The sequence below is a fragment of the Rutidosis leptorrhynchoides genome, chromosome 9, assembly GCF_046630445.1.
Source record: "Rutidosis leptorrhynchoides isolate AG116_Rl617_1_P2 chromosome 9, CSIRO_AGI_Rlap_v1, whole genome shotgun sequence".
NCBI classification, from domain to species: Eukaryota; Viridiplantae; Streptophyta; class Magnoliopsida; order Asterales; family Asteraceae; genus Rutidosis; species Rutidosis leptorrhynchoides.
Window position 1 is genome coordinate 326,228,771 of NC_092341.1, and position 72,089 is coordinate 326,300,859.

Here is a 72,089-nt window from a genome sequence, read left to right on the forward strand (position 1 = left end):
TTGATGTTTTAAGTTTATTAAGTCAGCTGTCCTCGTTAGTAACCTACAACTAGTTGTCCACAGTTAGATGTACAGAAATAAATCGATAAATATTATCTTGAATCAATCCACGACCCAGTGTATACGTATCTCAGTATTGATCACAACTCAAACTATATATATTTTGGAATCAACCTCAACCCTGTATAGCTAACTCCAACATTCACATATAGAGTGTCTATGGTTGTTCCGAAATATATATAGATGTGTCGACATGATAGGTCGAAACATTGTATACGTGTCTATGGTATCTCAAGATTACATAATATATAATACAAGTTGATTAAGTTATGGTTGGAATAGATTTGTTACCAATTTTCACGTAGCTAAAATAAGAAAAATTATCCAATCTTGTTTTACCCATAACTTCTTCATTTTAAATCCGTTTTGAGTGAATCAAATTGCTATGGTTTCATATTGAACTCTATTTTATGAATCTAAACAAAAAAAGTATAGGTTTCTAGTCGGAAAAATAAGTTACAAGTCGTTTTTGTAAAGGTAGTCATTTCAGTCGAAAGAACGACGTCTAGATGACCATTTTAGAAAACATACTTCCACTTTGAGTTTAACCATAATTTTTGGATATAGTTTCATGTTCATAATAAAAATCATTTTCTCAGAATAACAACTTTTAAATCAAAGTTTATCATAGTTTTTAATTAACTAACCCAAAACAGCCCGCGGTGTTACTACGACGGCGTAAATCCGGTTTTACGGTGTTTTTCGTGTTTCCAGGTTTTAAATCATTAAGTTAGCATATCATATAGATATAGAACATGTGTTTAGTTGATTTTAAAAGTCAAGTTAGAAGGATTAACTTTTGTTTGCGAACAAGTTTAGAATTAACTAAACTATGTTCTAGTGATTACAAGTTTAAACCTTCGAATAAGATAGCTTTATATGTATGAATCGAATGATGTTATGAACATCATTACTACCTTAAGTTCCTTGGATGAACCTACTGGAAAAGAGAAAAATGGATCTAGCTTCAATGGATCCTTGGATGGCTCAAAGTTCTTGAAGCAAAATCATGACACGAAAACAACTTCAAGTAAGATCATCACTTGAAATAAGATTGTTATAGTTATAGAAATTGAACCAAAGTTTGAATATGATTATTACCTTGTATTAGAATGATAACCTACTGTAAGAAACAAAGATTTCTTGAGGTTGGATGATCACCTTACAAGATTGGAAGTGAGCTAGCAAACTTGAAAGTATTCTTGATTTTATGAAACTAGAACTTTTGGAATTTATGAAGAACACTTAGAACTTGAAGATAGAACTTGAGAGAGATCAATTAGATGAAGAAAATTGAAGAATGAAAGTGTTTGTAGGTGTTTTTGGTCGTTGGTGTATGGATTAGATATAAAGGATATGTAATTTTGTTTTCATGTAAATAAGTCATGAATGATTACTCATATTTTTGTAATTTTATGAGATATTTCATACTAGTTGCCAAATGATGGTTCCCACATGTGTTAGGTGACTCACATGGGCTGCTAAGAGCTGATCATTGGAGTGTATATACCAATAGTACATACATCTAAAAGCTGTGTATTGTACGAGTACGAATACGGGTGCATACGAGTAGAATTGTTGATGAAACTGAACGAGGATGTAATTGTAAGCATTTTTGTTAAGTAGAAGTATTTTGATAAGTGTATTGAAGTCTTTAAAAAGTGTATAAATACATATTAAAACACTACATGTATATACATTTTAACTGAGTCGTTAAGTCATCGTTAGTCGTTACATGTAAGTGTTGTTTTGAAACCTTTAGGTTAACGATCTTGTTAAATGTTGTTAACCCAATGTTTATAATATCAAATGAGATTTTAAATTATTATATTATCATGATATTATCATGTATGAATATCTCTTAATATGATATATATATACATTAAATGTCTTTACAACGATAATCGTTACATATATGTCTCGTTTAAAAATCATTAAGTTAGTAGTCTTGTTTTTACTTAATGATATGTTTAATTATCATAGTATCATGTTAACTATATATATATCCATATATATGTCATCATATAGTTTTTACAAGTTTTAACGTTCGTGAATCACCGGTCAACTTGGGTGGTCAATTGTCTATATGAAACATATTTCAATTAATCAAGTCTTAACAAGTTTGATTGCTTAACATGTTGGAAACATTTAATCATGTAAATATCAATCTCAATTAATATATATAAACATAGAAAAGTTCGGGTCACTACAAGAGCGGTTAATGATCGAGTCGAATCAAATTTGAAATTTGAGCTCGTTTCGTCTTACATCTACTCGGCTAGAACTCGACTCGCATTTGGTTAATGTTCCAAAATTTTGTTTGAATTCAAACTCGATTTTATTAATATTCAAGCTCGAGTTCGAAGCTTGACTAATTTTGAAATATTTGTGTATAACGATAGTTTTCACTTAAGATTTTGAACTAATATTCACTTACAATTTTGAATGTAAACTGGGTATTAGAAGTTAAATTTCATAAACTGGTACAACGATCTGATGTTCATTAACTCTTGAAAATGGTAAACAATTTAGAAAAATCTAAAACTTAGCTAACTCAAACCGAACTAAAAACAAACACGGTCATACAATTAACAACAACAACCACACTAATAAACAAAAAACAACCACAATCAAACTAAGCAAACTAAACAAAATCGAAAAATCGAAAACAACTACGAGGAGCCTTTACCATTCATTTTAGCAATAGTTCTTAGTTGTTTGAAGAAAAAAAAAGTAATTAAAGAGTGAAGATGGTATGTCAAACATTTGAGCAATTGAGTCATTTTATAAATGATTGACGTTTGCATCTCGCATTTTTATTTTTTTTTAACTATATAAGAACTTTAAGATCTCTACATATTACTCCATACATCATATATTAATAGTCCATATACAAAAAACATATAGCTTAAACAAATGTCATAAAAATAATGTACTTTCTATTTATTTTTCAGTTTTAACATTACATTTTATTTCTCTTTTAATCCTATCGACATACATTAAGACCATAATAGAACTTAAGTTTTTTATTTTTTTTCTTATTTATGTAAGTGGACTATTAATTTGTAACATCCAAAAATGGAATCATGGACTATTAATATGGGATGAAGGAAACATTAAGTTGTAGCTCAACTGGTAGTGGCACGCCTCTCTTAGCGAGAGGTCAGGAGTTCGACTCCAGTGCGCTGCAACATTGCACTCGATGTTATTCCTGACCTGAAGTATCCACCCAAGTCGCCTTTCGCTTAGGGCGGGGGCAGCGGGGATGAGGGGTATTACCGGCCATGCCCTCGGATTAGTCCGGGTTTCCTCTATGACAATAGTTGGGGGCAGATTAAGTAACTACGGAAGATGAACGCGTGGATGGTTTAGTCCCCATTGGTAATTCCAAACTGATGTCTAAAAAAATATGGGACGGAAGGACTATATAAGAACTTTAAGATCTCTACATATACGCATCCAACCCTTTTTATCGACACACAAGTACTCGGGCAGTTTTCATCACAGCAACAAACTCTTCGCAATAACCTTGTTCCAAAAAGGTCAAATTTATATTTGAAGAGATCTTAAGAAAAGATTGCCCGCTAAACTTGAACTTGATAAAAGGGGTATTGACTTGCACTCCGTGAGATGCTCCTTATGTGACGAAAATTTAGAATCACTTGAACATGCACTAATTTCCTGTAAGTTTGTGAAAGATATTTAGAGTCGAGTTTTTGATTGGTGGAACGTTGGAACCTATACGCCTTCAAACATGTCGGACATACTAGGTGAAAACAACTCACCCTCAAGGTCCAAGTTCGGAGACTTATTATGGCAAGCCATTAGATGGGTATGTGCTAAACTTGAACTTGGATCTCAAACCAAGTTGCTACCTTAATACACCGTGAGATTGTAATATGTAATTTCACTTACCTTCGTGTATGTAGATAGGTTGCACACTCGCAACCGATTATAATGTTCTTGTGTATTATATTGGCGACTTAGGAGGTTGGGTTTCCAATATGTTTGTACATTCACGTGTCTTTTAATAAATTTTCTTGGCTTTTCAAGAAAAGATAAAAAAAAAAGAAAATTACGTCATCTTCTAAAACTAATGCGGAGTACATTAGAGCACCAGGAGTGGGGTGTGTCACTCACCCGTCTCCCCCATGTCACTTAGTGACACCACTCCCCACTCAAGTCATCTTCACCCTTTTACTCCAAGTCAGTCTCCCTTGCGACGGATGTTACCCCATTTTTTTATTTTTATTTTTTTTCAAAGGAATAAATTATTAAATATAATAAAATATTATTTTAACACACTAACCAACACACTACTTGACATAAGTCACCACTTCCCATTATTAAATCACTTTTTTTCTGTTCAGATTCGCTGTTTTTTTTTTGTTGCAGTTTTTTTTTTCCAGATTGTATTTTTTTTTTTCCAAGATTGAAGCTCAATCTCCACATAGATTGAAGTTCAATCTATGAGTTCTATGGGTTCTCTACATACTCTAGTTCTCTAGGGATCCTTTCACTATATATATATATATATATATATATATATATATATATATATATATATATATATATATATATATATATATATATATATATATATATATATATATATATTCTTATTATTAGGAATATATATTAAAACCCACCAAATGTTTACAATAGATTAATCTTTCTGTTAGCCTTGAGTTAGGTTCCACCGCCATCACCCTTTAACTCGAAATAATTTTACGAACAAAACGCAATAAATTGTATTCGAAACGGAGCTTCGATGCACTACCAACGGAGCATTTCTTTTTAACAATAAATATAAAAGTGATTTGAATTTACAGCTTAAGTCCTTAAAATATTTATGAACACGCAAATATAACTATTATAATATTAATTATACATGAAGACTCCTCCGAGTACCATTATTTTGCTAAAATTACTAACAACTTTTCTAAAATTAAACTCGCGGGTTACACTTTTATTCAAAACATAATTGTATATACTAATTCTAAAATAATATAACTTATACTTTACTAATGTTACGTTTCATGACAAATTTTCAATGTACTCTAAATATTACGTAATATATAATTTATATATTAAAAAGATATTAATGATGAGAAAAAAATTGTAGACATTAAGTTACTAACACCATCCAAAATCACTTTTAAAATTTATCAACACCACGGCTCTTAAACTCAAAAGAACTTTTAAAATTCGTCAACACCACTGACTCTTAAACTCAAAAGGAATTTTTAAAATTTGTCAACACCACAGACTCTTGAACTCAAAGGAATTTTTAAAAGTTTTCAACAACACGGGCTCTGAAATAATTTTATACTTCTCTTATTTTTTTAGTATCACTATTTACATACCAATATGAACTTCAAATTAGATTTTTTACACGGTTTTACGTTGCACGGGCTCAAAAACCTAGTGTATATATATATATATATATAGTGGTAGGATCAAGAGGGAAGTAACCATTCGAGGGAAAGCAAAAACTTTTTTTTTCGTTTTTTGAAAAAACTTTGTTTACGAACATTGTAGATGAGATGAAAATATGAACATTTAGTAGAGACACTTTGTGATAAATGTTTTTATTTTGGCGAGAAAACGCTCGAATAAGTAATATATAACAATTATCGTGTTTTTCGAGCGTATTTTGAGGTTTTAGCTATTGGGGTTTCGATATTAGGGTTTAGATATTAGGGTTTATAGGGTTTAGATATTAGGGTTTAGAAATTTAGGGTTTAGGGTTTAGATTTAGGATTTAGATTGAGTTTTTAACACGAACGGTTTAAAGTTTAGGGTTTAGGGTTTAGGGTTTAGTGTCCATAAACCCAAAACACCAAACCCTAAACCCTAAACTCTAAATCGGGCTAAATTTTACTTCACAAAACATGAAAAAAAAACGTTCATATTCTTCACGAACAATATTATCTTGAATGCTATTTTTGTCGATCGTTTTCCCGCCTAAATAATAACATTCATCACGAAGTGTCTCTTCTAAATGTTCATATTTTCGTGTGATCTTGATGCCGGAAAAATAAAATTTCAAAAAAAACGAAAAAAAAAAAAAATTTGCTTCCCCCGCTTCCCCCCGATTGGTTACTTCCCCACTGATCCTGCCCATATATATATATATATATATATATATATATATATATATATATATATATATATATATATATATATATATATATATATATATATATATATATATATATATTAGGGGTGTTTAAGACCACGATTGAAGACATTATCGATTATTTTTCACACGTAACACATATAATTGGAAAATGTTTGACAAAAACCCAAAAAGTGATAATTTGTTCACTAAGAAAAAAAATGTAATTTTGAAAACAGTAAGTTAAACTTGTTTGTATATATAATCGTGCAGAATTGTATAATTGTGAGGTATGAGCGACTATATCTATATGTGAATTTTTCTAAAGTATTTTTCGTGGCATATGTTAATGAACTCGTAATAATTCTTTTTTCTTTTAAACGACAAGTAATAATATTATTTATCGATAAACTATAAAAGAACACGTAATATCCTTAGAATATCAGAATTAATTAATTAATGTATATAAAATGATAAATATTGAATAATTGAATTAGTGAGTGTTCAATACAAATAAGTACAAACAAACAAGAAAACTCCGAATCTAGTAAATATAACTTAATGTGTGAAACACACGTTAATATAACCGTTTATACATCGGTTATCGGTAGAAAAAATGGTATTTTTGAGAAAACTTTAGTGTTACGTTTAGCGAAAGTCAAAGAAATCATTCTTGGCTTCAAACGTCATCATGATATAAATTGTTTTTCATTTTTTATTGTCCTTCTTGTTTATTACTAAAAAAAAAAACGCGTGGTCGAATTTGAATATACGTTGTTTAATACTTAATATATCTAATAAGTTGGGTTATTTGTTATGCGTGTCTGTATATGTATGAAATATAGACCGAAATAGTTAGTGTTTTTTTAATGATGTTCGTTTCGGGTATAGTTAGTCGTGTTGTTTTCGTAAAATTATTTCGAGTTGAACGGTGGTCTCGAAAAAATTTAACTCGCACCGAGCGAGAAGATAGGGCCCGTTAAAAAATGCAGGTGGAATTAGTTTATTTTATTTTAATAAAATTACATATTTACACTTTCAACTCCTAAAAAAATGTAAACTTGAGGGGTCGTTGTGTAAGTTGAGCCAAAGTTGAGGGAGCGATTGTTGTGTGAAAGTAAACTCAAAACGACAAACCGAAACATCTGAAATGACGAAATTGTGGGTGTGTTTTAGTATGTAGGAGGATAATAATAATAATAATAATAATAATAATAATAATAATAATAATAATAATAAACTTAAAAGTTTTAAAACTTACAAAAAATTAGTGGGAAGCCTAGAGACAATCTGGGCCCCCACACCTCTAGCAATAGCAAAACCTATCCTAGTAAAAATATGAGCAGCAGCACCGGCACCAATATCTTGCGCCATCGAACTCTTCTGAACCCGCTTTAGCAAAGAAACAGCCTCCTTCTCTAATTCCCCAAGGGACAAAAAAGAGAAAGGAATGAAACCATAACCAATCGCCAGACAACTAGATTCGTACTGGGGATAATAATAATAATAATGGTATTTGGATGATGACACTATTATTGGAGACACTTTGGTGGTGGGGAAGGTCTTGCATTTGATTATGGGGGATGGGCCTCGTTTTAGGCTACATCTCAACGTTGAAAAAACAGAAATTTTCTGGCCTACGGAGGACCCTCGCAGCAGGCAAGTAGGTGTCTTTCCTCCTAATATTGCTCGACCTTTAAATGGTGTTAAGTTGCTTGGGGCCCCCGCAAGTTCCGATATTGGTTTTAGTAGTGAACTGGTGATGCAAAGGGTGACCAAGTCCATTGCGCTTATGGATAAGGTTGCTAAGCTTGATGATCCTCAGTGTGAGTTGTTGTTGCTTAGGGCATGTACGGGAGTTTCTAAACTCTACTTTACCTTGCGTACTTGTCCTCCTAGTATATTTGAGGCGGCTCAACGCGCTTTCGATGGAGCCCTTCGATCTTTCTTGGAGCGTATTGTTACTGCTTCAGGGCCTGGGTTTGGTGATTGGCAGTGGCGGCTTGCCACCTTGCCATTTGCATTTGGAGGGCTTGGTGTTTATTCTGCGGGAGATGTTCGTCATTATGCTTTTCTGGCTTCTCGATTACAGTCTGCTGGGTTGCAGACCAAGCTCCTACGTCATGCGGGTATTGTTGGTCTTGGTCGTGCTTTTGAAGATTCATTGGGTCTGTTTAATAAAACAGTTGGGTTTGATATTTTAGGTAATCAGAGTTAGGTCGCTGCCCCCATACTCATGAAGAAATTGGCAGATGTTAATTTCACAAAGGTTACCGCTTCTGCAGAATCCACTTTTTCATTATCTTCCCGACAATCGGCCTTATGGAAATCGCAGCAGGGTGATCACACCTCTGCTTGGCTAAGGGCAGTCCCTATTTTGGGGTTGGGTCAGACGATGAACCCAAAGACTTACCGATGTGTGTTGTGCTAGCGGTTGGGTGTTCCATTGTTCTCTATCTCGACGGCATGCTCTGCCTGTTCAAGGATTTTTACTGGAGATATTTTCGGGGATCACGCGGTGTCTTGTGCTGGTATGGTGGGTATTATGCATCGACATAATGTTGTTCGGGATTCCCTTGTTGATGTTTGTTATCGATCTGGGATTTCAGCGAGAAAGGAGGTTGACATTGGGTTGTCTGGAGGGAACGACAGGGCCCTCAGACCTGCAGATGTGTTACTTTATTTCTGGGATTGTGGTCGCGATGTTTGTGTTGTCTTGACAGGGTCTTCTCCTTTGACACAGTCTGGGCTTTCTGACTTTGTCCCTGGACGTGCTGTGGTTGATGCGGCTCGTCGGAAGCGGGTCAAGTACGAATCTAGCTGTCAGGCGATTGGTTATGGTTTCATTCCTTTCTCATTTTCTTCCCTTGGGGAATTAGAAAAGGATGCTGTTTCTTTGCTAAAGCGAGTTCAGAAGAGTTCGATGGCGCAAGATATTGGTGCCGGTGCTGCTGCTCATATTTTTACTAGAATAGGTTTTGCTATTACTAGAGGTGTGGGGGCCCAGATTGTCTCTAGGCTTCCCACTAATTTTTTGTAAGTTTTAATACTTTTAAGTTTATAATAATAATAATAATAATAATAATAATAATAATAATAATAATAATAATAATATAATATAATAATAATAATAATAATAACAACCAAATTTGGCTATCCGGTTCCGGTCATACCACGGGTTGGGTCGGTTCCGTGACCAGTTAAAACCCGCCCCTTTTTCTTGTTTCTTCGCGTATAATTAATGTTCCATACCATCCTAGAATCCTCCCCAAACTTAAACATAAAATTACCAAGTTACCCTTATCTTCTTCCTATATATACACGCTCATTTGTATTCCTTTTCAACAAAACAAAACAAAAATTAAACAACTATATATATGGTGTCATGAGCAACATCCCAAAATCTTATTCAGATTCTTTATTAACTTTGTTTTTATTTTCTATTTCATCTTGTGATCCTTGGCCTTTTTCTTTTCTTCAATCTTGATCATATATCATGGGAGTTAGTGAACATTTCTTGATGTTCCATCATCATCATCATCATCAACAACATCATCAAAAGATGGATATACCAAAAGGGTGTGTGGCAGTGATTGTAGGACATGAAGATGAAGAGCAAAAAAAGATTATAATACCAATTATGTACATTAATCATCCATTATTTATTGAGCTTTTGAAGGAAGCAGAAAAGGAGTTTGGATTTGATCATCAAGGTCCAATTAATATACCTTGTCATGTCCAAGAATTCTACAATGTTCAAGGTGTGATTGATCAAGACCATAACCATCATCGTCATCATCATCATCATCATCATCACCATATTTGTTGCTTCAAAGATTGATGTTATTCATGACAAGAGCTAATTTAAATTCTTGAATCAATTGTAACTTTCTAACGATAATGATCATGGGTGTGATTCTTTTTAGAGTTTGGTTTGTGAATGTATGTAATGTAGCTTGATTAAAAAATAAATAAATTGATCAAATGTAATATATGTGTATATTTGGTTGTATAAATAAGTTAAAGAAATATTTATTTGTTATCATTTATTTGTTCTATTCTATTGATTTTTAAAATTAATGGATTTGATAGATGGGTTTTAAGTGGAGAAATTGTTTTGATGTTTGACTTGTGAAATTGAAATTAGATGATGATTTTGAAAGTGGGGTTTACTAAAGAAGGTATAATCAATTAAAGAAAGTACATTAAGATAATGGATTTTTCATATTTTTAGAACATAATTTAATTTATAAATTATAGATTATAATATTAAAATATATGTTTAGTTGTATTTAACAACTATTATGGTCTAAATTTCTACCAAATATTTCTAGTATTATATAAGATCAAAAGTGAGAGTATATATATTAGGAAGTAAATTGAAGAATAGGTACAATTTTCATGCTTGATCTATCATGTATTTATACTACTAAAATTGTCATCCATTTATAACTTTCTATACTTATATATATTATTATAACATGCATTTCATTTATGACTTTCTATACATATTAATATATTATTATTACACTCCCCCTTGGATGACAATTTTATTAGAGAGCAACTAATACTGCCTCGTTAAAAACCTTGCTAAAGAAAACCCAGTGGGGAAAAAATTTTAGCTAAGGGAAAAAGAGTGCAGCATAGAGTTGACTCCCCCTCAAGTAGATATCGCTTCAGCTGTTACATCTTTTGAACGTGTCTCATGTCAATGTTATGAACGTGTGTTCTGAAAATAGCAGTTGGAAGTGATTTGGTGAAAAGATCACTGGATTGAACATATCTCATTTCAATCTGATTGTCCTTAATGAGATTTTGAGTGTATGAGAAGAATCTAGGAGGTATGTGTTTTGTTCGGTCACTTTTGATATACCCTTCTTTCATCTGTGCTATGCAAGCTGCATTATCTTCATAGATAGTTGTTGGACTTTTATCGTGTTCTAGTCTACAAGAATCAGTAATGAGTTGTGTCATTGATCTCAACCAAAAACATTCCCGAGTAGCTTCATGTAATGCAATCACTTTGGCATGATTTGATGATGTTGCAACAAGTGTTTGTTTTTGAGAACGCCATGATATTGCAATACCTCCATTTAGGAATACATATCCATTTGGAGATTTAGCTTTATGTGGATCAGATAAATAACATGCATCTGCATAACCAACCAAATCTTGTTTTGATTCGTTAGAATAAAATAATCCTAAATCAGTAGTTCCTCGAAGGTATCGAAATATGTGTTTGATCCCATTCAAGTGTCTTTTGGTAGAAGCTGAGCTGAAGCTTGCCATCAAATTAACTGCAAAAGAAATGTCAGGTCTTGTACAATTTGTAAGATACATAAGAGCTCCAATTGCACTAAGATATGGTACTTCTGGTCCCAGGATCTCTTCATGGTCTTCACAGGGACAAAATGGATCAGTGTCGACATTGAGTGATCTAACAACCATAGGAGTACTTAATGTTTTTGCCTTGTCCATATTAAAACGTTTTAAAATCTTTTCTGTATAAGTTGTTTGATGTACAAGTAAACCATTAGGCATATGCTTAATTTGTAAACAAAGGTAATACTTGGTTTTTTCGAGATCTTTCATTTCAAATTCTTTCTTTATAAGTTGAATGGCTTCATGGATCTTTTTATTTGTACCCTTTTTCTTATCAAGTAATCATTTAATTGGTTATACTATTGTATCAACCCATATAAAAATCTTTGTGACTTGATTGAGTACATTTCTTTGAATTTTGCATTGGTTGCTTTTGATACCTTAAATCCTTCAGGTATCTTCATATATATATATATATATCACTATCAAGTGATCCATATAGATAAGAAGTCACAACATCTATGAGATGCATTTCTAAATTTTAGAAACTGCCAGACTGATTAAGTATCTAAAAGTAATTGCATTCATAACAGGAGAATAAGTTTCCTCATAATCAACTCCTGGCCTTTGAGAAAAATCTTGAGCTACAAGTCTAGCTTTATACCTTGTAACTTCATTTTTCTCATTTCTTTTTCGCACAAAAACTCATCTATATCCCACAGGTTTCACATCTTTAGGTGTGAGAATGATAGATCCGAAAACTTTTCTTTTATTGAGCGATTCAAATTCAGCTCGTATTGCTCCTTTCCATTGATCTCAATCATGTCTATTTTGACATTCTATGAGAGATTTTGGTTCTGGATCATCATCATCATTCATGATGTCATATGTAACATTATATAAAAATATCTCATCAAGATTTTTCATTTAATTTCGATTCCATAATATTTTTGAATTTGCATAATTGATTGAAAATTTCGTATTGACATCATCAATCTCCTCTGCAGAAGGAGTATTTATTTGTGATTCTTCTTGAACACTTTCTTTTACCTCATTGTCAGCTGATTTTCTTTTTCGAGGATTTTTATCTTTGAAACCAATTGGTCTCCCACGTTTCTGGCGTGACAAAGACTCATGAGTGACATTATTGCCAGCTTTTAGAATTTCAATTCTAGCTGAAGCATTTACTGCTAGTATATATGATTTAGTCACTCCTTTTTGTATCTGTAAATACATCAGGTAATTTATTTGCAAGTTCTTGCATATGTATTATTTTTGAACTTTCTTTTCGCATTCTTTTGTGCGATTATCAAGATACATTAATTTATGTTCATATCATGAAACATCTTTTTCTTTATTTTTTAATTCTCCTCCTAATATAGGGAACAATTTTTCATTATAATGACAGTCGGCAAAATGTGCTGTAAAAATATCACCCGTCATGGATTCAATATATCTTATGATTGAAGATGTTTCATATCCAACATATATTTTCACCCTTCTTTGAGGAACCATTTGTTGTGGTGGTGCAATTAAAAATACACTGCACAACCAAATGTTCTAAGATGGATAATATTTGGCTCTCGACCAAAATTAAGTTGGTAATGGAGAATATTTTTGACTTGCACTTGGTTTAATGCGAATTAATGTTGCATCATGTAAATTTACATGTTTCCATATAAATATTGAGAGTTTTGTACTCATTTTCAATTGTCTAGTTATTAGCTGTAAGCGTTTATCTATTGATTCAGCTAAAACAATTTTGTATATGCACATGAGCAACTGAATGTTCAACAACAATCTCTGTAGACATATAATAATCATTAAATGCTTGAGATGTTAACTCACCAGCATTATCAAGTCTCATCCTTTTAATGGTGTAATCAGAATAATGTGTTCTCAATTTAATAATTTGTGCAAGAAACTTTGCAAATTCCATATTATGGCTTGATAACACACAAACATGAAACCATCCGCTAGATGCGTCTATTAGAACCATGAAATATCAAAATGGTCCACATGATGGATGAATTGGTCCATATATATAACCTTGAATTCTTTCAAGAAACATTGGTGATTCTTTCTCAATATTCTTTTCATTAATCACCATATGTGCTTTTCATTAATCACCATATGTGCTTTTTCATTTAATCACCATATGTGCTTTTTCATTAATCACCATATGTGCTTTTCATTAATCACCATATGTGTTTTTTCATTAATCACCATATCCGTTTTTCATCATATATCCTTTACACCATATGCGCTTTTAATCATATGCGATGCGCTTTTCATCGTATGCGCTTTTTATCATATGCACTTTTAATCATATGCGCTCCGCTTTTCATCATATGCGCTTTTAATCATCATATGCGCTTTTAATCATATGCGCTGCGCTTTTCATCATATGCGCTTTTCATCATATGCGCTTTTTATCATATGCACTTTTAATCATATGCGCTGCGCTTTTCATTATATGCGCTGCGCTTTTCATCATATGCGCTTTTCGGTGCTACATAGATATTTCTCATTTCCGATTATCATTGACTGATAATCATATCCATTATGATATATATCAGAGAAACTTAACAAATTTCTCTTTGATTTGGGAGAAAACAAGGCATTGTTTATCAGAAAATTCGTACCATTTGGTAATATGAATTTTTGCCTTTTTCGTTCCTTATATCAAGTTTGCAAGACCTGATATAGTATTTATAATTCCTTCATTTGATTTAAATCAATGAAATATTTCTTAGATTTGATCATAGTGTGTATGTTACCACTATCTGCAATACATAGGTCTTTACCATTTAATTGATGTTGTATTTCAGCAGGATTCATACTAAAACTTCAAATAAGATAAGCAAATAATGAGTTATATTTTAGCAAGATAATCAAATTATATTACCTACAAACAAGTTATAATCTGAAATACATAAAAGATAACACTTAATAAAACATATGTGTTATGGTCTAAAACCATTTATTTATGAGTGATACATAACAAGCTAGGCATCTTAGAAAATTCAAACCATTCAAGTCTCAAGGTAGCTCAGGGTTTATTTAATCAAGATTTTTCAACAGATTCACTCTCGTTTTCTTTTCTTTTGGGACTTATTTGTAGAGCTAAACAAGATGTTCATGTATTCAAGAAATACTAGACTGATGATCCACGTTACCAGATCATTAATAAGAATCTCCGGGATTCTTATAAGAGCGTCTACTAACATCTTCAATTTTATTCTTTCATGGATCACCGTTATTTCTTGATAATTAATATCATATCTATCTTTGAGTATTTTCCATAATACACTTGGATCTTCGATCATATAATATGTAGAGTCTAAGGACTCGTCAATATGTTTGCTAAGAAAAATACTTGCTATTGCTTTCTCTTGTTCGAAACAATTGTTATTTTCATTCAGGGTTTCTAAAATACCGATTGATTCGAGATGTTTTTCTACATTCATAACCCATGTTAAGTAGTTGTTCCCACTTGATTCTAAAGGAGCAAATTTAAGCATTTTCAAATTCGACATTTTCTATTATCAAAAAGATGAACAACATAAATCATAATCATAATCATAATCAACTTCTATTCATAGACAAATAATAAAATTAAATTATAATCATTTTAAATTCATAATTAGCAAACAACAGAATAATGGTATGATTACAAATAATAAAACTACAAGGGCAGGATAGAATATAGGTTCACCCGGTGGTATATTAGCAACAATGATGATAGTTAATATGACCAATACAATAGGAAAAATCATCCTTGTGTGAATCATCTTTACAAAAACTTTTTGAGAGTAGTAATCTGAGAAAATGAAGATTGATTTGTGAAAATGTGAAAACGGAGATGTTTATTTTATATTTGAAAAAATAGTCGTTGTAACGTCGTCAGTTGACGTTAACAACCGTTATGTATATATGACCGTTGTACGTCGTTAGTTGACGTTAACGAATGTTATGTACTCGTTATATTAATAATCATTTTAATAAAAGAATTTTATTAGTATAAATATGATTACTATAAAATACATTTAGTATAAATACGAAGATTAAGAGAATAAACATATTATGCATAAATAATAAATTTAAGAATAAACATTAGTATGCATGAAATAAATAATGATTAATTGCATAAGTAATCATAAATGTTAGATAACATAAATATAAATGTTAGTGAAGTTAATAAGAGTTAGATTACAGAAATATAATTCAGGCGGTATAACCGACCATATATAACATAAATATAAATGTTAGTGAAGTTAATAATAGTTAAATTACAGAAATATAATTCAGGCGGTATAACCGACCATATATAACATAAATATAAATGTTAGTGAAGTTAATAAAAGTCAGATTACAGAAATATAATTCAGGCGGTATAACCGACCATATATAACTTAAATAACATAAATATAAATGTTAGTTATGATCATAATAATATTTACCTTACTAATAAATAATAGAAGATATCGTTAAAGAATTTTTTTTATTACCTTGATTAGTGACTTGTGCTTGCTTAGATAAACATTGATTATACGGAGCACTTCGTGCTGATAACGTGTTGTAATTTAGTTGTATTTAACAACTATTATGGCCTAAACATCTACCAAATATTTCTAGTATTATATAAGATCAAAAGTGAAAGTATATATATTAGGAAATAAATTGAAGAATAGGTACAATTTTCATGCTTGATCTATCATGTATTTATACTACTAAAATTGCCATCCATTTATGACTTTCTATACTTATATATATTATTATAACATGCATTCCATTTATGACTTTCTATACATATTACATATATTATTATAACATAATAAAACTTGTATTACATAATTTTTTAACGACGATAGGAGTCGCTGACGGATCCAAATGCGATGTTGAAATTCACTCACACGATCATCTTCTGGGATGAATACCTTCTTCCTGAAGAAAACCCCAACGAAAAAATCCATACTGATATCACGTGTGGTAAAATCCCCTCCAGTGAGACTCGAACGCAAAATATTTGAGACCTCTGAGGTCCATGAAATGAGCGGATAACCCAAGAAAATATTTTGCAGTTCATGGGGCTGAACTCCTGACTTCTTTAATAGAAAGTCAGGTTACCACCCAACACGTTGACGTTACTTGTATTACACTATTTGTATCACACTATTTTGACAATACATATTTGTGATGGATTTAGGGTGTGTTTAGTGTAAGAGCTTATAAGAGTTTGAGTTTATGATTTTAATTAGCTCCAAGTAATAAAAAAACATGCTTAAAATATCATGAGTGTATTGAATGAAAAGTTATGAATAGGTAAAAAGGCCGATATCATGATTGACTTATTAGTGTTGTATAGTTTTATAATAATTGTATATTATATGTACAATAAATAAATATATTATCATACCATAAGAACTTCAAAATTAAAAAATGAATTTGTCAATGCCGCGGCAAATTATTTAATTTAATTTAGTTTTTTTTTTTATACTAAAAATACGATAACTTATATAGAAACAGGGCTGTAGTCAAATAGAAAACGACTTCGACCAGGAGATACAAAAGCGGGGATGAGACACGGCTCGTATCTAGAAAACTAGATAGACACAAACGAAATTAACTATTTATAACTGAGCCTCGCATGACATGTCGAGCAAACCAATGAAAACGAACCTAGCTTTAACCAAAAGCGGGGATGAGACACGGCTCATATCTAGAAAACTAGATAGACACAAACGAAATAAACTATTTATAACTGAGCCTCGCATGACATGTCGAGCAAAACAATGAAAACGAACCTAGCTTTAACCAAAAGAAACATAAACTGCCTGGACTGATTAAAAAAAGACACCGTACAAAAAACCAAATAATTTAATTAATATTAATAGTAATATTAATATATTTAATAATAAGATAATATTATATGTTAATAATCCCTAATACATATTGGTAAGATGTCACCGCGTCGGCAAAGAGCAAGGCTTTATGAAATATTGTTCGTGGAAAACTTTTACGGGGTACTCCGTATTAGATTACTGTGTTTTCTTAAAAGTACATGTAATTACGAATTATTAATATCCATTTTAAGCCAAAATCAGAGGTATGTGGATATTTTTTCACCTCCTCACTCCTTAAATATGTCAATTATAGTTTATTAAAAACTAGTTTAGAGACCCGTGAATTCACGAGTTTACTGAAGGAATCTACATTATAATGTTACGGCTACTGACCCGCGAATTAACATAACCATTTCAAATATTGCTTACGATATATACAAAGGCTCAAAGCTCGGGACCTGCAACAACATTTTCTTTAAGTGTAGTGGTACAGTAGATAGTGTATTGTTGCTCACCAAATATACTCGAAGTATCATTAAAACTATCATAGTATACAACAAAAACTGCCCCTTATACTGTCGCAAATTCAAACGAAAATGACAGTTCATATTCGTGTTCTTAGTTTGAGACAAATGCTATGATATTACAACAAATATTAGGATTTAAAATAACAAAAGCAGACTTGTAAGAGACGGCGATCATACATCAATAACAATAAAGCATTTTATTTTTAACATCAAGTAGTCAACATTAAAAAAAGCCACATGACTCAATACTTCTATAATGAGCATAAAAATCTTCAACATCAATATCAAAGCATCCGTTCTTTAAAGATGAAAACAAATGCTCACCATACCCGGGACTAAAACCGAATTCCCTTCCATCATTTCTTCGGACACCATATGCGTGTAAAAGAAGAGACACATCATTCTCTAAATTCAAAAGACAAAATTTATTGCAAGATTGCAAGAATAACAGTCATCCACTTTCTGTTATGTATGCACAAATCCAAGATAAAGCCACACATCAATACAAGATGCTTTGGCAGTAGTTCACAACATCAACTTCCAATATTCCAGCTTCACGGTATATAATTATTAATTGATGTGCATTGCCACTTTTAGTTTGACACATTATGAGACCCATTCAGTTTCAGTTGAAAGCCCATTTTTCCAAATTTATATATCATGTTTCAAGTCATACTCATTTCAATATGCATGACCAAGAACTTTACCAACTGCCACTATAATTAATCAGTAGGTAAATGAAAAGAAACTGAAGGTAATATCTGAAGAAAAAATTATCAATTATGACTTTCCATTACTCTATTGAATACATAGAATATGAATATAATTATTTTTTCTACATATATTACTATTGTGCACCATATTACCTTATAAGAAGCATCAAATGACTTCACCAATGACGAAATTACCAAAGGAACTTCACTCCTTAATCACTGAAAAGGCGACAGATACCCGAAAAAGGACTGCAAATAAACATGTTAATTACATCATCTTATTTCAAAACTATAGCTCTAATAAAGCACTTATCACACGGCAAAGTTGTTCTTCAATCCAAACTATAGCTCCAATAAAGCTTGTCTTCTTGAATCGATACATTTGTATAAATCAAACATTGATTTCATATACAAAATCAGACAAACTCGTATTCAAAGCATAAAAATATCTAGCCATTTCATCAAATAGTTGGTGTTCAACAAAAATATAAAATAATAAAGTACATCTAAACCAACCATATATCAACCATCAAAAACTTGTGAAACACATAGGAAGAAAATAAGAAAATCTCGGAGGATATTGAATGAATGATGCAAAGCATACCTTTTAACCTTAAGGTATTTGATGGGAGCACAAATTGTTGATGTTGCTAAAAATCATGTTAAATTCCTCATGAGTTATAGAAACACATTTACAAAGGAGATTCCAATAACATCTACGAAAGAGATTTGAACAACATCTTTCCCCTGCAAATTTAATTGCAATCATATGGTATTTTGAGCTCGTATTGAGGATTTTGAAGTACAACAACGATTCAACCCCTAGCATAAAATTATTGGGAAAAAAGTGGAGAAAACCCTAAAATACTATCTTACCTTAATGAAACGAAGCAAAGAACCCTAACAGAGAGAGAATCCATAAATATAGATAAAGATATAATAATGATGAGCGAAATATACATAAATTAAATAATTATGAAAACTTACTTTTGAAAGAAGGTTACGAATCATGAGATAGATCATTGAGATGAAATTGAGAAATATATAGAAAAAAATAGTAAGAACAAATAAAGAAAATCAAATATATACTGTAATAGATAGAAAATACATACCTAGTAAATAGAAGGCAGTAGATTTCAATTTCAAATTTCAAATTAGGAGCTGAATAAATGGAAGAAACAATTGGAGGAGAAAGATGTGCAATGTGAATTAAATACTCTGTAAAATTGTGTTGTGTAAGCTATATAGAATAATTCACTACCATTACGTCATCAAAGTACATGTTACAACTTTCAAAGGACATGTTACAACCCTTTAAAGCATGCAATGACCTCAGCTTAAATCCCTTTTCTTAGATAGAATAGATAGAATAGATAGATAGATTGTGAATTAATTGTCAAACATTTCCTAATTTTGAATACTAGCTTCCCCATATAACTTTTTTATTTAAAATAGTCATGAAGTATATATAAAAATTTTATATTAATATTTAATTTTCGTAAATTAGCTCCCTTATTCAATTTCGTAAACTCTGTCTTGCCATAACAAATATTCATTTTTAACTTTTTATTGTAGGCCATAACAAATACATGTACCCATGTTTAGGCCATGATAAATATTCTTTTGTAACCTTTTAATTTAGAATTTTGTTATGCGGAACCCTTGAAAATATTACTCCGTAATAAGAATCAACAACCAAAATTCAATAGGTAGTTAACAAACTATTTGACTTAGTGTGCATGTAATAACACAAATCAATACTATCGCTTATATATAATATGCTAATTGTTTTTTATGAGAACATTAAATAAAACATGTAACGAATTCAAAGATTAAAATTGATGATTTTAAAAGTTAAACTCTAACGAGTTTAAAAATAAGTGATTTTAAAACTCAAATAATTTATATGGGCGGAATCTTTTAAAACTGTTTTAAAATCATACATGTTTGTGTATTTGTTATTTTTATAAAATAAACAAACTTGACGCATAAACACGGCCGACATATATAATTGGCTAATATAATTTTTAACTTATAATGTAGCGAATCTTGTGTGCATGCATTATTCGTTGACATAAACTTTTTCAAAATATCTATCAAATTTAATTCATACCTATTAGCGTATGTATTTTCCTTTCTATAATTAGTTCATATAAGTATTTTAGTATAGGATTTGTCAAAGCTTGTATTCGTAGAAAGTAGCGTAAATTCCTGTTAGTCATATGGAATGATTGTTGTAATTCCTCTACTATTTATTGACAAATCCTTTTTTTTTTTTTTTTTGAAAAGCAAGAAGACCTTATATTAATCAACACGAATAGTACATGGTTGACAAGGCAACCTAAACAACACGATACATCACGAAAATAATAAAGAAACAAATTACAACGCCCTATGATAATTGCAAAGGTTGCAACTAACAAAAAGTGATAAAACTAAGGGTGTGAACACGCTAATAAAGTAGTCTAGGAATTGAACCTCTAATTTTGATAGTATTGTCACATAAAGTGAGCAAAGTTTGTTCTTTAATAATATTGTGAACAAAACTGTCACATATTGCGATCACATAAACTTTCAGAGAACATAAACTCCAGTTTTGATACCAAACCCAACGATTATGGGGCGCAATGGCCAACATTATGATGATGCATATACGAATGAACAGGCAACTAAATCCGTTAACAGTAAAAAAAAAAATGTTACTACTACATTGACCTTGTATGTGTCATTGTCGCCTCGAGTTTATTGCTACAAGTCAACATTTCTTGTGTTATAACTGCGAGTCGACAAACCATGTAAAAACTTGGTGTATCCAAGAAAATTAAGTTTTCCGTCGCTGTTTCTTATCCACTCATTTAGTGTCGAGTGAGCTGATTCTCCCACGTTCATTTCCTACATTAAACGCAATACCAACAAACCATACTTAACAAACTAAAACAAACTAGAAATGATAAGGGTGCATTTAGGTGTTGAAAAAGTGGACCTGAGCTAATGCATCTACAGAAATGACACAATTTCCTTCAAGTTCGAAGTATTGAAAAGCCTTATTTGCGATAGTTTCCCATTGTTCGAGAGCCTCAAGCTGATGTGGACTAATTGCAGCTGCAGAAAACTCTTCAAATGTCATTTGAGTGTAAGCCAGTGGCTTCATCTGCACTCATTAAACCACCAAAGTTGTTATTGGGAGTGAGGGAGTCAAAGGTAATATTAAAGAGAACAATCTTTCTAATGACACTGTCGTTAAGGTGCATAAAAGTCTTGTACAGTGTCATAATCTCCACTTTATAAATAAATAACCGTATGTACAATACTTTTATGCACCTGAACGACAACCCTAATGTCAAGAGACGGTTTTACCTTTTCTAGAATATCGAAGACTCTTGATTCTTTCATGGCAATAGTCGAATGTTTCACAAGTGCCTGCAAGAGTATTCTGTATAAGGCCAAAAGCCATGTACATTTTTTGTATTTGAAGTCGATTTTTTTACTTGATTTAGAGCTATGTTTTTGACTATTTGCTATAATAATAAAATTAGTGAAGTAGCTGTGACAAACCGTTTTAAAGTTGTCGAGAGAAACACACCCATCTTTAGGTTCCAAGAGATTAAACTGTGCACTTAAGTATACCAGTTCATCCTCAGTCAAAGCTTTAGAAAGAGCCTGCAACATTAAAAAAATATATTAATATTTAAGTTCATTAAAGGTAATTTTTTTTTTTTTTTTGTGGAAAAATGTTATAGAAGATATGCGAATTTAGGCACATGTTGGCCTAAAAGGACATATATCGGTCATATATACCATGAGTGCTGCACGCCTTAAAGGAGTGGCTCGAACATATGACTTGACCAACTTGTAGACCAAAATATCCAAAGGCACGTCGTGTTTTTCGTTTCTTAACCATGGATGAGCTGCATATGAATTTGCATATGAATTTCGGGTGTTAATAGATCACATTTATTAACGTAAAAATTTAACTTTTTTCAAAATTACAATATCTTACTTAAAGCTTGAGCAGCAGTCATTCGTTTTCGATGATCCTTATTAAGGAGTCTTTTGACAAAGTCTTTGGCTTCTGGTGATACAGAAGGCCAAGGCGGCCCGTCAAGATTTGGTTCAGCTTTTACAACTGAACGAAAAATACCCGATTCAGTTCTAGCGAAAAAGGGTCGGCTCCCGCATAATAATATATACGTTATAACTCCAATACTCCACATGTCGGCTTCTACATTGTATGACCGGTGCAAGACTTCAGGCGCTACATAGTAAGCACTGCCAACTATATCATTTAGGCGTTGATCTGCAGATTAACAAGGATTTTTTTAGTATAAAACTGATAAATGGGCCACATTTAGCATATGTGTTTTTATTTAGAAGTACATACTAGTAAATGGGTTGTCGCATAATGAACCAAATTGGGCAACTTTAGTACTGGTTGGTTTGACTGCAAACTTTTTTCCCATTTTTTATTTTTTATTTTGCTAACGACAAGGGCAACCCTAAGGGTTGTTGTTAACGTACATAAATTAATTGTACAACTGAAAAAGTGTTGCTTTTAAATCAGTATGTAACTGCTCAGTACAAACACTTTAAAACACATTAACGACAACCCTTAGGGCTGTTAGCAAAACCCTTTTTTAATTAAAAATATGGTTAGATTAGATATAATCCCAAAAGGCGAAAAACTATAGTATTATACAATAACAATTCTGAAATAAGTTTGAATCGTTTGATTTAAAGGATAAGTTTTTTTTCCACCTTTATTAGATGAAGAGGCAACTTACCTGGTCTAACGAAATCAGACAAACCGAAATCTATAACCTTCATTGGAGAATCTTCATCTTTTGTACTAAAGAGAAAGTTCTGCCCAAATAACATCATGTAAAAAAGTAAAAAAAATAAATGATTTGATTAGTTGAAAGTTGTATTTGATATTGCTAGATGAATATCGTGTAATGAACGAATACCTCTGGTTTTAAATCACGATGCACTACGCCCTGAAGATGAGTAAATGCAGACACACTAAGTATTTGCATTACAATGGATTTAGCATCTTTTTCTGTATATCTTCCACCCCTGCAATAAACATGAAGTTAAAGCATATGCACACTAGTAGCATAATAAATCATACGAGTAGTTTGTAGCATCAATCCTTTTCTTTATCACAGGGTCGATATGGGCTGTGTCTTAAACGGGTCAACATTGTTTAAGAAGAAGCGGGTCAAATGGGTTGCAAGTTGTCCACAAGTTAACCTGGATAATATTCTATCAAGAAGCTCTCCCCCTTCACATAATCTGTCAAAATGTCAAAAAAGTAAAATTATTGAACAGAAAACGCCGTGTGATAATGCAATTGCACAATATGTTTGCATATAAGGCCGGAAAATAAAGAGGCATTTTGCATACTCCATGACTATATACACATTGTGATCATCTTCAAATGCATCATAGAACTGGACCATGTGTTGATGCCCAGATAAGCTTTTCAATAGCTTGACCTCCCTACGTACATCTTCAATCGATATAGCCGTTGTCATCTGCTCAAAAATAACCGCACTTAGCAACAAGCAGCGTTATAGTTTATCTGTCTTTGTACTAAAAAGTTCTATCAGATTGAGGCATTGATTCACTTTAAAAGGTCACAAAAAAGTACTGTTATTCACTGAGGTAGTTAGCAACATTGAAATGGGTGAGTGCGAAAATTTATCAAGATTCAAGAACTTATACTATCTAAATAGCAGCAATCTGCTAACTTTATTGATGAACTTGAAGAGGGAAAGTGCAAAACTTAAACAATAAAAAAGACCTTTACAGTAAAGAATAATCATAAATATAATTAAATAAAGATTTGAAGTGAGTTGGTGCAAGAACTCATTAAAATTCAGGACCTTGCACTTAAAGAACACACACCAACTCGCTAAATAATTCAAGAATTGAAGTTGGTATTTGAAAAATTAATCAAGATTGAATAAGTTATTGTAAGATAACAGAAATTAAATAACTTTTTTGTAAAAAAATCTATTAGAGCACTGGGAGCGGTGACTGAGGTCACTTGACAGGCGTGATTTGCTGAGTCAGAAAAAGTGGGGAGTGGTGACCTATATCAGTTAGTGTGTTAGTTAGTGTGTTAAAATAATATTTTATTATATTTAATAATGTATTCATTTGAAAAAAAAAGCAAAAAAAAATGTGGTAACCTCGGCGACTGACATGGAGAGACTTACAAAAGTGACTTGACTGGGGAGTGGGGGACTAAGTCACTTGGGGTGTAACGGGGCATGTGACATACTCCACTCCCATTGCTCTTATGAGCATTGGGCAACTCCAATATTCAAAAACTTCCATCAAAAGAACACCAACACCATAAGTATTCAAGATTCAGAATAATCAAAGATTGATTAAATGATCAAATTGTTGTCAATAACAAAAAGTAACCAACTTTATTCAAAAGGGATTCCAAAATTCAAAATATTGGTCGGAAAAAATAGACATATTTTATTCAAGAAGCAAAGTTGGTAGTGCAAAACTTCATCAATACTCAAAAATTTATGCATAAAACTAAAAATTAACTGACTTCAACACATGATTAAAGTGGGTACATCAAGATATTCATCAAATTTCAAGAATCTACATAAGACACAGTTTTACTGAAACTTTCAAAAACTTATACTCCAGTAAATAAAAACCATAAATTAACTGACTTTATTTATTTCAAAACTCATAGTGTGTAACTTCAATAGTACCTTAGCTTTTGAAATAATTTTAACTGCAACAGCTTGGTTTTTCATAGCTCCTTTTTTACACTTAGCTCTACAAGTATGACCAAAATGCCCTTTTCCCACTTCTTTTCCCAACTCATATTTTGCCCTTAAATTCCTTTGAAACCCAAAATTTTTATCCAACACTATCTTCTCTTTTGATTTCACTTCATTTTCCGGCAACTTCCCCGTCGCCGGAGTTCCTTTCTTACTCTGCCGTCGTTTCCTTATCGCCGACATGATGGGTTTTGCCGGCGACGGCGGTGGAAACGGCCATTTAAACATTCTCCGGGGAGTCATCGCCGGTGACTGAGTTGACCCGATTCCCTCCGGGTACGGCATCTGCCATGGACTTCCGGTAAATGAGTATTTCGGTGTGTCCCCCGGAGAAGATGGTGGTTTCTGGTGGTCATGGTTGTTGTTGTTGTTGTTGTTGGCTGGTTTAAGCTTAATGTCATCTTTCCTGGTGGAACCTTTGCTACAACAATGACCCATCGCCGGAGATATTTACTCCGGCAGGCGAACTATATTATATAGATATAGAATATATGTTTTTTTTTTCAAACTGTTGCTACAACAACAACATTACTATTAACGTACGAGTAGATAAATAGTATTTTGTGTAGATGATTTCAAGAATAGATTTTTACAGTTTTAAATTATGAACTTATGTTTTTATCTTTTTTTTATATATATATATAATAGCAAATAATTGTTACTATCTGAAAGTAGTGAGGAGTAAAAGACATTAAATTGAAAAACCTGTGAACATTTAACAAGCATTAAACAACTCTGCCTCTACCAACAGAGGATGAATTAAATGATGATCAAATTTTATTAGTAGAGTTGTTGCATGAATCTTCATTTCTCATTGATAAATATATTGACCATATATAGTAGAAGTAGATTTTTAATTTATGGATGATCATCATGAAGTAACGTTTATTGAGTCAAAAAAACTGTATGATAACTTTCACACATTTATTGACGATGAAGCTAATTATTAGAGAAGTTAAAACCACATGTCGAAATAATGAGTTTAAATAATGTTGCATCCCTTTAAATTGATATGTTGTAGCCCTTTAAATTGTTCATGATTTTGCCTTTCCAATATAATGTAACATTTGCATACAATGTCTTCTTAGAGCGTAACCAATGGTGATTCTTTGATGAAAATTTAATAGGGTTCTATACAATTTGAGTGGTATTTTGTTGAAATTTTTTCTAAAGAATAAGCGTTTTCTTTTTTAAAAAACATTAATTTAACAAATATAGAACTATTGGTTGAGTGGTAAAATGTCTCAGCTGGTTCTGGGTCTGTATCCTTGAAAAAGTATGTGCAAGTTCAAATCCTGAGACGAGAATGTTCTGATTTCTCCAAGGTTGTGCCTCTGGTATTCTTCACTCTGTGCGGCCAAGTAGTTAACCCAAAGCATTCCGGGTATGCTTTGCGCGATGGATGCGACGAGTTTCTTCCTAACGGGTGTGTGGGTGGCAAATGAAAGGATTCAATGTCAAAATTGACGTTATAAAAAAATATGGTTCTTTGAATTTAAAGGTGTCCTATATAATTTAATCATACGTCATAATAAAATTTCCTATCTAGTTGGGTCCAAGGACCCATTGGTATTGCTCGAGTCATGGATGCAAATGACGTTCCTTGTGTCTGTTGCACGTCCTTTGCGGCATTTTTGATGACTAGCCCATCCCGACCCGTTTCTGATGTCTAACAAGTCAGTCAAAGGTCAAAAATCGGGTTAAAGGTGGGAAAGGTTAGGTGAGCGCCGGTCAAAAGTCGAAAATTCAATTAAAGTAATTCAAAAGTCGATCAAATCAATTAAAATTGACGTAATTTAGTGTTAATTTTTTGTATTATATTTGTGGTAATAACGATTATAGAACAAACTGGCCAGCGAATGTTTTTCGAGTTTAAAATATGTGTATACACATATTTGTATATATAAAAGTCAACGCTAGTCAACGTCCATCTCGACCCTTTAAGTTCTCGACCGTCTTGACCCCGTCTCGCGACTTTTTCAACCTTAGTTGCTTTACATTCGCCACTGACTGTAAGACTCCGTAAACTTTAAGAGTAAAATTAAACAACCTAGCTAGCGGTATGAAAAAATATGTATCATAATATAAGTAACTATGTGGTCAAACTTGTAACTTGGTTCTTGTATTTGTAGAAGTTATATGGTGCTTGGTGTGCTTAACTGCCCGAGTACTGTATAACTGGAAGGTTAGCTTAAGGTTTAAATTTCAGATTCTGGTTTTGTGTTGGGTTTGTAGTACACATACCATGTTTTCTGTTTATTTTGACTTTGGGTTAGCCGGGTTCTATCTTTGGGAAGGAGGCAGTTTGATGGATAGCTGGCTTGGCTCCAGTTATCCAGGTGCTATTGTTTATCTCTTTGTGTCTTTAGTGGCCTTTGGAATCCTTAGCACATGTTGGTGGATGGTGGTTTGTTGCTGGTTTGGTCATTGGTTAAGTTATGTATTGGTGCAATGTGAATCAGTGAAAAGAAAAGAAAATGCAAAATATAGGTTAACTTGGTTTTGTGGTAGCTTTGTGGTCTTTTGTTGTAGCAGGTATTGTGGATCAGATTATGGTGATTGCGTTATCAAGTTTATGGTTGAAGAGGGTTTAAAGAAGCAATTTGGAAGACTATTGAAGAGTGCAAGTGATGCTGATTTGAAGATTAAAGTTCAAGTTTTGCTGCAGCTCAAGTGTAGATTTATGGTGCTGATTTGGTGTAGATCAGTTTGTTTGGATTTGAAGATTATTGGCAAAGCTTTGAAGGCATGGAATTTAGTGAAGATTAAAGGTATTGTTTGTGATTTTATTATATATTGTGATCTTGTTTTGCAGGTGTTTATTTTTGTCATTTGGTTTAGTTATAGAGCTAAACATTGGTATTGGTGGTTGTTTAGGCATAAGTTTTTCTTTGCTTATTAGGGTTTTTTGATATATGTATAGATTTCAATTTCCTAGAATAGGTAATTTTGTCAAAGTGTTTCGGATGGTCACTTCAAAACATCCGCCCACTGTACTTATTTTTTTGTGATTAATAAAATTTCTCCGGGGTACCGTCCCCTTTATCGAAAAGATATAAGTAACTAATCATTTAATCATTAATTTGTGATTACAAAGAACAATAACATTAGACTCTACCCAACAGTGACGCACTGTCATCTCAATATTACGTCAACATTTTCTCTGGATAGCTAACTGAACACCGACATCATAGGAATAAAAATTGATTATTTTGTATATATTTAAGAATATTCCTTCCCGTGGAAACTACTCTGTGTTGGCTAATGATAAGAATGTCTTGGGGTACATCGCTATTGTTGTTTTTTGCAAAGCATATTCCAACATCCACTTTCATGATTTTCATAATAACGAATACATAGCTTAGTCAAAAACATCACTAAGTGGTTCCTAACAACAATCTCAATTACCTTGTTTATCTTATTATTTATTTTCTTTATTAACTTAAAAAAAACAGTAACATATAACGGATCCAAATATCAACAAATACAACCAATACAATAGAAAATATAAACCTTCGCAAAAACAAGCTACTAAATATCAAGACCAAAGCAAACGGGCTCACAAACAAGGTAGAAAACACATTTTGCTAGAAAACAACACCGGTCTAATATCTAACAAAGGACAACCTAAATTATCAAAAACATTAAAAAAAAAAAAAATACAATAGCAAAATACATAAACAAAATATCGAAAGTACCTTATTTATTACTCCGCTTTCCAAAACAACAAAAATAAAATAAGAACCTTGTTGCTTACTCCGTATAGGGGGCGGGTTAATATCACTGCATCGGCATAGTCGAAACGGGAGATGATCGCAACGGGTGGTTAAGTCCCCCTCGGGTGATCCCAAATTCGCTGTTCTAAAAAAAAAAAAGTAGTTATTATGCATGTAAGATAAGCAGCGAGATTTTATACATAAATTGAGTATGCACTTCATCGTAGAATTGTACGATTTTATGATTTTATGAAACATCATATCTATAAGAAGCAAGGTTGAAAAAGACGTTACACGGGGTCGAAACATTAGCGATCTCAAAACGTCGCAACAGAAAAAAGGGGTCGAAACGGTGTCGAAACGGATGTTGACTAACGTTGACTTATATATATATATATATATATATATATATATATATATATATATATATATATATATACATATATAAATATAAAGTTGACCGTTTTTTTTTTTTTTTTTTTTTTTTTTTTTTTTTTTTGAAAGGCAATGTTAGTGGTTAGAGTTAATTCACGAAAATCCCCCCCCCCGAGACTCGAACCCTTGGTCTCCTCGAACACCATGTTAACATGGTGACCAATGAGGCAAAGCCCCATTGGCGTTGACCGTTTTTTCTGTCTTTGACCTTTTTTCGTTTTTTCGTCTTTGACCGTTTTTACCTTTTTTTACCGTTTTTAAGCGTTGTTGACCGTTTTTTAAGCGTTGACCGTCTTTTTTGCCGTTTCAAGGCCCGTTGCAACGATACTAAGGCAAATCCGTTGCGGCGTCCGTTGCGGCGCCCGTTTCGACCTTTTTTACAACACTGATAAGAAGTATTAGAAATATTACATAATTATGTATTAGAGATATATTTAGACACCAAGTATAATATAATAAATTTGGAGAGAAAACTTACATTTAAATATTGTATAGATTTACTTTACATATATTATTATATTGTTTCTTATAATCCAAATCATGTATTGTAGTACAAATATCAATGAAATCAATCCCATAATGTGTGAAAAAATTGTATGCACATGTGGTTTCTGTTTGAGACCAAAAAGTGCTTTATTCAGTCGGCAAACATGAGAAGGGAAGCAAGCATCAATGAAACCAGGTGGCTGCTCCATAAGAATGATTTCAATCAAGTTTCCATTTAAAAATGCATTTTTTAACGTCGAGTTCACCGTAATAGCCAGTGGTGAAGGGTATTAAGAGATAACACTATACGAACGACGGAGGCCTTGACAACGGGACTAAAGGTAGCTGAGTAGTCAATGCCGAAAACTTAAGTGAACCCTTAGAGCAACAAGTTGTGGCTTTAACCGTTCACCCAAACCATCATCTTTGTAGTTGGCTCGAAAAGCCCACTTGGATCCAACAATATTACCATCCTCCGGTATTGGAATACGATCCCATGTGTTATTAGTATGCAACACAACCATCTCTTCACGCATTGCCACAAGCCAAGAGGGATCTTTAGTTGCGGTTTTGTAGTCCTTGTATTCTTTAGATGCGAGTAAAGCACAATGTAGGGGTGAGTTAACCATAGAAGAAGCATCATCTATTGTGCTCGGTTCGCACACCACTCATGAAGTTAGGACATCATTTGAAGAAACATCGTCGAGAGCCCGCCTTATTTATTGTTCAAATCTTTCCTCACCAGACTTTGAGTTGGTTTCCCACCTCTTCACTTGAGAGGGGTGTTAAAAGTATTAGAGATATTACATAGTTATGTACTAGAGATATACTTAGGGACAGGGGCGGATCTATGTGGGGACCGGGGGCGCCCGCCCCAGTGAATTTCTAATTTTCAGTGTAAAAATTTTGGATTTTTCAACTTTGTCTCTGTTGAATTTTTTTTACCCCAAAATCTATATATTTTGTCCAAAAAACTTTCAAATTTTGAACTTTTTTGCTCCGTTGATCCCTCTGTTATACCCAATTTTGCTAACATCGTCCCTTATTTTCTAATTTGGATTTCAGAATCCTTTGTTTTTCCTAATTTGGCAATCCGTCAAAATTCTGTTAAATAAGTCTGTTAAATTTTAACATTTGCAATGGATGTGAAGGTAAAATCATTTTTTTATCCTTTCTCTTCATTTGCCTCTGAAACTTAATCAACATGTTCATTCTCCAAATTATAAACCATAACCTTAAAATTATAAACCCAATATTACAATTCGAGAACTATTGCTTCTTTTTCATTTCTCTTTATACGCAGGCACTCGTGTATACACAGATGATACTTCTAGGAATATCAAATATGACACTCGTTTATTTGATTTTTTATGGACTCTTTAGAATGTAAGATAGGAAACCACATATAGGGAAAACATTCAATTGAAACCACATACACCAAAATAACATATCTTATGACGTTTTGCATAACTATCAATAAATTTAAGCCCATTAAATGCGAAATTTTTTATCTATTAATAATCTTTAGTATCTCAATTTTTTCAGTTAAGTAAGTTGCTTTCTTTCATTTTCATTTTCTGCTTTCCTTTAACTTTAGTAATCTTTAGTATCTCAATCTAATGACGATGGTGTTTAAATCGAAACCTGCAACCATCTATCAAAACCTGCAACAGATCATGTTTAACGGATCGTGTTCTTGCGAGACCTTCAATCGAAACATGCAACGATGGATGATGATGATGACGATGACGGATCTGAAGCGGATGAAGATGACGGATCTGAAGCGGATGAAAATGACGATTGATGAGTGTCACAGACAAAAGATTCAAAGAGGACGACGAAGATGACGATTGTGAGTCAGAGTGTCGGAGTATATGGTAATTTTATAATTTAAAGTTTATAACAATTGATAAGTAAAATTCAAAGAGGTAAAGCTACATTTTGAAAAGATTGTACTTGGTTGGTTTGGTTTGGTTGAAATTTTTGTTTTTAACATAGATGATGATAATTATGTTGAACAATGATGAACAGAGGGTGTATTTTTTGTTAGGATCAACTGCCATCTTTCTTATCTATAATAAGAAAACTATTATAATGTTATATTTAGTGACATGGCAAAATTTCAACCTTTAAATGAGTTTTAATCTTTTAATCTCAGCCTTTTAAAATCACTATGGCGTCATTACGGATTTGAAGGGACAGTTAGCATTATTAATTGCCCAAATAACCTTGATGCGATAACCATTTATCCCTTCTAAACCTTTTCTCTTATAAACTGCACTCCAAAACCGTCAATGGTTTTTATTATCCAGAAGTGATCTGTTTTGTATTCCAAACATTATTCAGCGCGCAGTTGATCTGTTTGTATTCCACATATCGATTGAATCTTTTACATTTCAATGTTCAACCTATATCGATTCAATTATGTTATTTTACCTATCAGCGACGGTACAATATCTCAAACACTAGATTGATGGCTGAATTGGTTTCCTCCTTCAAGAATCATTATTATAAGTAACTATTAACTTAGGGTTTCTGATATTGAATTACTTTTTTAGGGTTTCGGATATTGACGGCTGGTTGTTGCAGACCAACATCTCAGTAAGTTTCAGTTTTTATTAATATGTAAATACCAGGCTTAGCATTACTTTTAAGTATACTAATTTAAATAAGTTTTTATGGTTATTTGCTACGCATCTTTATTTAAGGATATATATATATAGTTATAATTATTTGGAATCCACATGAACCACAAACTGGTAAAGTAATTTTATTTTGTTAAGTCATTTGAAGGATTAAATAATCGAAGAATTTGGCATCCCAGTAATCTGGTTGCAAGAGTTGGGAGATTAGGGAAGTGTATGGTTTGTGTTGGGTAATTACGGCCTCACTAATCCCCAGCAAACGCCCAATGAAAAACAGTAAAGAAATAAGAACAATACACAACACAAGATTTAACGTGGAAACTCCAAAACAGGAGAAAAATCACCGGCCCTCAAAGAGAGAAATACACTATATCACAAATTGTTACAATGATATAGACGACTCTCTTAAGCCAACTACACTCTTCAAAATATTTAACTAATACAACTTTCAAACAAGAGTAAGAAAGAAAGAAATAATCAAATACTTAAAGTGTATTGATTGATGCAATTTGGAATGAAGACTTAGCCCTCCGTTTATAACCAAGCAAGTCCCCTCCAACTTTTTCCTCCCACCTATGTGGGATAACATCCTTCACAAAGTAACCATATCAATTTTTCTATCAAAAAATAAAACCAACAGTTTGTTGGCTTGCTTTTCAATCATTACAAATTAAATGACAAAAAGTTATGAAAAGCTATTTTTTTTATTATTATTATTTTTTTTTTTTGCAGATCAAGCTTGCATATGTACAATTCGAAAATAACTACATGCAACTGGTTGCATCAGACATGATGCATTGGAAGGGATGCAATGTATGTTTTTGCTTCTTTATCCCCTAATTATCGATTATCAGGTGTGATTTTGTTAACTTAAAGATATTAGTAACTACGTATATTTAATGATGTAAGAAGCAAATCTCACGATTCTTAATTTTACAGGTCATAATGGCTATGTAATAAATAAGGTTCGTTGTTCAATACTTATGTAATATAGTTCACGTTCATCGTTCAACGCTTACTTATGCATTCAACACTTTCGGTTGCTATTTGCAATGGGCCTAAAAGAAGGACATTAGTGTCGGTCACATTCCATGTGTTTCGGGTGCAAATTTTGTATTTTTTTGTATTAATGTATGTAAATAATAATGAATATTGATGTATGCTTTAGTAAAAAAAATATCATACATTTGCAAAACCGATGATATTGTTACCCTACGCTCTTAGTCTTTGTATCTTTGTACTCAAGTGAAGCATGTTCCGGTGTATAAAATATATGATCAGATGTGTTAGTAGATAAAGATGATTATATGAAATTTCCATTACTGAAAAGAAAAATATTCGTTTATTTCCGGGAAGTGGTTTTGGTTGGTAGTCTTTATAATGTGACTGTTAGAATCATATGTGACTGTTAGAATCATATGTGACTGTTAGCTAAATATACACTGTTTGGTTTTAAGAAGACATATATTTAGCGTGATGTTTTATACAAACATTTGTATCATGTATAGGCTTCTTTTATCAAAACTATTGGTTAATCCGTTTAATTATAAATGTTGTAATCACTGTTAATGATCACTGACAATACTTTTGGCCAGAATTCATAATTGGTTAATCTAATTAGCCAAATCAGGCGGTCTTTTCTACTTACTGCATAGCCTATACAGTAGTTTTGTTTTCATTTTGCCCGAATGTAAAGACATCTTAGGATTTGGCTATATATATTATTTGGTGCCCTACAAACGTGTACACTATACACACATGTATTTGTTGGATGAATTTTTAGGAAGTACATTGGAATTTGATGTGTTCTAAAAAAGGGCATGGAAGGTATATATAAGGAGGTTATGACACCAGTGTCACGAAACTTATATGAAGAATCATAGGATTTGAGTATTATAAGACATATATCGATGACGAAGTTACAAAATAAGCTACCAAAGGGCTTATAGCCTAGCGTTATGTGAGGAGCCTTCTCAACCAAGAGGTTGGGGGTTCAAGCCTTGTAATAGGCATATATATATTCGTGGTATAAATTCGTGTTTAGTGTGTAAGTTTGCATATAAAAAAAATTACGCTCATTAAGGGATGCATGCATTCGTTTCTTGGCAATGAGTTGATGCTGATAAAAATTCTATCTACTATTGTACTTAGTGTTTTTTTTTTTTTTTTTTTTTTTTTTTTTTTTTTTTTTGCAAGCTTAGAGAATGTGAAAAAAAACTTGCATTGGCATTTTTATCACTTGATGCCCAAAGGAATTAACCTAATAATGACATCTTCATTTTAGAATTTTAATAGAAACTATAGATTCGTATGATATAATTGTTTATGTAATGTAATTGAATGCGTTATGGAGGAATTTGAAAAATCTTCAAGGATATTTTTTTTATCTTTTATATGTAAGTATATTTACTGTTATCTGATACGTCATGAGTTTGAATTTTAATTGTTATGTCGATTTATTATTCACATATATTGCACTAATTTTAGTTATGTCATTAACATAAATAACTTATTATTATGAATATAGTTTTAAAATCATGTATGATAAAATACCCGCGAATGCGCTAGCTATAAACTAGTAAATATATAAATATAACAATATATCAGTTTTGTTTTTTTGTTATGAATTTATAAATTAAAAATATAGAAATTTTTTACTTGGGTGGTTCCTCGTTTTTAGTAAACAATATAGTAAAAATACGAATATACCCTCACATGCAAGGCTCATGACAAGGTTTAACGGACTTTTTTAACAGAAAGTTGACGGAGGGATGTGGATTGCCAAATTAGGAAAAACAAAGGATTACGAATTCCAAATTAGAAAGCAAGGGATGCTGTTAGCGAAATTGGGTATAATAGAGGAACCAACGGAGCAAAAAAGTCTAAATTTTGCCCAAAATTCTCCAAATTTTACCCCAAAAACTTTAAATTTTGCCTAAAGCCTCCATAAGTTGCCTAAAAACTTTCATTTTTTGTCCCAAAACCTCCTTATTTTGCCCAGCAAAACGATTTTAAATTATTTTTTGCTTCCGGTGAAAAAAATCTTGCATCTGCCACTGATTAGGGACCAAGTAATATAATAAATTTGGAGATGAAGTTTAGGTTAAAATACTATATAGATAGATATACTTTTCATATGTTGTCGTATTTTATTTTATTTTTCAAGTCATGTGTTGTACTATATATATTAAAGAATTCAATCTCACAATGTGCGGAGAATTATTTTTTTTTATAATATTGAACTACAAATTATGATCTTATAATTTTTTACAAATTGAATAATAAAACTAAACTTAACTTAATGTGTCATTTGAAGTTTTGTAAATTTGAAAGGAGAAATAACTCCATAATCATAACTCAGACATCATGTTAGAGACAAAGGGTTTAAGAATCATAATTTTAGATTATTCTTCTATAATAGAGTATTTAGATCTAATTAATGTATTAGGTTTACGAGATCAACATTGGGATAAAACGGGGACTTAATCTTCTACTTCGTATATATTAGTATAACTAGATGGAGGTCCGGTAGCCTATTTCATTGGGCTAAATTACTGGGCTAAAAAATAAAATAAAATAAAAGATGTCGCTAAATGTCAAAATAGTTGACGCCAGCATGCCGTTAACATGTTACGCAGCTAATATTAATATAGATGAATATCGAGTGTTATTATGTAGGTACATATGTATGCATATTGATCAATATTGAACGATTCAAAATTCTAATTTAATGGTTAGAAAATCAAAGAATGTAACCCTCTAACTTAGTTGTGTTAAAAAAATACAGTAATATATGAACAAAATGTTCAAAAATTTTGACACCATTATGGAGATTAGAAGTCATTTCATTCTATAATTCTATTAAAGTCTTTCTATAAAATTCCGATACAGAATTAAGGATATAAAAAATTAAATAACTTTCACAACTCAACGCATCTAAATGAGAAATGATACATACATATACAATCAATTTTTAGCCGGACACAACTAAACATGTTTGATAATGTTGTACAGTACAACACATTAAAACATGTTTAGTTGTATACGACTAAAAATTGATCTTGTACCTATCATCACCCCATCTAAATACTTTTCACTGTTGGGTTCCTTTTGACAAAATTGGGCTGAGTACATAAGGCCCAACATTGCTAAACCATAAAGCCCAAAATAGTAACAAAAATCAGCAGGTATGATACACGATCACCAAAAGGCGCGTGAAATAGATGCAATCCAAATCCGCCATGGATATAAATGGCGGGAGCTCGTCCTCCGTCAAAATTTCCCCCAAATCATCTCTATATATCTGTATCTTTTTTTTTATTTTTTTTATTTTTTTTAGAACGGCAAGTTAGTTTCATCGCACGGTTAGTGGTTAGATCGCATCGCACGTTTCAGGAGGAAACCGCCACCATCCAAACGGGCAGGTGGGGAAAACTCCCTGGTGAGACTCGAACCCGGGTCTCCTCGAAATCATGCAAGCATGGTTACCAATGAGGCAAAGTCCACTGTATCTACATCCTTTTTTATCTTATTTTATTTTTTATCTATCATTGTAATTTTATTCTGTACTTAATACGGACTCGAAGTAGTTTTTTACTGCCGAAAAATTACTAAAACCCTTGGATTCAATCATTCAATCGATAAAACTATACAGTCTCTTTGCCCTAATTTACAGGCACTGCGGCATTAATCACTTAGTTTTCATCGTAATCTCACTCGTTTCGTACTCAATTAGACCTAGGGCTTTCAATTTTATTTTCGATTCACTGTTAGGGTTTCCGACACTAATTTAACGGGGATTTTAAGTTTAATTCCGGATGGAGGCGGCCGCTAGTGTCGCCGTAGCAGCACGCGGTGTTTCGATGACGATGCCTTCGTCTCAGTCTTCACGAAAAGAATGGCGTGTGGTGTCCGATCATCTTGTTCAAAATTCCGGCAAAGAGGTTAGGGTTTTGAATCTGTACATATATATCTATGTTACTCAATTCTTATGTAATCAAGATGTTGACTTGTCAAAAAACTAGGGCAACGTGAGCTAATTAGCTTGTTTTGTTGATTGGCAGAGTGTGAATGGTTCTGATGATGAATTGCATCTCGAGGATGTTGTGAAACAAAGAGAACAACTTCAGCATTTAGAGGTTAATATGAAAGCTAGGCTCATAGCTAGATCAGAAGTATTGGGAATGCAGGAGCAGTTCGATTCTCAGATTAATGAGCATATTACTTCAAATGTTAAACTTCAGGTGTGTGTAAGAATGTTTTATCGTGAAAAGTTCGTTTTTTTTATCATACATTTAATAAAAGGAAGTTATGGCTTATAAAAATAAAAATGTGATTGAATATAGGAGCAATTACATGACATGGAAAACACCATGATGGAGTTACAAAGGACTCTGGATGATAAAGATAAAGAGCTACATGCAATTCGATTAGACCATGAAGCGGTGTGAACTTAAACTTTTATCTTTTACTTGTTTTTATCATTTATCATCGATCATCGATTATCTGATGTAATAATTATTTTCTGCTGGCTCAGGCATGGGCGAAAGAGGATCTTCTGCGGGAACAAAACAAAGAACTGGCAACATTTCGGTATATCTTCAAAAACACGTTCCATGTGTTTTTATTTGTATTCTTAGATATAATCAAGTTATGTGCTATTCGCTTCGGTGAAGTTATATGTGTTGGTGATGGTTTGCAGTCATATTCATGTTAATGATTGTATTACAAGTTAGTGTATATGTTTTTGCAGAAGAGAGCTTGATAATTCTGAAGCTGAAAGGGCTCAAAATCTTCAAAACATTCATGACTTACAAGAACATATTCAAGAAAAGGAACGGCAGTTCATAGAATTGCAGGAACAGGTTCCTATTTCGTATGTTTATGATTTAGTATGCCGTATGCTTTGTAACCTAAATGGAATAAGTAACACTCTAAGGCCTGTTTGTTAAATTTCTAGAACATATTCAAGAAAAGAAACGGCATTTCATAGAATAGCAGGAACGGGTCCTATCCCCCTATGTTTATTAATTAGTTGCCGTTTGCTTTTGTAATCTAAATGGCATAAGAAACACTTCAAAGCGTGTTTGTTCGATTATCTCTCTTTTACCTTTGTCAGTGGTGTAGTCATGGCGAGATGTGAATAGTATCATGTTAACCTAGTGATTTTTTTTCGCTTTTTAGCATAGAGTTGCTCAAGAAACTCTCAGATATAAAGATGAACAGTTAAGCGAGGCACAAGCTTGGATTTCACGAGTCCAGGAAATGGATGCTATGCAATCAACTACAAATCACTCGTTGAATGCTGAACTTAGAGAGAGAATTGAACAATACAACCACCTTTGGGTTGGTTTGCAGAGACAGGTTGTAATTTTTTCCAAAGCGTTGAGTTTTATTTGGACAGATGATTTAGTTGATTGTTTGTTACACATGCTTGTTATTTATTAATCTCTGCTATAATTTGGTTCTTCAAGTCCTATTAAACAAAATGTTTCAGTAAAATGCAATTTTTAGTTGATTTGTTGTGAATTATATATTCTGAAGGTGGCCCAATGCTACATTAATGCATAAAACTAATCAAGTCATAAACCTTATAGTTTAACTTCTCACTAATATAAATATATCGCTAGTTATATTTCACATAAATTATTTTTAGGGTTTTAAAAACCGTAGGACAAAAAGTGTTTCGGGCCAACACAACCCATACCCAAATGGCGTGTTATTCGAACCTGCCTAATATGGCCAGTATGCTATATATTCTCAATGGTTAGTAACTGTGTGTTATTGATGCGTGCCAGTATGCCGAAATGGAGAGGCTTCATCTACAGACATTACAACAGCTTGATAGTGAGTTGTCAGAGGCAAGAGAAAGGAATGGAACTAAATCTGAAGGGTCCCACACTGTTCAAACACAAGTGAAAGATGTGTCTCATTTTGCGCATGGCAATGGAAGCCAGTTAGAGGCTGTTGGTGATTCAAGGGTTCTCCAAAATGGGGATGCAGAAATCGTGTCTTCACAGGTAAGTCTACTTAATATCTACTTCACAAACTTTATAAATATAAATATAATTTGTGTTCTATTTGGTCTCATGTTTAATACGTAGTATAATTTAATGCATTGACATGAAATGATTGTATAGTATATATGGAGTATGATATTAATTAATATATATGGGCTTATTTTCAGACGGATAATATTCCTGCTGCTGCTCAAATGACTGCCCAATCATTACACGGAATGCCAAACTACTTTCCACCTGGACACCTGGCAGCTATGCATCCATATTTTTTGCATTACCAGGGTTTACCTCAAAGTGTGAATTCACATCTAGTACAATCTCATGCCGGCCAGTTTCATTCATTACCTGCTAATTCACCCATCCCACATTGGCAGAATCAGCAGGTACACATAGATAATTTGTGTTACACTTTTTAGTTTCTTTATAGGTGGCAAAAGATATGGGTCTGATAGTTGGGCGATACATCGTGAATTTACACTTATAAAACGGGTCCATTGACATTCACATGTTTCGTCCTCCTTTTATTCTTACCACAAATTGTTAATGCTTATAAATATAATTGTTTCAACTATATTATGAAGCCTCTGAATAATTCGTTTTAAGCATTCAGATGCTTAAAAGATACAGTTTTGGTTAACTTTTATCATGGTTGGCCTATTTGATTATAAGTAATAAATAAATGCAAATGAATTGAATACTAATTATAATAAATAAAATGATGTAATATATAAAATGTAATTACTTACCTTTTATATATTATATATTTAGTATTCAATTCAATTGAATTGAGTTGTGATAGAGATAGCATAATCAAATTAACGTTTTAAGCAAATGGATTGAAATTTGTACATAGTGTTTTCTGGTGTTTATAGCAACTCTGTTATATATACTTATTACTTACTTTTATTGTAGGTGTTTTCGGAAAGTTCACAGATGCCAAATCATGAACCGTACTCTTCCCAGAATGATCAGCATTCATTGAGACCAGAGTCTAATTACAACTATGAATCACAGCCTATAAATGGACAAGCTTTGCGTTCTGATTTTCTGGATATCAGTCAAGGGCTAGAGTCCCAGTCTGTCATTTCATCTTCACCAAATGAGGAAGACCAGGTATTATATGGAATATTGAATGTTAATATCTGTCATGTTTGTAAATATGCATATTGAATCGATTGATACTTCACAGCAGGGTTTGCAGCAAATATCATCTCAGCTTCATGGCTCTCTAAACCTGAACCATTCTGTCAATGACATCAAGCATCAGGTTAGTCTATTGTTACTGAATTCTTTTGTGTTATTTGGTGTAGTTACAAGATGTTATGCTGATTTCAATTTTCTGAACACAGGAACAAAGTGCAAATATGTTGATCAATCATGTAGTTGAACATCATAGTTTAAGTACCGAACAGCTTAGTTCATCTACAGTTTCATCTGATGTTACCCACTCAGCAATCGTCATTGACGCCTCACTGAACAACATGGAAAGCGCACAGCAGAATAATTATTTAGTTGGAAAGACTGCAGTGAAAGCTTTGTTTGATGAAGGAACTTTACTAGCATGTGTTGTTCGCACAATACCACCTGGTCCTAGAGGAAGAATACAAATTAGCTCAACGGTTAGTAATCCATACCTTTAGGGGTGTTTGGATTTGCTTTATGTAACTCTTTATTTAAATTTGAAGTCACCATAATCAGTTTTAATGCTTGGATTAACATAATTGATTTATTAGAGAGTAAACAATCCAAACCCATTTTAAGACTACTACTGGCTTTTTCCAAGGTTATCAATATTTCATGAAATTGTTTTTTGTATAGTTTATCTATCAGTCTCTCAACTAATCATAATGTTTCAAAATTTTAAACAATTAATGGTTATAATTATCAATCTTCCAGAAAAAGTAGCACATCTCAACTATTATCTTCTATTACCCATTTTTTTGCAGTTATATTTATTATCGAAAGCAAACCTGAAACGTTATCATTGTTTTGCCCTTTTATTTGCTGTGTCATTAATGTTTTAATATTTTTATTTCACAGCTTCTGAGCAGGCTTACAAAAATGCTTGCACCCCTGAATTGGTCCGATTACGAGAATAAACATGGAAAGCTTGATGCTTTCCTAGGAAGTCATCCTGAAGTGAGCTCATTTGTCTTGATGGTTGACTCTTTTTTTTTACAGATGCTTGCAAATGAGTATAACTTAAGCTATCCTTTATTTTTGTTTCAGTTATTTGTGATAGAAGGAGATTATATTCAGGTGCGCGAGGGTGCACAAGAAATCATAGCTCGTATGGTGGCTCGTGCAAAACTTCATGCAGCTACTGTTGATGCCTCTGCAACCTCTTCTCAATCATCATTATTGTCTTCTGTTGCTGTCACACCCATGGCCCAAACGCGATTGAAAAAGGCCCCATCTATCAATTCAAGTTATGCAAATGCTGAAAAGAACAGGTTTATTGAGTCACAACACCAGAATGGTGTTTCATTCAATCCTGTAGGTGTGAAAGTTGTGAGTAAACCCAGTGATCAAATTAATGTGGCAAGTGTTAATGGATTAAATGTTGATAGATCTAATATGGGGTCTCAAGGCAAAGTTATCAATCATGGAAGGCCTGGTTCAAATTACCATGGAAAACCGCACGGGAGGTAACAATTTTGGCTCATATACTTATGAATGGGTGAATGTGTTGATTTTCTAGCTCTTGTGGGTCAAGCGGTTAAAGTCAACTTAAATTATCTTTATCTCTAATGGGTCAAGCAGGTAAAATACAATAAATTAGCTTAAGACTGATTTGGTCAAATGGTAGTCATGTGGAGTATATATTCAACTCCTAGATCATCATAAGTCATTTTGTTCACTAAGTTAGGTAATTATTAATGGTTTAAAGTCATCTAATTATTTTGATAATAATAATATATATGATGCAGTAATTCGTTTTAAAAGATACTCCGTACTATTTTTCAGACAACATGTTTCTACTCACCTGGAGTTGACCTGTTTCACCAATTTTAAGAGTTATTTATTTTGACATGTTTTGTTTTTGCACCTCTATGTACTTATTTTGACATGTATGATCTCATGTGATAGGTCTACCGGAGGTTTGCTGGGCTCCAGAAAATAGTAAGTGCACACTTTCAACTTGATTATTAGTAATTGTGGCATTTGATCGTTGCTTTTAACATGTAACTATTCTCTTTAGTTAATTGAGTGGATAATCATGAATCAGATATATCATTATCAAAATGATCATCTTAGAAGTTTCTTGTCCTAATGTTTTCTTTAGCACTGCATCCACTCAGTGTTTTAAATCCCATTATTTCTCTCCGAGATCTCGATTTTGGAAGGCAGCCGAGACAAGATGTCCATCTTGCGAGATTTCTCGGTCAACGGGGTCAAACTTGGTCAAAGCCATGATTTCTCGGATTTTTGTGTAAAATCTCTTAAAGATGTATATTTATATATTATAAAAAATAAAAAGTCAACGTAAGTCAACGTCCTAGATTTACCCTTGTGCTGAGATCTTTCAAAAAATGTCCAGACGAGATCTCCGGGATCCGAGTTCTTCAACCTTGAATCCACTCTAGATGTTGAATGTTGAAGCTGTAAATAGTTGTGTAGTATGAAGATGTTATTTGTGGGCTTTTTGGGTATTTTAAATGTTTTTCAAGACCTTACTTTTCAGGTCTGTAGTTTAGCTTGCTTGCATAGTTGTGTTTAACATAAACTTACATTTTTCTCATTTTGAGTGACAACAGGGAGAGATTGTAGACATCAAGTTAAGGACGAGGCAAAATGAATTTGGCTTTTTGGATGTGCAAGCATGAAACTGGTGATGGAAGTGAATGGGACAAGGCAGTTTTAAGTGTAATGACGTAATCATGATGTTTTTTTTTTTTATTCGGCCGATTCGATACAAATTGGAGATCGTATTGGAATTGGACTTATAATTTAAACCTCCTTTTGTTGACTGTCATTTGTGTTAGTTTCAACTTGTGCTTGCATCTGTCTCCCCTTTAGTACAAGAATGGTTTTGAAGCATTAAACTCGGATATCGTTTGGTAGATTGGAATTGAGGGGAATGGAAGAATGAATCGTGTTTGGTTACCACTTGGTAACGAAATGACTTACTTTTCAAAAATTGCAATTTCATTTTTTTTTTAAAGGCAATAAAAATTGCAATTTCATAAACCGTCGTATTTCTGTTGAACGTACATGTTTCAACCAAATTACTACCAACAGTTTCAGAAAATCTCACACCAAACCGGGCAAGAAGGGTTTGTTTATTTGCCAAACAATCAAAAAGTTTAATCTGGTATTACTGTTTTGTTGTTGAACTGGTCTTGCTAACTTAGGTATTGATCGGGTTTATACTTAACTGAACAACGGGAGTGATGGTCTCAGTTGCTAGAAAAGAAAAACTCACTAATTATGCCGGACACTTATGGCATCACCTCACACCACCTGGCAGGCAGCGCCTTATGTTAAGGTCTCGTGTCTACGCATGCGTTATTAAATCAAGCATTGTATAAATCATCATTTTATTACAAGTGTCTGAACAAAAAACTGTCGTTCATAATGTTGAAAGGAAGTTTGCATTGGTAACATTATTGAAGTATTATCATGCTAAATAAATTAGAAACAAAGCTTATACTAACTGAAAAGAAAAACAAGAAAATGACAACAAAACATGTTCTCAAGGGTTTGTGTTTGTTAAGTTTAGCATAAAGTGGGCCTAGCACTGGTTAGTAGGACCATACTCAATCAGGCTTCTACAGAAGGATCACTCTGCTAAGCAAATACTAAGAAAAAGATACTTTCTTTTTCTTTCTATATTTTGCAGTATTAAGTTTTTCTATAACATATGCAAAACAGCATATGAATCCTAACGGAACAAACTTCTGCCATCACTACCAAAACCAGCATCAGATCCATCTTGCTTGTTACCAGGATTCGGCACCAACGCAGATTGCATCCCTTGTTGCATTCCAAACATGCCATTCTGAGGATTGGGCCTCACGCCCATTTGTGCCTGAAGCTGTTGTAGTTGCTGAAAATGCAACATTTGTTGTTGTTGTTGAAACGACAGTTTCTGAACACTGCTTTCACCACCACTAACTTGTTGAGGAATTACAACTTGAGGTTGCTGCATTATATTTTTACCCTGCTGTGTTGTGGCACTTGTTTGCATCTGCATTACCTATACAAAAAATAAAAACGTAAGATTAGAATCGAGTATTTTTGCAATTGTTAACGACATTAACGAAGCTGGAACTTACTTGAGAAGGATTTGGTATTTGTGGTGATGGCGGTTGAGCATCGGCAATTGCAGCCAAGTACATTAAATTCTTTTGGAGCACGACTTGGTACCTGAATTAGTTGCATTATCACAAGGTTGAACATAAAATACTGTAAATACTAAATATACGGAGTACTTTTATTCAAGGAGTAACCAAATATTGGGATGTGCAGAGTCAGGTGGATGATAAACAGACTATCCAAATAAAAAAAATCCACCAAAAAGATGCATTAACATGTTGTACAGTACAAACAGTTACACGAAGTTACTAACATGCTGATCACTCATTATTTGAAAATACCATCATATATTCGACAAGGTTCGTTAAATAACTTACTGAGCACACTCCTGGAAATTGCCTTGCTTTTGATACTCCATTATTGCCATAATCAATCTTTTGTTTTCTTCAAGACACTGCAATTAGAACATCACTTGCATGTATCATGATGCAAATGCTACATTCTTCATAAATCATTGTTTTGGATCACATGTAAACAACTTATCTGCTTATTATGTTATATATAGTTTATGCTTATTCTAACTAGAGTAAAACCGTCGGTGACTCAAAAGAAAAAAGGGGAAAAAGGGCGATTAGGGCGACACAAACATATGAGGGGCGCTCGTTCAATTCTGTATGTTTTTCATTGATTCTTTCATCAATATTTAGCATTCATTCTTATCTTTTACGAATCCTGATTAAACCCCTATGGGGAAGAACTCTGCTGGGAAGAAAAAGAAAAAGAACGAGACCATTACTGTGCCTAGGGTTTTGCGCAACAGAAAAATTGGGGTAGATGACATGGAAGAAACAAGACAAACTGACGATTACTCAATGAAAAACTCGAAATTAGATGATAGTGTGAGTATCCAGCTTGGTGAAAACAATGACAGTAATGCTAACGATGAACCTCTGTCGCCTTCCGGGCATGATTACGATAAGGTTAGTGTTCATACGGTTAATGACTCTTCTAATGATGATGCTGTATCAGTGAAGGAGCAGGAACTAGATACTAACATGTTGCCGGAATATATGCTCTTTCCGATGCACGTGAATACTGGAGACAATTATAGTAATACTGATATGGCCAAAGATAAGGAATCTGTGAAAACTGGGGCACATATAGAGAAGGTTGCTGCTAATCTTCCTATAAATTCGTATATGAATGCGGTGGTGGGAGAGATGGCCCCTCACCGAAAAATCAACTTCAAATTCATTGAACAACCGGCAAGTCTTGAGGATGGGATAGATGTTGAGATTCCGCTTGCTTCAGTTGAGGAGGCTTTGAGCAGGTACAACAATACTTTATATGGCTATTTTGTGGGTCGTAGAATTGCCTTTCCCGTAGTGCAAAATTATGTTATGAATACTTGGAAGAAGTACGGCATTGAAAAGACAATGATGAACACTAAAGGAATTTTCTTTTTCAAGTTTAGTACTGAAAAAGGTTTAATGGATGTGCTTGAAAACGGTCCATGGATAATCAGATCAGTCCCAATAATCTTGAACAAGTGGTCGCCTAGTGTTGTCCTTACCAAAGAGGATATTCAGACTGTCCCAGTTTGGGTCAAGATACACGACATACCGCTTGCTGCTTTTACTGAAGTGGGATTGAGTGCAATAGCGTCAAAGATTGGTAAACCATTAATGTTGGACTCCTACACAAGTACAATGTGTTTAGAGTCATGGGGACGCCCCAACTATGCTCGAGCAATGATTGAAGTCTCAGCTTTGACAGATCTAAAAGAAAGTCTAACTGTTGCTGTTCCTTGTCCAATTAGTAAACGGTTTACAAAGGAGACAATAAAAGTTGAATATGAATGGAAACCTCCGCATTGCACAGGTTGTCGTGTATTTGGTCACAAGGACTCGCAATGTCCCCAAAATATCCCAGTTATGGCTGATTTAAAGATGGTTGATGCTGATGGTTTTACTAAAGTCAAGGCACGACAAGTAAAGGGAGTCACCGTAGGTACTCATCGAGCAAAAAACTTAAAGACTAATGACGGTTTTGTGGTTGGGAAACAACAGCCCAAATTGGTTTATAGGCGTAAATCTACTACTATACCTACTGGTGTGGTTAATAAACCTAGTAATGATGATGAAGCGGGTACGTCTAAAGATGGAACAAAGAAGGACAAAGTTAAAACTGGTAACTCTTTTGCAGCCTTACAAAATATTGATGAAAATAATGATAAGATCTTTGATTTAGTAGATGAACCAAGTGACACTGAACATAATGAGGATGAGACATCACAGTTTTTGGCATCAAAGAAAAACACTAAGGGGGCAAGCACTCCCATAAAAGAAGTGCCCAATGTTTAGTATCGCTGCATGGAACATACGGGGCTTGAACCGTGTCCCGAAACAAAGAGAGGTTCAAGAAGTTGTTTCTAGGAACAAATTGTCAATTTGTGCCATCCTTGAATCACATGTGGCTCTTGGAAAACTCGCAAATATATGTAACTCAGTATTCCCAAACTGGGTTTGGTCGTCGAATAATAGTGTCTGCAATCGTGGCACTCGTATAATTCTGGGATGGAACCCAAATGTAGTGAGGCTGATGATCCTGGCCATCTCTAATCAAGCAATACATTGCCAAATTAATATGGTTTGCGACAATAGTCAGTTTTTTGCTTCTTTTATTTATGCCGAAAATAATTACATGAATCGCAGGCCTTTATGGCGTGAATTATCTATGCATAACAGATTTGTAGGTAGTCAGCCCTGGGTCATGTTCGGTGATTTTAATGTTGCTCTCTCCCCAGACGACTCTTCTTCAGGATCTTCTAAGGTTACTATCGCTATGCGTGAATTCCAGGAATGTATTGAAGATATTCAAATGTCAGATATTAACCATAAAGGCCTTCACTTCACTTGGAACCAGAGACCACAATCTGTGACAGGTATTTTAAAGAAGATTGACCGTGTAATGGCAAATGACGAGTTCATTAGATTACATCCGAATGCCTATGTAATTTTCCAACCTTATCGAATCTCGGACCATGCTCCTGCGGTTTTGAAGATTGAGAAGCCTAACGGGGTAAAACCTAAACCATTTAAGTTTGGTAATTTTGTTACTCACAATGCTGATTTCAAGGAAGTGGTTATTAATGGTTGGAAAACAGATATAGAAGGGCATATGATGTTTCGGGTGGTGAAAAGAATGCGATTACTTAAAAAACCTATTAGAAAGCTCATGTGGAACAAAGGAAATATTCATGCTCATGTATCCTCTCTGCGCCAACAATTAGATGAAATCCAGAAACATCTTGATACGAACCCTCACGTGATTGAGATTCGAACCAAAGAGAGGGATATGCTGAGATTGTATAATGAAGCCCTTCTAGAGGAGGAGAGGTTCCTTAAACAAAAATCGAAAGTGGAATGGCTAAGGGTTGGTGATAGCAACTCAAGTTATTTTCATAAGGTTGTTAGGGGAAAAGTTAACAGGAGCCACATTCATGCAATCTATGATCAAATGGATAATTTGGTGGAAGGCAAGGATGTGCCGAATGTTTTTGTAACGCATTATGAACAATTCTTGGGCACTCAGTACCCATGCAATTATTTAAAATTGGATGAGCTGTTCACAAGAAGGATATCGGAGGAAAAGGCGAATTATATGATACGCGATGTTACCAACATTGAAATCAAGGATGCAATGTTTAATATTGGTGAGTCCAAGTCTCCTGGTCCGGACGGATACTCTTCTGCATTTTTCAAGAGCACTTGGGACATTATAGGGGACGATGTATGTGAAGCTGTTAGAACTTTCTTTGATAACGGCCAATTACTAACAGAATTGAACCATACCATCCTGGCCCTTATTCCGAAAGTTGTTATCCCTAATAAGGTCAATGACTATCGTCCAATCTCGTGTTGCAATGTTCTCTATAAGTGCATTAGCAAGATCATTTCTAACCGCATCATGACATGCCTTGATGATGTTGTTGGGGAAAATCAATCGGCTTTCATTCCTGGTAGGAGTATCTCGGATAATATTCTCCTTACTCAGGAGCTTATGAGAAATTATCACCTGAATCGTGGTACGCCTAGATGTGCTTTTAAGGTGGACATTCAGAAAGCGTACGATACTGTTGACTGGAAGTTCTTGGAGAAGATTCTCTATAATTTTGGTTTCCACAGAACCATGATAAACTGGATAATGAAGTGTGTCACGTCAACATCGTTCTCGATTAATATTAATGGCGAGCTCCATGGTTACTTCAAAGGTAGGCGTGGCCTCAGACAAGGAGATCCAATGTCACCATATTTATTCACCTTAGTCATGGAAGTTCTTTCTTTAATTCTCAGCAGTAATATTCAACGTTCAGGTAATTTCATCTATCATCCACGGTGTGAGAAGCAAAATCTGATAAGTTTGTGTTTTGCGGACGACCTTTTATTATTTTCGCATGGTGATGCTGGTTCGGTCACAATTATTTCCGAAGCCCTCGAGGAGTTTAAGGCATGTTCCGGCTTAATTCCTAGTATCCAAAAAAGTACAGCCTTTTTCGCGAATGTTCCTCAAATACTTAAAGATCAGATCCTAGGGTTAATGCCATTTGTGGAGGGCCATCTCCCAGTCAGGTATTTGGGAGTCCCTTTAATCTCTTCCAGACTTCACTACAGAGACTGTAAGAGCTTAGTGGAAAAAGTCAAAGCTAGAATCAACGATTGGAAGAATAAATCTCTATCTTTTGCAGGAAGAGTTCAGCTTATTATATCCGTTTTATCTTCTATGCAGATCTATTGGGCTTCCGTGTTTACTCTCCCTGATGCTATAATAAAAGACATTGAGAAACTGCTCCGTGGTTTCTTATGGTGTCAGGGGGATATGAAGACAGGTAGAGCTAAAGTTAAATGGGATGATGTTTGTTTGCCGAAAGAAGAAGGAGGGCTTGGTATCAAACATCTAAAAAATCGGAATTTTGCTTTAATGGCCACTCAGGTATGGAGACTCCTAACTAATAAACAATCTTTGTGGGTCAAATGGGTTCATTCATATCGTCTCCGGAAGAAAAGTTTTTGGGAGGTAACTGTTACAGCTGATAGTAGTTGGGGTTGGCGGAAAATGCTGAGAATGCGTAATACACTTCGAGACAATTTGATACACCAAGTTGGGAACGGGCAAAATATCTTAGCATGGCATGACACTTGGTGTGAATACGGTCCTCTTGCAAATATTATCTCGAGCAGGGACATTAAAGTGGCAGGTTACTCGTTGCAAGCAAAGCTAAGGGATATTATTCGACATGATGGCTGTCAATGGCCACGATTTTGGGTTCAGAAGTATCCCTTCCTTCATCGGATCAATCCTCCCGTTTTTACTAATAATGAAGACGTGTTGATGTGGAAGGACAACAATGGTAATATGCAACGTTTTTCAGCTAACTTGGTTTGTAATTCAATTCGTCCCAGGTCGAATGTGGTTCCATGGTGTAGTTTAGTCTGGTTCTCTCAATGCATTCCTCGACACGCTTTCCTGACTTGGCTTCTCATGGGTGAAAAACTCAAGACTCAAGACAAAATAAAGGACTGGGAGAAGAATGGAGCGAATGGTGGAAGCTTATTATGTACTTTTTGCAAAACAGTCTCAGACTCCCATTCACATTTATTCTTTGAATGTTCTTACCCATTGCAGGTATGGTCCAAGATGAAGAGTCTAGTTCAAATCCCTATCTCGAGTTCTCGATGGCTTGATGTGGTTAATCTGTTGAGTCCTGTAGCTTCGAAACAGCTTGCTCGTATAGTGGTTGCAAAGATTATTTTTTCGGCTACGATTTATTTTGTTTGGCAAGAAAGGAATCAAAGGTTATTCCAATCGAAGACAAGGTCAATCGAACAGTTGGTTCAGGTTATTACTTCAACAGTTCGTCTCAAGCTACTTTCGCTAAAATTTAAAAATTCTCAGGATGTGCAAAACATGAAGGCCTTATGGAGAGTACCTTGATTTGTGGTTCTTTGTTTAGTACAGCTCAATTTGAGTTTGCTTGTGTATAGGCTTTAGTATCTTTTTGATATTTAGTCTTCTGGTTCGTTTTGAGGCTTCAAGACTCTCTTGTAGCATTTGTGCTTGTAACCGTTTGTTTATATATATATAGAAAATTCACCGGGTGACCCCCTTTACCCAAAAAAAAAAAAAACTAGAGTAAAAATTTCCGATACAAAGGCATAAGATTCAACCTAAATTTTGGCCTAAGCATTTCAACATTTAACTAAACTTTTATAACATATTAAATTAACGACAGTAAAATTGAAATAATAATAAATGAAATTAAAAAAAAAAAAAAATAGTAAAACCTTTTGAATCTGTTCAGTGGTGATTAAAGTTGGAGAAAATTTGGACGCCTGAGGTTGCGGTGGCTGCTGCTGCATTTTTGTCGCCGGAATATAATACGGTTTTCGACGTCACAACCCTAAAAACCCGCAAGAAAAACAAAAAATGAAATGTAGCAAAAGGAAAGAAAAAGAAAGTTCAATGAATTATATAAATAGTCACAAATAAAAATAAATGAATGATAAATAAATGGGGTTGTAGGAAAAAGACAAAATGATAATTTGTTTTTGTCTGCACATGGCGCCGGATATCAACTTTTGAAAAGTCTGTGTGTTTTTTCATCTAACCGGTTTTAGTCGTCACCCTTTTCACATTTCGGTTTTTTATTTTATTTTATTTAATTTAATGAGCTAACAGTTTTTTATTTTTATTTTTTTTAATCCAAAATTATTTTACCAGCTAACATTAAGTATGTACCTTTTGTTTTTGTTATTTTTTTATAATTTAATTTATTTTTTATTATTTGTAAATCAGTAAATAATAAGAAAACTTTAAACATATTCTTTATGACTATGTTTAAGAATAGAGAAAATTGCGCGGATAGTCCCTGTGATTTGTACCAGCCTGCATGGATATCCTAAGTTGTTGTTTTGAGTGTGGATATTCCTTATGACTTTAAAGTTGATATTCAAAGAGAATATTTAATATTTACAATTAAAAACATAAAATTTAAGTATAAGTAATTTCAAATATAATTCTGACAATTACAATTAGCATTCTTTTTAATAATATGCGTAGGTGATAAGTGATGACGTTGAGGGCTTAATTATACCCCCTTCGTAAATTTATTGTTATGTTTAGACTTTAAATGTCCTTTTCCCAACTTTAACCTTAAATATTTTCGTTTGTGTTACATCTTATTCGATGAAGTTATATCAATGGATTCATTTTTCAATGAACGACATAACATTAATCAAGTATTATGTATGTAACGACCCGACTTTTTCGACTTGCTTTTGTACTTTGTGTTTTCACGAAACTACGTATTTGTGCGTACCGAGCTATATTATACTCTGGGAACTCCCTACATGTTGATTACTTTCATTTATATGTTAAAACGTATCATTAAGTACGTAGGATACTTAACTTAACCCTCGGAAGCCTTTATGACCGTTAGTGTTACTTGACGTTTTTAACGAACTGCGTACTGCGCACACGTTTAACTTTTGTCGTAATCGGAATATTATGACTACGAAATACTAATTGTTATTTTATAATAACAATTACTTGGGTTTTTGGATGCTTAATTACGCTTAGTAATTTACTAGAGCACACTAGTTAGTCTTGTTGGACTTTCTACCTTGTTGGACCTTAGCCCACCCTACATTAGTTAGTGGACTATTTAATTAGCTTAGTTATAAGTAACTAGTGACCCATTAATAAGTAAGACAAATGTCCATTTATTAGAGGGAACATACAAGCATTTTTGTCACGTATTATCCTTAATGTTGCATGAGATCCTAACATAAGCACCAACTTTAGACAACCATTAACCAAAAAGCAAAAAGGTGTCCCCCTTGTCCCCCCATACAACCCACAGCCACCACCACCCACACCCTCACCACCTATAAATACAAGTCTTATTCCATCCATTTTACACTTGCTTTCATTTGTAATTTACACACAATTACTCTCTAATTCTTTCTCTAGTTCTTTCTCTCTCTAAAAAGTGTAAATATTTGATTTTTCTTCTTCTTCTTCTTCCTCTCACTCTCACGAAATCATCATCATCATCATGGGTCTAGCCTTTTAGCTTTTGATCTTGATTACATCTTGTAGATTCAAACATGGATTTGAATCTTTCAAGAACATGGAAGATTCAAGCTTTCTAGCTTTGAATCTTCACCTACTTTGTAGATCTAAATCTTTTAGCTTTAATCTTGTTATTTTGTTATAAAGATTCAAACTCGTGTTTGTAATCTTCATGTATCTTAAAGATCCAAGATTTATGCTTCAAGATCTTCAAGAACACTAAAGATTCAAGCTTTTTAGCTTAGAGTCTCATTATTATGTTAAAGATCTTAGCTTTTTATCTTATGGTCTCATTACTTTCATTATTTTGTTAAAGATCTTAGCTTTATAGCTTATGGTCTCATTAATCTTGTAAAGATTCAAGCTTTCTAGCTTTGTAATCTTGTAACTTGTGTGAAAAGGATCCAAGCTCTCTAGCTTAGGGTTCCACCACTTTATTCAATTTAGATTATGTTCATATTTGTTTGATTGAAGTAAAGTTTGTAGCTTTAGTTGTAAATAGAACTTGTATTTGTGTTAAGACTAAGAATATGATATAACCTTGGTTCATCATCCATCTAAAACTCTCAAATGAGTTATGTTCTTACTTGGTCTTAACATATTGTGTGTTGATGGTTGAATCTTGGTCAAGGTGATGCTAACCCATCAATGAGTTGTACACTTTAAGCTACAAGCATCAAGGATGAGAACCGTGATGAGCATCAAGCACCAAGAACCCCACCGGAGCACTTGTTTACTATTTTTCGGGATCTGATCAGATTCTTGGACTTCTGGAAAAATGATTTTCAGTTAGTTCGTTTCGATTATATGACTTTTCGTTTAGACCTCGTCTTAATCCGATATACGGTTTAGGATTTGTGGCCTTCCGAAAGTCACTACGCCTTTATAACGTTATGCTGAAATTTCTGACCCACTCGCACTTAAACCGTCGCCACGGTCAAACGAAGATGAGTTAGGTTCTGAAAATTGGTCAGCGGTTAGAGGACTCATATACGGAGCCATATCCACTGACTATGCATCTTTTCGTTTTGTATAGAGGTCGTAACAGCTGTCCGAAATCAGCCTTTTGTTTCGATCTCTATTCTTGTTAAACTTACCTTAGTGTTGATGAATGATGATGATAATGATGATGTCGATGATGACACTTAAACTTAATTTATTCATTTTTAAACTTATTGGGACAACATACTGACCTAGTGACCTTTGACTTAGGTTGACGACCTTTCGGACCGACTTACTACCTGCATACGTTTCATATCAACTTTTACTGCTTATTCACTGTGAGTTATAGCTTCCCTTTTTACTTATACTATTTTTGAGACTGAGAATACATGCGCTTGTTACGTTTTACTTACTTGTCACGAGTACTTAAACTTTACATATGTGTGGGTTATATAACGGCATAAACATTCCCCTTAGTACGGTAACGTTTAATCATTGGTTTTGAACCGGTGAACGCGAATATTAGATATGGATCCATAGGGTTTGACATCCCCACTCGGGCTAGTCGCGCTAGCATTTAACGGGTGTTTGATACTTCGAGGACATACGCACTCGCCAAGTGTACTTTTAGGGGGTATTACTATTACGTTAAGTTAGTTACCAGGTGCCCACGGATAACCATATACTTTTCATACTGTTTTGAATACGATAACTCGTGGTCTACATTACTTTACTGATTACAAACTATAGCTCACCAACATTCGTGTTGACTTTTAAGCGTGTATTTCTCAGGTGCATAGATGATGTTGCTTCCGTTGTTAGACTTGCTATATTGGTGTTTTAGACTTGCTGTTATGGACCTGTTGTGTTAGATTTCCGCTGCATTACTTAGAGATGTCTCAATCATGAAAATTTATCTTGCATTCGTAACTTATGTTATTTTCAGATAATGACTTTGTAACGACCTTTGTGTCACGTTATCTTTTTTAAACGCTATCTTTTTATGAATGCAAACTGGTTTTCAAACAACATGTAGTACTTGACCGTGTAAAGATCCTGTTGTTGACGAATCGTACACGGTGGTTTTGTACGGGGCGTCACATTTGGTATCAGAGCATCGGTTGTAGGGAATTAGGTTGCATTAGTGAGTCTTGACCGAGCCGAGTAGGATTCACTGATAGGACTAATCTATAACTTGCTTGGTTATCTGTTTTAGCGGAACTTACTGCATGTTACTGCTTACTTTTACTACTATGTGTACTTGTTGTATGCTACTGCTTATTCTCACTACTGCATGCTACTATCTGCTTTCGATTGCATGATACTTTTGTAGGATTTTGTTAATATTGCCATGATATGTACTGCTAGGATGCTGTAGTGCCTAATTACGTGCTTGCTATATGTCTTACTGACATGAAAAAAGTTATTTTTCCTTGTTCAGATGACAGACATGCTACCCATGACCTTTGACTTCGAGAGTGACTCAGAGACGACTGTTGCCTTGCCTACGATTGTTGCTGACTCACCGTTACCCTTCGACGAATCTGGCGATTCACCTTCCAGTGGACTCGTGCTTGACCTTATGGACGTCTCAGACGGAGTAGAGGAGATTCCAGCACCACCTAGCCCTAGACTCCCGGGGCCACAACACCATCTCGGTGGTACTGTGATTCCTGGGGGAAATGAGGATGGTCCTTTCAGTAACGAGCATGGACATTGGGCTAGACGCATCGCTGATGGACGTGTTGTGCTGATTCCACCAGGCAGATATCGACTTATGACCACCGGCCGAGCAGATCCACCTTCAGATGATTCAGACGATTCATCATCCGATGACTCCAGCGAGGAGGATTCCGAAGAGGATCCCGAGGATGATTTCTAGGAGGACCCTGAGGAGGAGCCCATGCAGCCGCCCTCTACCCCGCCGAAGAAGCGGTATCGTTTCGATGGTACCTTTATCCCAGGGATTAACGGAGGAAGACCGTTCGTGGATGCACATGGACAGTTGGTTAGGGTTACAGCCCGTAAGAGGGTCGTACCGTATCCCGCCGAACCATTCGTGCGTAAGACCACCCGCACTGTGCCGTCTACATCTGCACCACCTGCACCATCTGCACCATTTGCACCGCCTGCCCCACCAGCATCCCCCGTCATCGAGGAACTGACGAGGGAAGTGCATATCCTCCGTGCTCAGGTAACTGAGATCGAGGATCAGATGTCCCACCGGATGGACATCATTTACCCTCCATCACCGTAGGATTATTGTATTAGATTTCCTTATGTAACTCTGTTGGTAGTTTCATGTTTTACCTATGTGTTGTACGAACCTTATGGAAGATTTTGAGTCATAACCTCCTTTTGATCTCCTTAAGCCATGCCTACAAGTCAATGGGTTTAGACTTACTAAATACAACTCATTTGTGCGGATGTATGCAACTTTCTTATTAATGAATAGAACTTAATGTTGTTTAAATTTTGTACGGTGTTCTATTTACGCTACTGTATGATGATCTTGTGGTATCTGTATCTGGTTGCTTTACTAAATTGTGTGTTGTGTTCCATACTAGGTGCCTTATGCTATAATATTATTGAATGCGGAATTTTGATGTAAGTCTAAACTTTTGTTCAGAGGAACAATGGCAAACGGAAGAGTCCCAAGGGAAACGCCCACAGCGGCACAGTTTGAGGAAATGATTGCTGCTCGAATAGCCACAGCTATGGCGAATTCCAACCCTGCTCCAGCTCCACCGGCCAACCCAGCTGTTCAGAACGGGTGTACCTATAAGGAATTCCAAAGCTGCAAGCCCCACAATTTCAGTGGTACAGAAGGGCCAGTTGGACTGACGAGATGGTTTGAGAAGTTGGAAGTTGTGTTCCGTGTGATCGACTGCTCGTAAGTGAACAAAACTAAGTACGCCTCCTGTACTCTGTCGGGCGGCGCTTTAACCTGGTGGAACACGCTTGCTCAGGCTAAAGGAATTGACGAGGCTTATGCTACACCATGGGAGGAGTTTAAGAGTGCTATGATCGAGGAGTATTGCCCCCGAACCGAAATTCAGAAAATGGAAGCTGAGTTTTGGGAGCTGAAGGTTGTGGGAACCGACCTTGATGGCTATAACCGAAGGTATTTGGAGTTAGTTTTGATGTGCCCCATGATGGTTACCCCTGAATTTAAGCGAATGGAATGATACTTGTGGGGACTTCCCAAGACCATTCAGGGAAATGTCACTTATTCGAAACCAGCAGATGTCCCGGAAGCTATGCGCATGGCGCACACCCTGATGAACCAGATCATCCGAAAGGAACTAGAGAAAGCGAAACTAGAATCAGGAACTAGTTATAAGAAGCGTAGGTGGGAAAGCAACAAAGGGAAGGTCTTTAATCAGAACCCAGCTAAGAGACATGAGGGTTTCAAGGGAAACAACGACTGGAGGAACCCCAACCCGAACCCTAGCTCGAACCCTAACTACAAGGGTAGTCTTTCGCAGTGCAAGAGATGCTACAAGCATCATACAGGGTACTGCAACGTGGTCTGTGAAAAGTGTAAAAGGACTGGGCACATTGGCAGGGACTGCAAGATTACCACCCCAGCTGTGAAGACAAACCCTACTGGACCAAGAAAGTGTTTTGAGTGCGGTCAACAAGGCCACTTCAAGAATGAGTGCCCGAACAAGAAGAAGGATGCCGGACCAGCACGTGGGAGAGTTTTCAACATGAACACTCGAGATGCCCGTGAGGATCCTGATTTGGTCACAGGTATATTCACTGTCAATAACCTACTTGCTTTGGTCTTATTTGATAAGGGTGCCGATCGGAGTTACGTATGTAGACATTTTTGTTCTAAGATAGACTGGTCGTTAGTACCTTTAGACGAGAGTATTCTGGTTGAAGTAACCAATGGGAAACTTGAGAAGGCTAACCAAATTGGCCGAGGAGGCATAATAAACCTAGCCGATGTGTACTTTGAGATTGATTTGATACCCATCAAGTTGGGAAGCTTCGATGTGATAGTTGGTATGGACTGATTGTCCAAAGTAAGAGCAGAAGTTGTTTGTGGAGAGAAGATTATCCGTATACCTCGCGAAGATGGTGTGCCATTGATCGTACACGGAGAGAAAGGTAGCCCAAAGTTGAACCTCATTAGTTGCACAAAGGCACAGAAAGTCATGAGGAAAGGGCGTTTTGCTATTCTGGCACATGTGAAGAAGTTAGAAACCGAGGAGAAAAGTGTTGATGATGTGTGGATTGTGAACGAATTTCCCGACGTCTTTCCAGAAGAATTGCCTGGATTACCGCCGCTGTGATCAGTGGAATTCCATATTGATCTAGTACCAGGAGCTGCACCTGTAGCCCGCGCACTTTATCGACACATTCCGAACTACAAGAGTTGCAGAGTCAACTGCAAGAATTGCTAGACCGTGGATTTATCCAACCGAGTTCATCACCTTGGGGCGCACTTGTTCTGTTTGTGAAGAAGAAGGACGGATCTTTCCGCATGTGTATCGATTATCGTGAGCTGAACGAGTTGACGATCAAGAATCAATATCCCCTTTCCAGGATTGACGATCTTTCCGATCAGCTGCAAGGATCCAACGTTTACTCTAAGATCGATTTACGATCAGGATATCACCAGTTAAGGGTGAAGGAGAGCGATGTGATGAAGACTGCGTTCAGAACCAGTTATGGTCATTATGAGTTTCTTGTGATGCCATTCGGTTTAACCAATGCACCTGCTATATTCATGGATCTCATGAATCGTGTATGCAAACCATACCTGGACAAGTTCGTTATTGTCTTCATAGATGATATCCTCATCTATTCCAGAAGTGAAGAAGAACATGAGCAACATCTTCGACTAGTGTTGGAACTTTTGAGACAAGAGCAACTTTATGCCAAATTATCCAAGTGCGAGTTTTGGTTGAAGGAAGTCCAATTTCTTGGTCATATTGTGAGCAACCAGGGTATCAAAGTTGATCCCGCAAAGATTGAAGCTATCAGCAAGTGGGAAACTCCCACTACTCCTACTCATATCCGCCAATTTTTAGGCCTCGCCGGTTATTACCGAAGATTCATTGAAGGTTTATCTCTGATTACACGTCCTTTGACTGCATTAACTCATAAGGGGAAGAAGTTCGTTTGGAAAGCCGAGCAAGAGTCGGCATTTCAAACCTTGAAGCAGAAGTTAACCACCGCACCTATCCTATCTCTTCCCGAAGGTAGTGATGATTTCGTTGTGTATTACGATGCCTCCCGACAAGGTTTTGGGTGTGTATTGATGAAATGGAAGAAGGTTATTGCTTATGCCTCTCGCCAGCTGAAGATTCACGAGCGAAATTACACAACACACGATCTTGAGATTGGAGCCATTGTCTTTGCACTAAAACAGTGGAGACACTATCTTTATAGAACAAAGAGTACCATTTAAACCGATCACAAAAGCCTCCAACACATTTTCGATAAAAAAAAACTGAATATGAGACAACGACGGTGGATCGAAACATTGAACGACTATGATTGTGAACTACGTTATCATCCCGGAAAGGCAAATGTTGTAGCTGATGCCTTGAGCCGAAAGGAGAGAACGGTACCCCTTCGTGTCCGTGCCTTGAACATCACCATTCAGACGAATCTCAATAGCCAGATCCGAGTAGCTCAAGATGAGGCTCTCAAGGAGGAGAATATTTCTCAAGAGCACTTGAACATTCTCGTTTCTCGATTTGAGGTCAAGGAGACTAGACTTTGATACTTTGCCGGAAGAATTTAGGTGCCTAAATATGGAGATTTATGGAGCCATATTCTAGACGAAGCCCACAAGTCAAGGTATTCAATTCATCCAGGAGCTGGTAAGATGTACCACGACCTCAAGGTTCAATATTGGTGGCCGAACCTCAAAAGGGATGTTGCAGCTTATGTTGAAAAGTGTTTAACTTGTTCCAAGATCAAAGCCGAACATTAGAAGCCATCTGGATTACTTCAACAACCCGAAATCCAGCAATGGAAGTGGGAAGGAATTGTAGTGACCCGAACTTTTCCATGTTTATATATATTAATTGAGATTGATATTTACATGATTAAATGTTTCCAACATGTTAAGCAATCAAACTTGTTAAGACTTGATTAATTGAAATATGTTTCATATATACAATTGACCACCCAAGTTGACCGGCGATTCACGAACGTTAAAACTTGTAAAAATGACATGACGATATATATATGGATATACATATGGTTAACATGAGATTATGATAAGTAAGTATCTCCATAAGTATATTAACAATGAGTTATATACATATAAACAAGACTACTAACTTAAGGATTTCGAAACGAGACATATATGTAACGATTATCGTTGTAACGACATTTAAATGTATATATATCATATTAAGATATATTAATATATCATAATATCATGATAATATAATAATTTAACATCTCATTAGATATAATAAACAATGGGTTAACAACATTAATTGAGATCGTTAACTTAAAGGTTTCAAAACAACACTTACATGTAACGACTAACGATGACTTAACGACTCAGTTAAAATGTATATACATGTAGTGTATTTAGATGTATTAAAATACTTTTGGAAGACTTCAAGACATATATCAAAACACTCATACTTAACAAAAATGGTTACAGTTACTTTCCCATTCTTTTCTTTCATCAAGAATTCTAGTCGTATTCTTACCCGTATTATACACAGCTTCAAAACGTACTTACTATGGGTATATACCAATAGGAACTAGCATGGGATTCCACTCTTGATTATGTCATGTATGACTAATCAATTTTAACTTCTACCATGAGCTAGTCAACTAACTAGAACTCCTTTTAACCCCACTCACCACTCACCAATTACCACTCATCATTCACTCCATTTCACTTCCAATTCTCTTTCTAATTCTCTCTCAACACACACACACACACACACACTATTATGAACGTATTTTTCCAGTAGTTAATCATCATCTTCATCAAAAATCACTTCAAGAATCAAGCTATAATCATCATAGGAAGAACACTTCAAGAACACTTCAAAAATCCCTTCAAGTTTACTAATTTACTTCCAAGCTTTCTAATCCATTCTAAGTAATCATCTAAGATCAAGAAACCTTTGTTATATATAGTAGGTTATCTTTCTTATTCAAGGTAATATTCATATTCAAACTTTGATTCAATTTCTATAACTATAAACTATCTTAATTCGAGTAAAAATCTTACTTGAACTTGTTTTTGTGTCATGATCCTACTTCAAGAACTTTCAAGCCATCCAAGATCCTTTGAAGCTAGATCATTTCTTGTCACTTCCAGTAGGTTTACCTACTAAACTTGAGGTAGTAATGATGTTCATAACATCATTCGATTCATATATATAAAACTATCTTATTCGAAGGTTTAAACTCGTAATCACTAGAACATAGTTTAGTTAATTCTAAACTTGTTCGCAAACAAAAGTTAATCCTTCTAACTTGACTTTTAAAATTAACTAAACACATGTTCTATATCTATATGATGTGCTAACTTAATGATTTAAAACCTGGAAACACGAAAAACACCGTAAAACCGGATTTACGCCGTCGTAGTAACACCGCGGGCTGTTTTGGGTTAGTTAATTAAAAACTATGATAAACTTTGATTTAAAAGTTGTTATTCTGAGAAAATGATTTTTATTATGAACATGAAACTATATCCAAAAATTATGGTTAAACTCAAAGTGGAAGTATGTTTTCTAAAATGGTCATCTAGACGTCGTTCTTTCGACTGAAATGACTACCTTTACAAAAATGACTTGTAACTTATTTTTCCGACTATAAACCTATACTTTTTCTGTTTAGATTCATAAAATAGAGTTCAATATGAAACCATAGCAATTTGATTCACTCAAAACGTATTTAAAATGAAGAAGTTATGGGTAAAACAAGATTGGATAATTTTTCTCATTTTAGCTACGTGAAAATTGGTAACAAATCTATTCCAACCATAACTTAATCAATTTGTATTGTATATTATGTAATCTTGAGATACCATAGACATGTATACAATGTTTCGACCTATCATGTCGACACATCTATATATATTTCGGAACAACCATAGACACTCTATATGTGAATGTTGGAGTTAGCTATACAGGGTTGAGGTTGATTCCAAAATATATATAGTTTGAGTTGTGATCAATACTGAGATACGTATACACTGGGTCGTGGATTGAATCAAGATAATATTTATCGATTTATTTCTGTACATCTAACTGTGGACAACTAGTTGTAGGTTACTAACGAGGACATCTGACTTAATAAACTTAAAACATCAAAATATATTAAAAGTGTTGTAAATATATTTTGAACATACTTTAATATATATGTATATATTGTTATAGGTTCGTGAATCAACAGTGGCCAAGTCTTACTTCTCAAGGAAAGTAAAAAATCTGTGAAAGTGAGTTATAGTCCCACTTTTAAAATCTAATATTTTTGGGATGAGAATACATGCAGGTTTTATAAATGATTTATAAAATAGACACAAGTACGTGAAACTACATTCTATGGTTGAATTATCGAAATTGAATATGCCCCTTTTTATTAAGTCTGGTAATCTAAGAATTAGGGAACAGACACCCTAATTGATGCGAATCCTAAAGATAGATCTATTGGGCCTAACAAACCTCATCCAAAGTACCGGATGCTTTAGTACTTCGAAATTTATATCATATCCGAAGGGTGTCCCGGAATGATGGGGATATTCTTATATATGCATCTTGTTAATGTCGGTTACCAGGTGTTCACCATATGAATGATTTTTATCTCTATGTATGGGATGTGTATTGAAATATGAAATCTTGTGGTCTATTGTTACGATTTGATATATATAGGTTAAACCTATAACTCACCAACATTTTTGTTGACGTTTTAAGCATGTTTATTCTCAGGTGATTATTAAGAGCTTCCGCTGTATACTTAAATAAGGACGAGATTTGGAGTCCATGCTTGTATGATATTGTGTAAAAACTGCATTCAAGAAACTTATTTTGTTGTAACATATTTGTATTGTAAGCCATTATGTAATGGTCGTGTGTAAACAGGATATTTTAGATTATCATTATTTGATAATCTACGTAAAGCTTTTTAAACCTTTATTGATGAAATAAAGGTTATGGTTTGTTTTAAAATGAATGCAGTCTTTGAAAAATGTCTCATATAGAGGTCAAAACCTCGCAACGAAATCAATTAATATGGAACGTTTTTAATCAATAAGAACGGGACATTTCAGTTGGTATCCGAGCGTTGGTCTTAGAGAACCAGAATTTTGCATTAGTGTGTCTTATCGAGTTTGTTAGGATGCATTAGTGAGTCTGGACTTCGACCGTGTTTACTTGAAAAATGATTGCTTAACAAATTTTGTTGGAAACTATATATTTTTAACATGTGTATATTATGTGATATATTAATCTCTTAACGCGTTTGATATTATGTGATAGATGTCTACCTCTAGAACAAGTCCCATTGACTCACCTAATAATAATGAAGAGTCAAATGTAAATTAGAATGATTCATGGACTGATTCACAAGTTCCCGAAGAGGAACCGGAAGAAGAGTCGGAACCGGAAGAAGAATCGGAACCGGAAGAAGAATCGGAACCGGATGAAGAAATAGAACCGGTGGGGGAAATAATAAAACGGTTAAGTAAAAGAAAATCCTCAACCAACCAACCAAGGTTAATTATGGTCAATGGTGTTTCCGCTAAGGAAGCAAAATATTGGGAGGATTACCAATTCTCCGATGAATCGGATTCTGACGAGAATTCCTATGATGTTATAGAAATCACCCCAACTGAATTTAAAAAGGCAAAAGAAAATAATAAGGAAAAGGGCATAAAAATAGAGAAATCTAATTCCAACCCCGATGAACTTTATATGTATCGTCAACCCCCGAAGTCCTTAAGTTGTAACAATGACCCGGGAACCTCTAAACCACCAGGTTTCTCTAAACCAATGTGGAAAACGACTGCTCGTATTAGGGGAACATCATATATCCCTAGAAACTTGGCAAAACGAACCAAAACCGAAGAAGAAGAAACAAGCGAGTCGGAATAAGATAGTTGTATTCGTGTGGTGTAATATATGTAATATAGTGTGCTTATGCTTTATGATATATGTAAAAATTGCTTGTATTAATAAGCATATTTTTTTTTTTTTTTTTATGAATCTAACTCTTGTCTATTTTACAGTATAAAAACACAAAATGGATAGACAACCTAATATTTTAAGAGACCTACCCGGAGACATGATTGATGAAATCTTGTCTAGAGTCGGTCAGAATTCTTCGGCACAACTATTTAAGGCGAGATCAGTTTGTAAAACATTCGAAGAACGTTCCAAGAATGCCTTGGTTTATAAAAGGCTTTCGTTTGAAAGATGGGGGATATCACATTGGGAAATCCATAAGTTACGATGTGTTTACTTTGACGCATATATTGCAGGGAACCCAAATGCTATTTTACGCAATGGGTTAAGAAATTATTTTGACTCAATATATCCGAATATTGGACTTCGTGATTTAGAAAAAGCGGCTAACATGCAACATAAAGAAGCATGTTATGCTTACGGATTAGTAATGTTCGCTTCTCACCAAAGTGAGAACAAGAACATCGGCCTATAACTATTAAACAAAACGTTCCCACAAGTGACGGAGTCGGTAATTGGGGTAAGAAATGAGGTTTTTAGATTGTTACGGGACTGTTGGACATTACGTAACCCTCGTCCCTTTGACGACGTTACAACACGCTGTCTTATCAACGGCCATAACGTTATGTTCCACAAGACCAAGGATGGGAAGTAGTCCTAGTAAAACCAGAATGCATGACTTGTTTCTGGACGTATGAATTACGTGTCTTTATTGCCTTTGCTGAACGACTTGTGTACTAGCTATAATTATCTTCACCACCATCTTGTATCAAATTTATTGTGTGCTATATTTCATGCTATATGTAAAATAAGCGGTATTGTAAGTTTGTAAAATATTGTGTAAAAGTTTGAACGCGAAATATTATTATAATCAGTTTTTCATATAGAATTGTAGTAGTTGAATTGTATATTAGCTACTAAGTATGAACTTAACGGGTAGGTACTACCCGAATTTAAACTTATAAAACGCTAATATGAAGAAAAAGCTTTTATAAATGAGTTCATATTATGCTACGAAATACTATTAACTACTCTTAATATTCTGTATGATTAACTTGTTCCATTTGACTATTTTGAAGGAAATGGCACCGACTACTCGACACACCGTGAATATGAATGAAGAGGAATTCCGTACTTTTCTAGCTTCAAACATAGCCGCAGTACAGGCTGCGCTACATACCAACAATAACCTTGGATCTAGCAGTACAGGAAATCGTGTAGGATGCACCTACAAAGAATTCACTGCCTGCAAACCTTTGGAATTTAATGGAACCGAAGGACCGATCGGATTGAAACGGTTGACCGAGAAGGTCGAATCGGTGTTTGCCATAAGTAAGTGTACTGAAGAGGACAAAGTGAAGTACGCTACGCATACCTTCACAGGTTCTGCGTTAACATGGTGGAATACCTATCTAGAGCAAGTGGGACAAGACGATGCGTACGCACTACCGTGGTCAGCATTCAAGCACTTGATGAACGAGAAGTACCGTCCCAGAACCGAGGTCAATAAGCTCAAGACATAACTTAGAGGGTTACGAACCCAAGGATTTGATATTACCACGTACGAAAGACGATTCACAGAATTGTGCCTATTGTGTCTGGGAGCATTCGAAGATGAGGAAGAGAAGATTGACACGTTTGTGAAAGGATTACCGGAAAGAATCCAAGAAGATATAAGTTCACACGAGCCCGCCTCCATACAACAGGCATGTAGAATGGCTCACAAACTAGTGAACCAGATTGAAGAAAGAATTAAAGAACAGACTACTGAAGAGGCCAATGTGAAGCAAGTCAAAAGAAAGTGGGAGGAAAACGGTGATAAGAATCACCAATACAACAACAACAGCAATTACAACAATAATCGCAACAATTATCCCAACAATCGCAACATCAATCGCAACTACAACAAACGGCCCAACAACAACAACAACAACAACAACAACAACAATAGCAACTACAACAATCATCCCAACAACAATAATAACCGCAACAACAACAACAATCAGAAGCAGCTATGCCAAAGGTGTGAAAAGTATCACTCGGGGTTCTGCACCAAATTTTGCAACAAGTGTAAAAGAAATGGTCATAGCGCGGCGAAGTGTGAGGTCTACGGACCAGGGGTTAATAGAACGAAAGGAACAAATGGTGTCGGAACGAGTAATGGCGGAGCAAGTAGTGTCGGAGCAAGTTATGCCAATGTAGTTTGTTATAAATGTGGAAAACCGGGCCACATTATTAGAAATTGCCCGAACCAGGAGAACACGAATGGACAAGGCCGCGGAAGAGTTTTCAATATTAATGCGGCAGAGGCACAGGAAGACCCGGAGCTTGTTACGGGTACGTTTCTTATTGACAATAAATCTGCTTACGTTTTATTTGATTCGGGTGCGGATAGAAGCTATATGAGTAGAGATTTTTGTGCTAAATTAAGTTGTCCATTGACGCCTTTGGATAGTAAATTTTTACTCGAATTAGCAAATGGTAAATTAATTTCAGCAGATAATATATGTCGGAATCGAGAAATTAAACTGGTTAGCGAAACATTTAAGATTGATTTGATACCAGTAGAGTTAGGGAGTTTTGATGTGATAATCGGTATGGACTGGTTGAAAGAAGTGAAAGCAGAGATCATTTGTTACAAAAATTCAATTCGCATTATACGAGAAAAAGGAAAACCCTTAATGGTGTACGGAGAAAAGGGCAACACGAAGCTACATCTTATTAGTAATTTGAAGGCACAAAAACTAATAAGAAAAGGTTGCTATGCTGTTCTAGCACACGTCGAGGAAGTACAAACTGAAGAAAAGAGCATCAATGATGTTCCCGTCGCAAAAGAATTTCCCGATGTATTTCCGAAAGAATTACCGGGATTACCCCCACATCGATCCGTTGAATTTCAAATAGATCTTGTACCAGGAGCTGCACCAATAGCTCGTGCTCCTTACAGACTCGCACCCAGCGAGATGAAAGAACTGCAAAGCCAATTACAAGAACTTTTAGAGCGTGGTTTCATTCGACCAAGCACATCACTGTGGGGAGCTCCTGTTTTGTTTGTCAAGAAGAAAGATGGTACATTCAGGTTGTGTATCGACTACCGAGAGTTGAACAAACTTACCATCAAGAACCGCTACCCACTACCGAGAATCAACGACTTATTTGATCAACTACAAGGCTCGTCTGTTTATTCAAAGATTGACTTACGTTCCGGGTATCATCAAATGCGGGTGAAAGAAGATGATATTCCAAAGACTGCTTTCAGAACACGTTACGGTCATTACGAGTTTATGGTCATGCCGTTTGGTTTAACTAATGCACCAGCTGTGTTCATGGACCTTATGAACCGAGTGTGTGGACCATACCTTGACAAGTTTGTCATTGTTTTCATTGATGACATACTTATTTACTCAAAGAATGACCAAGAACACGGTGAACATTTGAGAAAGGTGTTAGAAGTATTGAGGAAGGAAGAATTGTACGCTAAGTTTTCAAAGTGTGCATTTTGGTTGGAAGAAGTTCAATTCCTCGGTCACATAGTGAACAAAGAAGGTATTAAGGTGGATCCGGCAAAGATAGAAACTGTTGAAAAGTGGGAAACCCCGAAAACTCCAAAACACATACGCCAGTTTTTAGGACTAGCTGGTTACTACAGAAGGTTCATCCAAGACTTTTCCAGAATAGCAAAACCCTTGACTGCATTAACGCATAAAGGGAAGAAATTTGAATGGAAGGATGAACAAGAGAAAGCGTTTCAGTTATTGAAGAAAAAGCTAACTACGGCACCTATATTGTCATTGCCTGAAGGGAATGATGATTTTGTGATTTATTGTGACGCATCAAAGCAAGGTCTCGGTTGTGTATTAATGCAACGAACGAAGGTGATTGCTTATGCGTCTAGACAATTGAAGATTCACGAGCAAAATTATACGACGCATGATTTGGAATTAGGCGCGGTTGTTTTTACATTAAAGACTTGGAGGCACTACTTATATGGGGTCAAAAGTATTATATATACCGACCACAAAAGTCTTCAACACATATTTAATCAGAAACAACTGAATATAAGGCAGCGTAGGTGGATTGAATTGTTGAATGATTACGACTTTGAGATTCGTTACCACCCGGGGAAGGCAAATGTGGTAGCCGATGCCTTGAGCAGGAAGGACAGAGAACCCATTCGAGTAAAATCTATGAATATAATGATTCATAATAACCTTACTACTCAAATAAAGGAGGTGCAACAAGGAGTTTTAAAAGAAGGAAATTTAAAGGATGAAATACCCAAAGGATCGGAGCAGCATCTTAATATTCGGGAAGACGGAACCCGGTATAGGGCTGAAAGGATTTGGGTACCAAAATTTGGAGATATGAGAGAAATGTTACTTAGAGAAGCTCATAAAACCAGATACTCAATACATCCTGGAACGGGGAAGATGTACAAGGATCTCAAGAAACATTTTTGGTGGCCGGGTATAAAAGCCGATGTTGCTAAATACGTAGGAGAATGTTTGACGTGTTCTAAGGTCAAAGCTGAGCATCAGAAACCTTCAGGTCTACTTCAACAACCCGAAATCCCAGAATGGAAATGGGAAAACATTACCATGGATTTCATCACTAAATTGCCAAGGACTGCAAGTAGTTTTGATACTATTTGGGTAATAGTTGATCGTCTCACCAAATCAGCACACTTCCTACCAATAAGAGAAGATGACAAGATGGAGAAGTTAGCACGACTGTATTTGAAGGAAGTCGTCTCCAGACATGGAATACCAATCTCTATTATCTCTGATAGGGATGGCATATTTATTTCAAGATTCTGGCAGACATTACAGCAAGCATTAGGAACTCGTCTAGACATGAGTACTGCCTATCATCCTCAAACTGATGGGCAGAGCGAAAGGACGATACAAACGCTTGAAGACATGCTACGAGCATGTGTTATTGATTTCGAAAACAGTTGGGATCGACATCTACCATTAGCAGAATTTTCCTACAACAACAGCTACCATTCAAGCATTGAGATGGCGCCGTTTGAAGCACTTTATGGTAGAAAGTGCAGGTCTCCGATTTGTTGGAGTGAAGTGGGGGATAGAAAGATTACGGGTCCGGAGATTATACAAGAAACTACCGAGAAGATCATCCAAATTCAACAACGGTTGAAAACCGCCCAAAGTCGACAAAAGAGCTACGCTGACATTAAAAGAAAATATATAGAATTTGAAATTGGAGAGATGGTCATGCTTAAAGTTGCACCTTGGAAAGGCGTTGTTCGATTTGGTAAACGAGGGAAATTAAATCCAAGGTATATTGGACCATTCAAGATTATTGATCATGTCGGACCAGTAGCTTACCGACTTGAGTTACCTCAACAACTCGTGGCTGTACATAACACTTTCCACGTCTCGAATTTGAAGAAATGTTTTGCTAAAGAAGATCTCACTATTCCGTTAGATGAAATCCAAATCAACGAAAAACTCCAATTCATCGAAGAACCCGTCGAAATAATGGATCGTGAGGTTAAAAGACTTAAGCAAAACAAGATACCAATTGTTAAGGTTCGATGGAATGCTCGTAGAGGACCCGAGTTCACCTGGGAGCGTGAAGATCAGATGAAGAAGAAATACCCACATCTATTTCCAGAAGATTCGTCAATACCTTCAACAACTTAAAATTTCGGGACGAAATTTATTTAACGGGTAGGTACTGTAGTGACCCGAACTTTTCCATGTTTATATATATTAATTGAGATTGATATTTACATGATTAAATGTTTCCAACATGTTAAGCAATCAAACTTCTTAAGACTTGATTAATTGAAATATGTTTCATATAGACAATTGACCACCCAAGTTGACCGGCGATTCACGAACGTTAAAACTTGTAAAAACGACATGACGATATATATATTGATATACATATGGTTAACATGAGATTATGATAAGTAAGTATCTCCATAAGTATATTAACAATGAGTTATATACATATAAACAAGACTACTAACTTAAGGATTTCGAAACGAGACATATATGTAACGATTATCGTTGTAACGACATTTAAATGTATATATATCATATTAAGATATATTAATATATCATAATATCATGATAATATAATAATTTAACATCTCATTAGATATAATAAACAATGGGTTAACAACATTAATTGAGATCGTTAACTTAAAGGTTTCAAAACAACACTTACATGTAACGACTAACGATGACTTAACGACTCAGTTAAAATGTATATACATGTAGTGTATTTAGATGTATTAAAATACTTTTGGAAGACTTCAAGACATATATCAAAACACTCATACTTAACGAAAATAGTTACAGTTACTTTTCCATTCTTTTCTTTCATCAAGAATTCTAGTCGTATTCTTACCTGTATTATACACAGCTTCAAAATGTACTTACTATGGGTATATACCAATAGGAACTAGCACGGGATTCCACTCTTGATTATGTCATGTATGACTAATCAATTTTAACTTCTACCATGAGCTAGTCAACTAACTAGAACTCCTTTTAACCCCACTCACCACTCACCAATTACCACTCATCATTCACTCCATTTCACTTCCAATTCTCTTTCTAATTCTCTCTCAACACACACACACACACACACACACACACTATTATGAACGTATTTTTCCAGTAGTTAATCATCATCTTCATCAAAAATCACTTCAAGAATCAAGCTATAATCATCATAGGAAGAACACTTCAAGAACACTTCAAAAATCCCTTCAAGTTTACTAATTTACTTCCAAGCTTTCTAATTCATTCTAAGTAATCATCTAAGATCAAGAAACCTTTGTTATATACAGTAGGTTATCTTTCTTATTCAAGGTAATATTCATATTCAAACTTTGATTCAATTTCTATAACTATAAACTATCTTAATTCGAGTAAAAATCTTACTTGAACTTGTTTTTGTGTCATGATCCTACTTCAAGAACTTTCAAGCCATCCAAGATCCTTTGAAGCTAGATCATTTCTTGTCACTTCCAGTAGGTTTACCTACTAAACTTTAGGTAGTAATGATGTTCATAACATCATTCGATTCATATATATAAAACTATCTTATTCGAAGGTTTAAACTCGTAATCACTAGAACATAGTTTAGTTAATTCTAAACTTGTTCGCAAACAAAAGTTAATCCTTCTAAATTGACTTTTAAAATTAACTAAACACATGTTCTATATCTATATGATATGCTAACTTAATGATTTAAAACCTGGAAACACGAAAAACACCGTAAAACCGGATTTACGCCGTCGTAGTAACACCGCGGGCTGTTTTGGGTTAGTTAATTAAAAACTATGATAAACTTTGATTTAAAAGTTGTTATTCTGAGAAAATGATTTTTATTATGAACATGAAACTATATCCAAAAATTATGGTTAAACTCAAAGTGGAAGTATGTTTTCTAAAATGGTCATCTAGACGTCGTTCTTTCGACTGAAATGACTACCTTTACAAAAATGACTTGTAACTTATTTTTTCGACTATAAACCTATACTTTTTCTATTTAGATTCATAAAATAGAGTTCAATATGAAACCATAGCAATTTGATTCACTCAAAACGGATTTAAAATGAAGAAGTTATGGGTAAAACAAGATTGGATAATTTTTCTCATTTTAGCTACGTGAAAATTGGTAACAAATCTATTCCAACCATAACTTAATCAACTTGTATTGTATATTATGTAATCTTGAGATACCATAGACACGTATACAATGTTTCAACCTATCATGTCGACACATCTATATATATTTCGGAACAACCATAGACACTCTATATGTGAATGTTGGAGTTAGCTATACAGGGTTGAGGTTGATTCCAAAATATATATAGTTTGAGTTGTG

At 34.6% G+C, this 72,089-nt stretch overlaps 3 protein-coding genes across 6 annotated transcripts; 1 reads left to right on the forward strand and 2 right to left on the reverse strand.

Moving 5' to 3' along the window:
- Positions 1 to 21,204: 21,204 nt before the first annotated feature.
- LOC139869041 (CDPK-related kinase 4-like) lies at positions 21,205 to 25,839 on the reverse strand. Its single transcript, XM_071857374.1, has 12 exons — positions 25,330 to 25,839; positions 23,993 to 24,123; positions 23,840 to 23,881; positions 23,554 to 23,662; positions 23,371 to 23,449; positions 22,590 to 22,886; positions 22,388 to 22,497; positions 22,145 to 22,249; positions 21,947 to 22,009; positions 21,573 to 21,740; positions 21,350 to 21,481; positions 21,205 to 21,258 (listed from the first exon to the last, which is right to left on the reverse strand). Exons 1-12 carry the CDS (start codon positions 25,837 to 25,839, stop codon positions 21,205 to 21,207), a joined length of 1,800 nt encoding a protein of 599 aa, XP_071713475.1.
- Positions 25,840 to 36,972: 11,133 nt separating this feature from the next.
- LOC139865741 (uncharacterized) lies at positions 36,973 to 43,672 on the forward strand. 4 transcript variants are annotated; one of them, XM_071853836.1, is made up of 16 exons: positions 36,973 to 37,178; positions 37,457 to 37,626; positions 37,747 to 37,926; positions 38,029 to 38,127; positions 38,220 to 38,275; positions 38,436 to 38,547; positions 38,867 to 39,046; positions 39,481 to 39,702; positions 39,870 to 40,085; positions 40,615 to 40,815; positions 40,892 to 40,969; positions 41,052 to 41,321; positions 41,743 to 41,841; positions 41,932 to 42,350; positions 42,793 to 42,825; positions 43,461 to 43,672. In XM_071853836.1, coding segments are annotated over exons 2-16 (2,292 nt in total). In that variant the 5' UTR covers positions 36,973 to 37,178; positions 37,457 to 37,500; the 3' UTR covers positions 43,462 to 43,672. The 4 variants fall into 4 exon arrangements, with proteins under 4 accessions (XP_071709937.1, XP_071709938.1, XP_071709936.1 ...); XM_071853837.1 differs by having other exon boundaries at positions 36,973 to 37,124; XM_071853835.1 differs by having other exon boundaries at positions 36,973 to 37,626.
- A 665-nt stretch (positions 43,673 to 44,337) lies between these two features.
- Positions 44,338 to 51,473, reverse strand: LOC139867565 (GRF1-interacting factor 3-like). Its single transcript, XM_071855934.1, has 4 exons — positions 51,306 to 51,473; positions 45,339 to 45,415; positions 44,982 to 45,072; positions 44,338 to 44,902 (listed from the first exon to the last, which is right to left on the reverse strand). Exons 1-4 carry the CDS (start codon positions 51,378 to 51,380, stop codon positions 44,588 to 44,590), a joined length of 558 nt encoding a protein of 185 aa, XP_071712035.1. The 5' UTR covers positions 51,381 to 51,473; the 3' UTR covers positions 44,338 to 44,587.
- Between the last annotated feature and the right edge of the window lie 20,616 nt (positions 51,474 to 72,089).

Excerpts from the sequence above, each read along its gene's own strand:
- LOC139865741 (XM_071853835.1), top strand. The coding sequence starts at position 37,501 with ATGGAGGCGGCCGCTAGTGTCGCCGTAGCAGCACGCGGTGTTTCGATG. Across the intron at positions 37,627-37,746 it reads TTCAAAATTCCGGCAAAGAG|AGTGTGAATGGTTCTGATGA; the intron begins GTTAGGGTTTTG and ends GTTGATTGGCAG. Across the intron at positions 42,351-42,792 it reads CATGGAAAACCGCACGGGAG|GTCTACCGGAGGTTTGCTGG; the intron begins GTAACAATTTTG and ends CTCATGTGATAG.
- LOC139869041 (XM_071857374.1), bottom strand. The coding sequence starts at position 25,839 with ATGGGTCATTGTTGTAGCAAAGGTTCCACCAGGAAAGATGACATTAAG. Across the intron at positions 22,887-23,370 it reads GTCTGATTTCGTTAGACCAG|ATCAACGCCTAAATGATATA; the intron begins GTAAGTTGCCTC and ends GTTAATCTGCAG. Across the intron at positions 22,498-22,589 it reads GACTGCTGCTCAAGCTTTAA|CTCATCCATGGTTAAGAAAC; the intron begins GTAAGATATTGT and ends ATTCATATGCAG.
- LOC139867565 (XM_071855934.1), bottom strand. The coding sequence starts at position 51,380 with ATGCAGCAGCAGCCACCGCAACCTCAGGCGTCCAAATTTTCTCCAACT. Across the intron at positions 45,416-51,305 it reads CCACTGAACAGATTCAAAAG|TGTCTTGAAGAAAACAAAAG; the intron begins GTTTTACTATTT and ends TTCTAATTGCAG. Across the intron at positions 44,903-44,981 it reads AAATACCAAATCCTTCTCAA|GTAATGCAGATGCAAACAAG; the intron begins GTAAGTTCCAGC and ends TTTTTTGTATAG.